The 72,089-nt window shown below is 37.2% G+C and overlaps 1 protein-coding gene across 2 annotated transcripts; it reads right to left on the bottom strand.

Annotated features, from left to right (window-relative positions):
* Positions 1 to 38,573: 38,573 nt before the first annotated feature.
* On the bottom strand, positions 38,574 to 71,880 carry MACC1 (MET transcriptional regulator MACC1). 2 transcript variants are annotated; one of them, XM_015853867.3, is made up of 5 exons: positions 71,315 to 71,880; positions 53,793 to 53,907; positions 49,380 to 51,418; positions 47,518 to 47,706; positions 38,574 to 42,146 (listed from the first exon to the last, which is right to left on the bottom strand). In XM_015853867.3, exons 1-5 carry the CDS (start codon positions 71,315 to 71,317, stop codon positions 41,931 to 41,933), a joined length of 2,562 nt encoding a protein of 853 aa, XP_015709353.2. In that variant the 5' UTR covers positions 71,318 to 71,880; the 3' UTR covers positions 38,574 to 41,930. The 2 variants fall into 2 exon arrangements, with proteins under 2 accessions (XP_015709353.2, XP_085394631.1); XM_085538505.1 differs by lacking the exon at positions 53,793 to 53,907 and having other exon boundaries at positions 71,315 to 71,729.
* Positions 71,881 to 72,089: the final 209 nt, after the last annotated feature.

The following is a 72,089-nucleotide window of genomic DNA, read 5'->3' as shown; positions in this document are numbered from 1 at the left end:
GCAAAACAAATTAAAAATAAACAGCAACATGATGCAGAGATCACATATGGCAGCAAGTTCTAAGTGCTATGTGCATCATCCTGGTCAAAGATTTACTGTGAGGAAATGTTTAAGGCTAACGTAAACTTAGCAAAATATTGGACTTAAAATTAGACAAAAGTAAACAAAAGGAAAATTAAAGTTAATCTGAACTGATTCTTTTATTAGATGGTTTATTTCTTGCTAGTTCTCCCAAATATATTACCATTTTTTTTAATAGATTCTTTTTTTTTTTTTTTTCTTGCAGTAGAGCCCAGATCTGTATGCATTCATGCTAAGGCAATTATGCCATTGACATTTGCATGATCATACGAGCTATAAAAGATGAAAAAAAAATGCAGAAAGAAAAGCAATAGAAAAGTTACTATATTTTTCCAATCAGATTTTGGTATAAAGGGAAACTTAAAAAAAAAAATTCTGTCTACTGGAACTGATGGCTAGCTATAGCATTTTCTGTAAGAAATGGGGAACTGTGCCCTTCTTCCACAGCAACACAGAGTTACACCATAGTCCTTGGAATATAAACACTGAAATCTCTAAATTCTTAAGTGAAGTGCTGTTATTACCTTTAACTTCTCATAACAAATGTACCATTGGAGATCACTTCTACACACCATCTAGCATATGGATAAAGGCAAAGTCCAGAAACAGTCTTGTTCTTTAAAACATCCTGGAATACTTCATGTTACTTGATAGCAATTAACAGTAATCCTGTGTTTGTACAAGCATTATCACAGACATGTGGGAAACTTTGCTGGTCCATGTAGCATAGGTTTTGAAACAATCAGTCTCAGTATGTCTGGTTAATGAGCTTTATGTTAGTGAGAGAAAATAGGAGTGTTAAATCAGGAGTTACTTATGCACACTCCATTTTAATGTATTTTGACTATTTATTTATAGGTGCAATTTACTTAAGCGATGCTTCTGTGTTTGACTTCTGTTTCAAGTACTCATCAAAAATACATAATCCAATCTATTTAATAACATATACCTTGAAATCAAAATCAACAAACAAAAAGTGAAACTGGAGGGGAAAAAAAAATAATGGCAGCTATGTATTTATTCTTAGTGGATATGAAGCATGAAGGCAAGTGCATGTAAAATAAATGTGAATGCTGTCTTGCAAGATAGTAAATGAATGCCAAAAGATATTTCTCTTTTACGGTTTCTGAATTGAATAATTACTGAAATAGAAGCAGGGAAGAAAGGGAGATAGTACAGGGACTTCTACTACATTTTGCTACATATTAGGAATCTTACCGTGAATCATCCCTCTGTTCTGTCAACTGAACTACACTGTCAGGCTGGATCCTTATTTGTTATAAAGAATTCTAATGTTTAAGTCCAAAGTAATGGCATTCAGCATCTGGGGAGAAGCAGAGCCTCGGAAGTGATTATTTCTGGACCTGTAGCTAAAACTTTGCTGCAGGGGACCAGTCCTGCATTTCCAACCTGGCCCTAGGCAAAAAAGTACAAAAAAGGTGAATAGATTTCAATATGTTATTTTGTGTAGATTTTATAAACTCTTACCACCCGGAGAAAGAAAGAAAAAAAAAAAATGTAATGTACTGAAATGAACACAAACAATCCTATGAGCAGTGAATGCAGTGGGCTCTCACTTTCTGGCATTTGACTTTCTGTCTTGCAACTGTTGAATAAGAGGAAGCAAGCAGCACTGGGCAAATGGGGAAATGGGATTTGGAAAAAACCTTCTTGCATAACCTTTGATTCACCATTGCACTAGAGCTGTGTTTATGTCATTGTTAGTGGCAGGAAGATGAGTGTAATCGTTGTGGGATTTATCTGTTGGTGAGTCTTAATCATTTCTCCCCGCAGGCTATTGAAGGGCTCATGTCAGCAGTCAGAGTGCAGACAGTGACACTTGAACAAAAACTTCTTTAAAGACTTTCTGGCAAGAATCCTTATTTTGATTCCAGTTACTGTCAAAAGCTGCAATGAAAGCTGAAAAAGTCCCTAGGCATTTCTGAAGTAATCAGGTGAAGGATTTCTCCCAAAGAAAAATAGACAGAATTATATACACATATAACCCTTCATTGGGAGTGCCGGGGTCTCAGAAAAGAGGCTTACACAGAGCTTTCTAACCAGCCTCCAAAATGGAAGCCAGAAGCTACAGGCTGGAGTCCCTTATATAACAGTGAGATGGACACAGAAGGATCATTGTGAAGCATCCGCACACTTGGAAAATAATAGGTTGTTCTTCTTTTTTGAACCAGGATCAAGGGAACTGCATGGGTCATACGTAAATATTTCCCAAAAAGTCCAAGTTCAGATATAACGTGGAGTGGAGAACCACATTTCTTGCAAACTGGTAGTCTGACCTATGAAAAAGGAAGCTTGAACTTGAGCTGGGATTTCTTTTGGTGAAATACAAGGGTTTTTGTTCTTCTTGCTGTTAAATACCAATGAGAACTGTGAACTTCCTCACCTGAAGGAGCTCTATGCCATCATCTAAGCCTGGACCCCTCTCTGCTTTGGTTTCCTTATCTCATACTGAGTCCTAGTTGAGATTACTGCTACTCCAAAGCCTCTTCTTATACTTGGTCAAAATGAACTGTCTTAACACCCTTCTGTATTCTGTCTCTTCCCCCCAGGCCATTCAAATTGGCACAGGCACTGAGGACATGTGAGACATCTTTCTGTCTGACCAGACTAGTCGATCCAAAATGTAGCTTTTAAATCTGTGCTAAGTGGTTTTGTTAAATAGCAACAATAATTTTAAATTCCATCAGATTCTTAATTTGGTTCCTTCATTAATCAGATATTTTCTCTGCTACAAAGGAAGAATGGTCTACCATCTCTAGACACCTGACTGTGAACATCTTTGTGGTTGTGGTTGTTTCCTTATCTCTATTTCATATAATTTCTCTTTTATTCTTTTTCACTGATGGGTTTATGTTTAGAGACTGCTTATAATGCAAGGTTTGTAATTAAGCAGTGCTTAATGGGGGTCAGCATCTTCAGAAGAAACAATAACTGATAGGATGAATCTTATTTGGGTGATAGGTTATTTTAGTAGAGCTTAATTGCAGAGGTACTGCTTCCCACATCCCTTTAATATCTCAGAATAATTATGGGTAAATAGAAGACAAAATACTTTTGTGTCTTAGCCTTGTAAGCTAACTGTTCATTATGGTAAATAGAAGATTTGCATATTTTTGTAATGACATGTAAATGAACACAGACTAAGTCTGAAGAAGAGCTATCCCCATACAGTAAATGTACATTAGGGTGGTTGGTGGACTTGGTAGGATAAGGCATGAAGCAAAACAGATATCATCATATCAGTGGGAGAGGTTTCTGCCTGCAGTCTTCTGTGAGTAGAACTCCAGCTCTGTGTCCATGTGCAATTATGTTTACATTTTAAGTTGAAATTATTAGAAGATAAAAATGTAAATGCCCACAGAAGTGCTGCACGGAATCCATAGTAGAGGAGGCAGAAGAATACTATTTCTTGGGTTTGTGTGTTTAATTGGAAAAATTAATGAGCTTGACAAGTTAATTCTGCATAATCATATTCCCATAAGCAATTCCAAAGCCCTTCAATTATCAAATTCTACAGGACAAGCAGAAATTATACAAAAATAAGCTTGAAACAAAATCTGTGCTCTGCTGGGGCCTGTATGCATCTCAGCTTCCAAGGAAAAATGAACACAACTGTCACAACTAGACCCTTCCTGCTTTAAGCCGAGGATTTTGTGCTGCATATATGAAAGACTAGGAAGTAGACTGGACCTTTCCCACTACTCATATTAGCTTACATTGAAAGTCATGAAGAGTAACAGGAGTTAAGAGATGCAAATGGATGATGTGGTCCGTATCAGCTACTAAGAAAAGTTTATATCTGAAGGCACCTTTGCTTTTCTTGCAGATTCTTTTCCAGACCAAACATCCCAAATCAAAGTATGGATTTTTTCTTACCACAACTGAGATGCAATTTTCCAGAGTAAAAAATAATTGCTGCTGCTTCCCAAAAGTGATTTTAAAGCTTCAAAAGTTACTTGTTAGTAGAAAACAGTGGGCTGTGTAGTCTGCTCATGAATGATTATTGATCACTTGTTATATAAGTTTCAAAATTTGTTTCATAATGTAGCTGAGTACAAAAACAAATGTTGCACTACAGTGGTTCAAGAGATGTTCACACCTTATTGCCCAAATCCATGCATTTACTTTCCAGACACAACGTTAAAGTTCAAACCACAAATAATAAAACACAATGTTGCAAATTATTCTTTTTAGTTCTTAAAACAACAAAAAACTTACAAATAGTGTCCAGTTATCTACCTCATACTAGGCACACAGATTTTCCAGAATACATTAGATCTGCTGTTTGTTCCATCTCCACTAGACTGGGCATCCATATATTTATACTCATTTGGTGCATCTGCCTATTGTTATCAGAGATGCTCTTGAACAGAATGACTGAGTATATTATTTATTGTGCACCAGATTTGAAGAATATGTCACCTATTTCTGGTAGTATTGTTTGTTTGGAGCGGCAGCCCTGTGGGACCCTGGGGCAACCTATTGTGACTCATTCCTCCTTGTAACTACTGTGGTTTTCTGATTTATTTTTTTTTTTCTTTTATATCTTTTTTCAAGAGAAGTACAGCATTAGTTTTGTGCTTGTAGGTCATGAAACCATACCAAATGGCATTTCTGTTGTCTTTGCTACCTTTTTATCCTCTTTTATTCTTTCTAATCAAGAACACTAGAATTTTAACAGTCCAGAGGTTCTCTTTTCACTTTTTTTTTTTTTTTAACAGAAGACAGTTAAGTGATATTTTGTAACACAATTGTACTAAATATGGATCAGACTGACTCTTCATTCTTTCTATTTAAGATTTATATTACTCTAGCATTTTCATTCTCTACCAGAGTTCTGCACATATGCTACTATGAATAAGTTTGTACAAAGTTCTGCATGTTTTGTAGTGAGATTATCCACCTGATAGATTTTAATGCATCACTGGACTTCACTCAGGGATTAACTATGTAGCTTCTTTTCTGAAGAAGCCTGTCCAAGAGGTCAGTGCTCCTTGAGATCCTACCTCTGTGTATTGTGGAAGTAACAGACTTCATAGATTTGCATAGACTCCAATGCATACATACTTCACCCTTGTTCAATGAAAGATGACCTCTCCAGAAATCTGCATATCACTGTACAAATTTTTAGAGACTTAAGAGCCTCAGTTCTCAAGTCATTCTGTTCCTGCACCAAATTTCTATTTGTGGTTTTACCACTAGATTTGTTGTTGGAATCTCAAGTGAGATTCCTACCTACAAGGCAGGTAAAGGATGGTTTCTAGGAACCAGAATATAATGTTGAATTGAATTTCAAAAATTGTAATGTATGAAATTGAAGGTTAGGGAAAAATGCCTTTAATCAGAGGCAAATCCCTACAGCTTCCAGATTCTGAGACACCTTTAGAAGATAGCCTCCAAACCTCTGCCTGTCCTCCTCCATCAGCATCAAACAAACTGAGGAGACTTGCTTCACCAGCATCTGTCAGTAATGTCAGGGGGCTAAGCGTATCCTCTTCTGTGCTGGGTTTGTCTGCCTGGACTCACTACCCATGTTGCTGTTTATCTTGCTCCACAGCTGCTGCTCTGAACAGCTTTTCTTGTATTCCCACACCGTGTAGGTAGCAGTGTTGCTGTCCAGCCTTGAGGAGAGCTCTTTGAGAAGGCTCTGCCTAGAAGACTTAGTGGGAGCTCTTTCTCCCTGCTTTCACTCATATCCCCATTTGTTCTGGAGATTCCAGAACAAATCATATCCAGATTTGTTCTGGAGCTACTTTAAATCTCTTCTTCCTGCCTTGTGACAGGACTCTTATATCCCTTTTACTGACTCTGAACCACTGATATTACTCCAGCTTCATCACTGTACACTGACTGGATGGAGACCAGACTCTTGGGTGACTTGTTATTGACTCAGACCTGCACTCCTCCTCACTCAGACCTGGTGGTACTGTGTCTTTGATCCTCAGTCCCTGCTCCTTTCACTTATGCATCAGTGTCTGACCTTGTTGCTCCTTGACAATTAGAAACAAAGTCTGTCCATAGGTACCTGGATGCTAACTCTTGGGTTCTGAACATCATTTATTTGACATCTGTTGCTCATCTTGATCACTGTTATCTCTGGTGTCTGACAGTGATCTGTAGGATCAGGCTTATTCATATAAAAGAGGGTTTGTATGTAGCATATAGCCTTCTAAACAAACTGTCTAAAAACTGCAGGATGCTAGCAAGCAGTAGCATGCAAGGAGTAGTCAGTAAAATAACACAGTCTGCTTTCTCCATGAGAAATTTAATGGGACGTCTGTAAATCCCAATACTTTCCCTACAATTTCCTAGAGTCAGGGGAGACAAGCTTCATCCCAGGACTGTTGCTTGCCTAGGAGGTGAAAGTGGAAGTGCATGGCGGGAAAGAAGAAAGGAGTTCCTCATCAGAACTTCTCTGCGATGACTTGTTTTGTGATTAGAAATAAGGTATTTTACTATATAGAGGCAGCTGTCACAGATTTCTATAAAATCTTACAGGGAATATAATCAGTTTCCCTGTTTGAAGGAAGGATGTTGGCTTCATCATCATTAAGATCATCATCATCATTAAGATTAGTTCTTTATTGTCAGCTATGGCTCTTTTGACAAGCCTATTCATCCCAAAGGTCTTAATCCTAAACAATTTTTTCCTCCCTAGAATAAGTAGCTATAATCAAATGCTCTCTACAGTGAATCGCTGTAATCCATTACTGCTTCTCTAGAAGTACCTATGTATACTAAAGGTGAACATTTCTAGGAAAACACTGCAATCCCTTATCATTTTTGGATGAATTTGATGATTTTGTTGTTATGATTTGATGATTTTGTTTTTTTTTTGATTTTGATTTTGATGATTTTGTTGTTATGTATGCAAGCTAGAGAAAAATGGCTTAGAGAGTGGGGATTAAGAAGCTGTTTGGGGAACAGTTAGCACAAAAAAAAGGCATGAGCAGTGAGGTGAAAAATGGCATACTGAAGGTCCATAGCTGGTTTTCAATTGCATGTTGATGACAGACCTCTGTTCATAGAATGATAGAATAGCTTGGGTTAAATGGGACCTTAAAGACCATCTTGTTCTAACATCCTCACCATGGGCAGAGCTGCCACCCACCATCTCAGATTGCCCAGGGCCCCATCCAAACTCACCTTGAACATCTCCAGGGATGGGGCATTGACATCTTCCCTGGGAAGCCTGTGCCAGTGTCTCACCATTGTCTGAGTAAAAAAAATATCCTCCTATCATCTAATCTAAGTCAACCCACTTTTAGCTTAAAACCATTCTTTCTTGCTCCATTGCTATCAGATCATGTAAAAAGTTGGTCTTCAACATATTGATTGAGATTTGTGATGACATTAAAAAAAATTAAGCAGTATCAGCACCCAGCCGGATTAGAAAATACAATTTCTTGCTTTCCTTGCAAGTATGCTAAATTAAATTCAGAACATTAAAGCATCTTTAAAAGATCAGTTGAGATTTCAGAGAATCTTCATGATGGTTTTAAATTTGCTAACTAAGAGGGTCTATTTAATCAAAGTGCTATCTCAGGTAGACAGGAAATGAAGCCAGAAGAAGACATTCAAAGACAAAATGTGTTCAGTTTCCATGGAAATCTAATAGAAGGAAAAGAAAAGGTAAGCATTTATTTATTACACAAGGCAGAAAAATATTCTTCAAAACATCATTAAGTCATCTAGTCTTCTATAAAAAATCAGTAAAATGCAATAGCAATTTACAAATTCTAAACCTATAAAGATAAGCAGTATAAATTTCTACAGGCAAAGCAAAAAGGAAGGAGTTCAAAGCTATACTGTTACTAAGTTAGCTTAGTAACAGCCACAGTCTGCTGAGTGAAGCAAAGGTGTCTGTGCCAGAGTAAAACCTATTTTAGTATTTATTTTTAGCACATTGTGCAAGCTTGCCTATGAATTCTCAGGCTAAACTAAGACAATATTGGCCTTAAAAAAGCCAAAACCAGATATATTTTTTATAACTGTGAGTACGGATGATACTTTCTGACTTTTTTATTCCTTTTCTTTTATTCTAGTGATATATATATGTGTGTGTGTACTTTTGTTTGTTTGTTTGTTTTTTGCCAAAAAAACAAACAAACAAAAAAAACCCTGGAAACTCAATTTCAGGAGTGGAAATGAATGTTTTAGTAAAGGACAAAATTACTGCTTGTAAAATGAATTTTTAATAATTGTTTATTATTATTGTGTCATCAGTGATGTTGGTTTTTTTTTGGTTTTTTTTTTTGCTTGTATGAATAATTTCAATACTCATTTATTATTAATTTGTTTGGTTGGTTTTTTTTGCCTGTGTATTAATGCCCTTATATTGTTTACAGATGATTGATAACCGTCTCATATACTGTAAGAAATTTATGGTGAAGTCTTTTAAAAAAAAAGCCTGCATCAACTTAGTTACAGGTCATCAGTGTTTCACAAATGTAAATATCTTCTTAGGATGTTTAACAGCTCTAATCTAAATGCAAATGCTAAATTCAATAAGCATGTGCTGTAGGAGGTGTTTAATAAAACTCAGATTCATTTTAGTGAATGACAGTTCCACTGGACTTTCCTGTTTCCCGCTGGTAATAAATTAAGTTGCACATTTAGTAGAGGTCCATCAATTTTTCTGGTTTCTGCGGTATTTTTCTATTTTAAAGTTAAATGCATCTCATATACATTGTTGAATGAAGTACTCATCATGAAGTGTTGTGAGAAATGACTTTTCTCTTGAATTTTAACTTGTTAAGCAAACATGTAAATTTAAAGCCTTGGTGCGTCAATATAAGATTTCCCTCATCTTTTCATTACTGCAGTAGATCAATCATTTTCACTCTATTTCCATTTCAACCTACTGACTGGCAAAAAAAGATCACGTGAAAACCATCATATTTCCATCCACAGAAGCTAACACTTAGTACACGCGCATATAATTGCCTCTCAATTTCTATGATATAAATTGTGAGTAATTTATGGGGAACCATGCTAATATAAGACTACATTAAATAATCAAGTCAATAATTCTGCTGAGATTTTGTCATTTAAGTCAGCTACACAGAAAGTATACAAGGTTCTGTGATTTATGTAGTAATTATCTTTTGCTGTTATGCTCTGGTAAAGCTTCCAATGAAGTTAATGTATGTTTTATCATGTCAATAGCAGCTGGCTTAGACACTTAACAGTGAACTTCTTATTAAAAAATTATAGTAATAATTAAAAATTAAATATGACCTTGCTTTTGGATTAAAATAGCATCATAATAAGGAAAGCATTAGATTTGTTGAAACATTACTGGTTTGGCAGTCAAACATGAGAATAATTTTTACAGTAAGAATTCTATTTAAAGTAAGGACAAGATCATTGATGGTCAAAGGAAAAATAATGTCTCAGCAAAAGGATGAATTAAGAGTTTTGCTAACTTACATTTTTGTTATATTTAGGAATGCACTGGAATTCTGAAAGAGGGCTTTGTCTATCTAAAAAACACTTATGTACAGACTTCTGAAGTCATAATTTTACTGGACCATTTCCTCTAGTCACGCAGTTTTGCCACCACATTAAGATACAAGCAAACTTAACATGTATATTGTATAGCATATTTGGAGAAAGCATTCAGCACCCATAGTAATCTGACAGAAAACATTACTTTCCATCTTTCCCAGTGATGAACTAAAATGCTGTGCAATGTAATGGCATTTGGAGAGCAAATAAAATCCCTGCAACATTGTTGAGGATGTCTTAGTTTTAATATTCCCATTTTGTATTATTTGTGTGTGGCATATTTGTTCCCCAAATGTTTTCCCTGAAGTCCTAAACCTCTATTTTAATTACCTGATTTTAAAAAAATAAAAACAACAACAACAAACAGATCCAAAGCAAAACCAAACTTCTGTGATGCAGCTGTTGATAACAAATTAATAACACCATTGTAGGGCAGTATTAGCTTCAGCAGACATCTGCAAGAGTAAATAGGTCCATTTGTTTCAAAACCCTTCCTGAACATCATGACTCATCTTCCGGATCTATTTTGGATTCTGTCGTATGTGAGTGTGTGCCTGAAGTAACACAAATAAGTAATCCAAGCAGCTGAAGCAGCACAAGTTGTCAAAAGGAATACTTTATTACATGGATTTGTCATATAGAAATGTATTTTCATGCTCTGTCTGCTCATAAAAGGATATGAGAAGTAATCTTCCTCAGCTACCTTCACTTAAATCTTCTTACTGAGAATCAGAGAGTTTCAGGTTCTCTCTCTAGATAATGTCAGATCTTACCCTTTGCTTCCAGGAAAGTAGTCGAGATGGCAGTTTAATCTGGAAAGAAGATTTGGAAAGGATGAGAAAAACAATGACTTTCTAGCTTTAGATAGTATATTTGGCTCCAATAATGCCCCCAGTAGATTAAGTATAAAGACTACTAGATAATTTTTTACCCATTCATCCTTTAATTATGGAAATTCAATAAAATAGGTATGTCTTTATGTGCTTGATGCTTAACTTGATCATGACTGCTATTTTTAACTTGGATGTCAACACTGAGGGCTGTAAACAGTGCAGAACAGTAATGCTCACTCACTGGGATGTCTGATCAGTACTGTGGAGCCAGAGCTCATTCAGGACACACGATGAGTCACCCCTGGCTGGCACTGAGTGCTGCTCATCTGGGTGAGCAAACTGGTCCAGTGGGAGTGTTATGGGCTCAGAGGAAAACAGATGTGTCAGAAAAGGAGAGATAGGAGATGCCCATAACAAGTTCATAAAGAAATCTGTATTCTTTCTTCAGCTTTCAAGCTTTCTGTTTAGTCTTTATGGGATCTGAGAATAGTGTACAACAGTATGCGAGGATCTCAAAGACATGATGGTAACTCTTGGAGTGAGACTGTGGGGAGAATAAGAGTTAACTACTTTCAGAATATTCAGTGTGCTCTGGTAACCTCTGATCAATTGCAGCTCTTAGATTTAACAAGTTTGGAATTCCAGGAATAGTATTGTGTTACAAATGAACATGGAGATAATATACCCCGTGATCTGCGCAATTTAAAAAATAAATAAAATAAATAAATAAATAATAAAAAGACCTCTGGGACTGATTATATCTGTCTAAGATGCTGACTTTCAAAGAAAACTTTCTTGGCATATTGGTTTGATTTTTTTGTTGCTGATACTGTTTTTATTGGTTGTGATTGCTGTAGTTTGTCTACTTCATCTTTGGGATTTTTTCTTTTCCCCACAGTTCCCAAGTGCTGCATTGTATAGAGAATATTAGGTTATGACAATAACTCATCTCTAAGTTTAATTCTTTCCAACAGCATGCTGAGAATGATATGTGACATGAAGTAGGTTACCTTTGAATGACCAGAATCATCATTCTAACATCTCCATCTGTTCTCTGACACATTAGTTTCTCTCACAGTTAGTTTGAAGTCTTGCTGCTATGGATATCTCAATCCCATCATAATATTGGCTTGGAGGGAAGAATATACATATATATATAAAACAAATAATAATTAAAAAACACAGAAATTATCAGCAAACAATTGTAAAATAACCAGTATATGCTTATAAAGAGTCTTGATTGCAAGAGCTGTAATCTCAGAGTAACAGCTAATGTAGACAAAATAGTATTTGTCAAACAGTAGTACTTGGTCCTTTATGGCTTGTTTGTCTTTTACTAGCACATCTGTTAGGACTTTTTCAGAATAACTGATAAAGCAATTGAAGAAACAGTGAATATATTTTTTCTTATGAACTATCTGGAGTAGTGACCTTTCCAGATAATGAAGGAAAACTGAACTGTATCCTCCACAGAAGTTCCAGCATCTTCTACGCACAGATGAAAACATCAGAGCTATTCTTCCATATTCTGAATATTTCTTTTGTCTCATAAAGTACTATTGCAAGACACAAGAACAATTATGGCAAGAAACTTATCGATAAATCTGAACAGTCACCAAAACCTAGTAAATACTAATTAGAACACCATCTGCTGTTACCAAATCACATGCACTAAACCATACCCATTTTCATTCATCTGGAGAAAAGATGCCTTAGCAGTGTATCTACCAGCATCCTAACAACAGAAATGTGAAAAGTATCCAAATGGTTACTCATTTATCTTAATTATGTGGGAGTACTACCAGAATCATATACTGATGGAATAAGGACAATTTGTTAAAATTAAGCTAGTTGAATATCCCCTTTCACCCTCAGAAACTCATTTCTTTGTTTCTAGTAGGTATGCACAGACTCTAGATGGAAGGGATAACTTGCCTTGCAGCTGTTATGATTCTCCATTCTTTTGTCTAAATTCTTCACAGTAATTTGACTAACTGGTATAGGTATATCCTTCTTTTAAAATCTGTGTATTTACTTATATACCAGACAAAATATACATCTTCCAAGGACAAAATGTACAAATTACTGTGCCTATATATCATTTTTTACCACACCTGAGATGTACAGACTAACGTGAAGAATCATCTTTTCCATTTGTAGAGCATATGTAAAATGAAAAGGCAAGCCAGTAGGCTTCTTTTTGGCCTTTAGTGAGATTTTGAATCAAGACCATAAGCTTGCCTAACATGGAGGTTTTAATTGATGAAAATTATAGACAAGTTGCAACAGAATAAGGTGCAACAGAAGCATAAACTGTTGTTATTATTGAACTCTACTACAGAAATATGGGAGCTGCACTACAGTGGAAACTGCTGACCACTATAAAACACTGAAAAGCAGAGATTTCAGAAGAAGTATTGGCTGTCAGCTAATAAGATCATTTTTCTCTCAGGGGAAAACAGATTTTTTCCTGAGGTTTTTTTTCTTTTTTTTCTTTTTTTTTCACTATTATTATTTCCTCACAGTGTGCAGTACTATAAATTGCATGGAAGGTACTTTGTTGGAATTTATGAATGACTGTAGCTTTTTATTTAGCTTTATGCACTTGTAAAACTAGAATGGCCGCTGTAACTGAACTAATATAGTAGTCATTTTCCACACAATTTGATTTAGGGAAATTTAATATTTGATGTGAACTTATATGGTTGAGTATTAATATTCTTTCTTGCTCTTTTCTGTTTTAGTACCTTTTTCTAAGGGAAAGTTCACTTGCCACTCTGCCAGTCATTCCAAAAGTTATTCGGTGTGTGTGCATTATAATCTACCTCCAACATTTTTGCAGTTTCCAGTCTTGGTATTTGGAAGACTCTTCAAGCATTTTGTTTCACAAAAATAAAAACAATCTATTCCTCACCACTGTTCAAAATGTCTGGGAGTTAGTGATGCACCCTACCCCTTCCACCATGACAAGATGCAGTGATGAGTTCCAATAGTACAGATGTAGCTTCATCCCATGCCTCTTCTCAAGAAAGATAGTGGGAGAAAATTCCAAGTTAAACATGGGCCTTGAAGGGTTCCTCTGCACCACTCTTGTTCTTTAGATTTGTGACTTTTATCCCAATACACTTAAAGCTATTTCTTGAAATGAATTTGTGCTAAAAATAAGTACAATTGAACCCAAATGTGCCAGAACTCTATACATCTGATTTGCAGGGAGTCTGCCTTTCTGCACTGCCAACTTTGTGATTTTAAGCTGAAATCTTCTGGCGTTTGCTATTTAAGTTAATGACCAGTCTCCTGAAGACTGGTGATTGTAAGACAGTCTGCTTTCATTCAAGTGAATTCTCTAGGCCAGTAACAGCATAGGAGAGTCTGAAAATTTTTTATGCTCTGTTCACTTTACACTTTCAGATACACAAAAACTTTCATTTAAAAAATAAATCAATCATGATCTGAGCTTTTTCTTCTCTTTTTAAAATCGGATTGCTTTATGTGTTGAGGAATTTAAGGTTCATTTATGAGGCCATGGATTTATTCTTATCACTTTGGATTATCTTTCCACTTGGCAAAACAATGCATTGACTCTATTTCATTTTTGTCACTGTTGTTGAGGAGTCATTACCTTTTGAAAATTGCTCTGAAGAATTTTCACATTACTAATTCTTATTAAGTCTGTTTAATAGGCAGGGTTACCACAGCATAGCAATTAGCCAGCTGACACAGGAATCCCTATGTAAAAATCATTTGCATTTGACTTCTTCTCAAGAATGGAATGTATTGCAGTTGTTGGATGAACTCATGCTTGTTCTTGACCAAAGATAACCTATCGATAATACTTAAGTGGTTTTAAGTGTAAAGAAACTGAATTACAGGTGTATGCTTCAAAACAGGAAGAAACATAGGAAGGTTTTAGGAGGAAAGGAAAATAAGATAATCCTGCATTGGGATGTGCAGAATGATGTACCAGGACTTAAACTACACCACTGGCTCACTCCCTGGCACTTCTTGTCCCATCTTCCTCCAAATTTCTGTGCCTTCCTCCAGGAACCAGGAACAGCAGGATTTCTTAGCCTCGCCAGAAGCTGGCTGCCACTTCACGATACCAAAATGAGGTTCAAGCAGTATATACAGCAAGTATAACTGGCCTCTTTCGAGTATCTAGTTACTGTTAGCCAGCAGCTGAAAACTAGCCAAGATAAGGCAATGCAGAAAAGACAAACGGGGTTAGGGATGTATTCATTCCTTATTACTGATGAACAGAAAGCAGTAGTTAGATTAAAGATCTCTCTCAGCTCCCTAAAAGTCACTTACATGGGTTGACACTGACCAATACATATGAATCTACATTTGAAATTATGCAGCTAGTGCTGCAACATATTTGCAGTGTAGTCCTGTTTCACCATCTGTGTAAAAAAGAGGGTTCCATTCTGTAAACATAGAAAGCGCCCTGATTTTTATCTAAATTGGTCCTTAATTATCTGCACTACATTCAGAAAGGAGTAAGTTTATTGAATTCTATGTATTGCTTATTTGCTCCATTTTCTAAAGAACTACTAGTGTGCTCTGTGTGAATCGATGTGAAGGCTATAGGAAAGTGAAGTGTTTCCCTAGCAGAAACCAAAAATATTAACTTCTTCATCAAGCACCCACTCATTTTAATATGCTCGTGGCTGAGCAGGGATTTTCCTCTAGAGCTGAGATGGAAAAGAAATGACCACTGGAAGCAAGGCTGGGTAACACCAAAGAACTATAGAGATACTCTTCACCATTGTAGGGTGAGAATTCATGTGGCTAAAGATTAGTTAGGAATGTTGTCAGTACTATAGGGAACAAAAAAAAAGGGCCTTTTAAAATATGCAAATAGCAAAAGGACTAGAGACGACACTGATCCATTACTTGATAAAGAAGGTCACCTCACAGATAGGAATGAGTTTGAGGACTATGGGTCTGGAATGATAAACTTCCAGACTCAAACCTGCGCATGATTTTATTCTTCATTTACGTAAGCATATGGAGCCTGTTGGGATTCAGCCCAGGGTACTCAAACAGTTAGTTGATGTCATCACAGGGCTTTGCTCAATTATTTTTCAATGGTCTTGGGAACCTGGAAATGTCTTAGTTGACTGGAAGTTGGCAAACACTGTTCCAGTTTTCAAGAAGGGGAAGAAAGAATGAGCTGGTAATTACAGATCTGTCAGTCTCACTTCAGTGTCTGGTAGAATTGTGAACACGATTACTATGGGAGCTATTGAAAAACACCCGAAAGACAATGTAGTCACTGGTCACAGTGAACATAGGTTCACAAGGGTAAAGTCCATTTAATGAGCTTAATCTCCTTTTACGACAAGGCTACCCACCCTACTGACCACGGGAAACTGGCTGATGTTACCTTTTTTTATTTCAGCAAAGCCTTCAATTTTACTCTTCGTAGTATACTTCAAAAAGGATCAAAATATCCAGCATACCTCTAGACAAAAACATAATGTGATAGTCAAACAATTGGCTGAATATCTGAGCTCAGAAGTTTGTAGTAAATGGAGTTACACCAGGCTGGTGGCAGTCACTAGTGAGGCACAATAGATCTCCATTTTGTGGCTAATTCATTTCAACATTTTTATCAATCTCTTGGACAAAGGACTTGAAGATGTACAAAGAAAGTTTGCAGACAACAATAAATTGAGAGTAGCTGTTGACTCCTTCAAGGGTAAAGCAGACTTGCAGGGAGACTCTGGCAAATTAGAGGGCTGGCAGTCACCAACAACATAAAGCTTATCAAGTGCTGGATTGTAAACCTGGGAAAGAGCAACTCTGGCTATATGTACAGGCTGAGGAACGAGAGACAGGAAAGCAGCCCTGTGTGGGCTATCTTGCTATCTGGCTGATAGCAAATTAAACATGAGGCAGCAGTATGCCCTAGCAGCCCAAAGGGCCAACAGTACCCTGGGATACATCAGATCATGGGAAGGGTTATCCCACTGTGCTCTGCACTGTATGGCCTCAACTGGAGCACTGTTTGCAGTTTGGGTTCCAAAATACAGGAAGGACACAAAACTATTAGAGATCATCCTTTGAAGATAGCAAAGGGTCTGGAGGACAGGGTGTACAAGGAACAACTGAGGTGCCTTGGTTTGTTCAGCCAGGAGCAGAGGCTGAGGGGAGGCTTCATGGCAGCCTACAGCCAGGCTCTGCTCTCTGGTGATGGTGACAGAACCCAAGGGAATGGCACTGAGCTGTGTAAGGGGAAGGTCAGGTTGGGGGTTAGGAAAAGGTTCTTCATTACAGGATGGTGGTCACAGAACAGACTGCCCAGGGCAATGGTCACAGTCCCAAGCAGCTGGAGTTCAAGGAGCATTTGTCAGTGATCTCAGACATGAGGTTTGAACTTCGGTGATTCTGTGTGGAAGTAGGTGTTGAACTCAATGATCATTCCAACTCAGGATATTTTATGATTCTGTGATTCAAAAAGTGCTATTTTCTTTCACTAAGGCAGGCTCCCGTTACTTAAAAACCTCATGCTGAATCTGTGTAAAACTTCATTGGGAGGTAATTTTTACAACTCCTAGAGGAGCAGAGAAGCAAAGGTGACTGAAATACAAAATGTTAATAGGGACTGAAAAAGAGAACAGCCTGCAGAACACCCTGCGGCATTGCCAAGGTTCCTTTTGTAGACCAGGAGAGACACTGCCACCAGGGAGATCATTATGCAGGGGCTGATACCCTAAAGCTTTGCCTCACATTATAAAGTAGCAAAAAAGAAGTTACAGCTATAGCTCTAGGACCTCAGCATGGCCTGTATCACCTCAGAAATAGGTGATACTTGCTTTCTCAAACCCCTAAGAGAGCAATTATAGAATTATTTTGAATAATAAAACATATAAGAAATTTCATTCTCAGCTGGTACCTTATCTTGATCTCAAATGCAAGAAATCCCAGCTTACAGCAGAGGCAGTGGCAGAAGACAAGTAGAGGAAGTTTACAGGTTATAGTTTTTGGTGTTTTGAGTTGGTGTGCAGGAGGTAGATTTCTTGCACAGAAATGTTTTGAAAGTCTCCAGGTTAGTGGCCGTAGTATTACGATGCTTTCAGCACATATTTTCAATTTTCCTGTTTTCAGACGACATACAGAAATAATAACCCTGGGAGATGATTTGGTATATGAAGTCCTATACCTAGTCCAGTAGCTATCTGGATGTCCCACCAAGGGCAGAGGCTGGTCCTCCCCAGGGTCCCACTTGTTACAGCCTAGAAACACACATAAAATGGGCTCTTCCAGCCCACCCCTCAGAAAGGATAATTTGTAGAATGCCCTATTACAGGTTTCAAATTAGGGTTATTTCTTTGTTACTGGCACTGCCTGATGCTCTAAATGGTCTGCTGTAACTTTTGTGGTCAATGACTCTATGTTCAGTTGGAGGCTAGGAAGAAGTGATGTCCCTCATGAGTCTATTTTGAGTATTCTACTCTTTAATATCATTTTCAGGGATGGGATTGAGTTCACCCTCAGCAAATTTGCCGCTGACACTAAACTGAGCAGTGCAGTTGATACTGGAGAACGAAGGAATGTCAAATAGAGAGACCTTGATAAATTTGAAAGGTGGGCCCCTGTGAACCTAGTGAGCATCAACAAAGCAAGATGCCAGGTTCTGCACTTGGATCAAGGTAATCCCAGGTATGTAAACAGACCAGGAGAAGTACCCCTTGACAGGAGTCCTGCAGAGGAGAACTTGGATGTCCTGGCTGATAAAAAACTTAACATGAGCCAGCAGTGTGCTCTTGCAGCCTAGAATACCAATGACATCCTGGGTTCTATCAGATGAGAGGTGGCCAGCAGGGTTAGGGAGTTGATTGTCCCCCTCTGTTCTGCCCTCATGAGGCCCCAGCTGTAGTATGGTGATCAAGTCTGATGTCTCCAGCACAGGAAAGATGTGGAGCTTTTAGAGAGGGTCTGGAGGAGGACTATGAAGATAACACAAGAGCTGCAGCATCTCTCCTGTGAAGATAAGCTGAAGGAACTGTTTGTTGTTGGGTTTTTTTTGTTTGTTTGTTTCTTGGGTTTTTTTTGTTTGTTTGTTTTTTAATACAGCTAGACAGTGATAGGACAAGGGGGAATGGTTTTAAACTCAAGAAAGGGAAATTCAGATTGGACGTCAGAGGAAGTGTTTTCCTGAGGGAGTGGTGAGGTGCTGGAACAGGTTGCCCAGAGAGGTTGTGGATGCCTTGTTCCTATACATGATTAAGGTCTGGATGGATGGGGCCATATGATCTAACACTTGATCTAGAGGCTGGCAACCCTGCCTGTGGCTGGGAGGATGGAATGATGATCCTTGCTTGATGATCCTTGAGGTCCCTTCCAACCCAAGCTGATTTATGATTCCATGATTCTCTGATTCTAGGTTTCTTCTTGTACCTGCAGGCTGAAGAATGAAGCAGTGCCGATGGAATGGGGAAGCAATTTCTGCATCCCATGATGCAGGCCCAGGGAGCTTTCTTTTTGCTTTGTGGGTCTGATTATATTAATATAGCATGTTATCTGTCTGCTTCTCTTTGAACTAATGTTTGTATGAAATATGTGTAGAAATACCTCTTGTGCAATGTAAAATTTGCAGTATGAGTGCACAGCTTGTCTTCAGAACAGATATTAAGGGAAGACAATTGGAATGGTTGTTTTACCCTACTAAAATTACTTACTTCTTCATTTATATCAGCATCTCTTTGTGAAATGACTGGATTTTCACTTTAAAAGTGTCCCATTACATGTTTAGATTTTCATTGTGTTTATGAAAAAAAAAATTAAAAAAATAATAATAATTAAAAAAATCCTGGGAGTCCCTCAGTAATCCTTTAGAGCAAAGACCAGATCATGTTCATTTCTATAGCTATGAAATTCAAAACTGCATCTACTGAAGCTAACACCATAAATTTCAAGAAGATTCACAGAGATTTTACAGGTTAAGTATTGATGTACATGGAGGCGTTGCAGTAAGAAGCAAAAAATTAAAAATTTAAACTGACTTGATTGGCATTGTTTGGAGAAAGAGTTAATTAAAATTAGTTAGATCATTCCGAATATAGCGTTGGTACATAAAAGGTTAACATCAAGTAATATGACTGTTTCAGAAACATCTCAGCCAGAACTGACAGTTTTATATCTTCCCAGAAAATATACTTTTATTTTGCTTAGCAACACTTCAGAGCCTTCATATATCAATTGGCCCAGAAGGAAAATGTGAACGTTATTGTTTTGGCTAAACAAAAATAAAGGCTGTTCCAATAAATTTTGTGACCAAAATTAATGGGACTAAAACAACCTGTCAAAACCAATGTGTGCTTAATATTGTGTTGTTTACTTGTTTTCCTTTGGATCTATATACAAGCAAACATTTAAAGGATTTGAGAGTCCTTGTGAAACAAGTCTTCATGGGTTTGGAGCCAACAGATAAACTTAGTACAAGAATGTATGTTACTGATGAACAAAAGTTGAAATACTACTTCAGATTTACTGAAAGATGCAAAATTCTTATATTCCCCTTTTCAATCTGTTCTATGGGAAATACTGCTATACATTGTTGAATTCGCAGTGAGGTATACATAGGTTAGCATCGATCATAGATAATTATGCATTACACACATCTTTCAAACTTCCCACATCCCAAATCATTTTTCTGGAGGTAACTGTGGATTATGAGGAAGTTATGCAAATTCCAACCATCAGATATCAAGTTTAGCAGAGTGCAAGGCACTTTCTTTTGCATTACAGCTAAATTCTCATAAGCACCTCTACCCAAAAGAAAAACGAGCTTTTAACTTTGAGACAAAACTGATAACATTTATATGCATGATATATATATTTATCATTTATCACTATATATATAATTTATATATTAATCATAGATTGATATATATTTTTAATTTCAGAATACCTCAAAATACTTTGATTCATGCAATTATTCTTACACCACGGTAAATCATTATAATTTTGGTTGCTTGCAAAACACAGAACTGTTGTTCTTCTCAAGTGCCTTGTAATTTGTGGTCACTCTGGTAATACTGGGAGATCCTCCATCAGGCAGACTATAGCAGTTGTGTTTTGAAAACAGTGAAATTGTAATACTGAGTTAAACAGACAACTCCCAGAACACAAAGCAAGAAATACAATGTTAATGTTAATGAAATTAATCTAGAAATTTGTTTGTTTGTTTGTTTGTTTTACCATCCACAAAATGTCTATATAAAACACTCAGTTTGGCAGCAGAATCCTTTATTCAAGGTTCCTGTAGGAACAGAAAGAAATTGTATTTAACTAATACTATTAGAGCAATGATATCTGCTGTTAAAAACTGGAGTTTTATTACCATATTTGGAGTCACTCTCTAGCAACTAGGAAGAGGAATTTTCTTTTCTCCTCCATACATACCATTAAAAGATGGTCATGATGAAAATGAGTGATAAGGAGAGCATTGTGACAGTTTTATATTTGCCATGATAAAATAATGAAATAGAAGTAACAGAGGGACAAATCAAAGAGATGCAAAAAATAAAAAATGAAGGTTCAAGCTTCTTTGTGTTCCATGACAATATGTAATATTCACTAGCTATTGGAAAAAGCATCTTAACATCAAATCAAGTACCATTTTAGTTTTTTTAACTTCTACATTGCTATTATTGATACCTTCTATCAGCTATCATGGATACCTACAAAAATGCACAATAATGCCAACTCTGATAAGTTCTTACTTACAAGGTTATAGAATCACAGAACTATTTTAAGTTGGATCAGACAATTAAAGGTCATCCAGTCCAATTCCCCTGCAGTGAACAAGGATATCTACAGCTCAATCAGGTTGCTCAGAGCCAGGCTGTCCAGTCTGGCCTTAAATGATTCCAGATATAAAGCATTCACCACCTCTCGGGGTAACCTGTTCGAGTGCTTCAATGCCTTATCATTAAAAATCCTTTTTCATTACATCCATTCTAAATCTCTTTTTAGTTTGAAGCCATCATTTGTTGTCCTATCACAACAGACCTTGCTAAAGACCTTGTCCCCTTCCTTCTCATGTCCCCCCTTTAGATACAGAAAGGCCACCATAAGGTCTCACCGGAGCTTTCTTTTCCCCATGCTGAACTGCTCCAGATCTCTCAGCCTGCTTTCATAGGAGAGGTGTTTCATCCCTTGGAACCTTTTTGAGGCCCCCCTCTGGATGTGCTCCATCGGGTCTATGTCACTCCTGTACTGAGGACTCCACATCTGGATGCAGTACTCCAGGTGAGGTCTCACTGGCACAGAGTAGAGGAGCAGGATTACCTTTGACCTGTTGGCCATATTTCTTTGGACAGAGACCAGGATACAGTTGGCTTCCTGAGCTATGAGTGCACCTCGATGTCTCATGTCCAGCTGCACCCATCAGAGTATGCAGCACCTTTTCAGCAAGGTTGTGCTCCACCCTCAAGTCTCCCAACCTTGCACTTGGATTTGTTGAATCTCATGAAATTCTCCTGTGCCAATCACTGTCTAGGTCTCTCTGGATGGCATCTACTCCCTCAAGGATGCCAACCACACCAAACAGCTTGGTGTCATTAACAAACTTGCTGAGCGTGCACTTGATCCTACTGTTGATGTCATTGATGAAGATATTAAATAAGTTCCAAATAGTCTAAAAGGGATAATATTCTGATGAGATTTTTTTCATCTAACTTTTAAATGTAAAGGGTTATTTGCTGCTCGTTAAAACAGGGGAATTTAAAATAACTGAATCCAAATAAAAGTTTAAGGCCTGTGGAGAACATCATTCCCTACATAAAATTATCTTTGCCTTAGAGGGACCATATTTGTAGGGTGTGTGGCTGTTTTTTAATCAATACTAAAATGATCCATATAAGTCTTCAAGATAATAAATTCTTTCCCCTGAAATTCAATATTACTTTACATCTACAAATTTCTAAGAGGACTCTAACAGTGTTTGCTAGATTTTGAGTCATGTCCTGGATATTGTCAGAAATATTCCATCCTGCTAAAGGATGCCTTTTACTGCAGAACTGAGTAGATGAAAGGAATGTTCACACAGGGTCATGTACAGTCTTGTTATATATATGGTTTATCATCATTCCTGAAGAGTGAGACTTTTTCAGCTTTGCTGAAAAGGTCAAGGAAGCAAAATGAGGAAATGAAATTGCATTTCTTCACCCTATACTCTTACACCCACTTGAGATCAGTCTGCTGTTTTTTATTGTGGAAATATATATTTCTGCACAGTCCATCATAAGAATTTGTTAGGATTTTTTTTACCTAAGTGGTAGAAATAATTAGTACCTATTCTCTTATTTTACTAGATTTTCTTTAAAAATGATTATGTGCTGTTGTTCAAGCTAAAGTGTCATGCCATTGATTTTTAAGAGGTTCCCAATACACCACAGATTCACCGATTTTAGGATGCCTAAGCAAACTGCATGTAGGTGTTCAAATTGTACTTAGTTGGCTCTGTACTGATTTTGACTGTAGTGACCTATTATTATAGGTTTCCTTTCTAACATTTGAACGTAGGTGGAAAAGGGAGCATGACTTTCTTTTTATCAATATTGCTATTTTATTTTTTTTCCTAATGGCTAGGAAGCCATGAAAATTCCAGATATGCTCTGTCATTGTGTTTTCCAGGGCAACTTTTTTGTTTCTGATCATGGGACACAACACAGCAACATGACTTCAAATCACTGAAGTCTTTCATCTAAAGTCTGTACTCATTACTGGAACTCTCAGAAACCAAACCACATGCTAAAAACATGAAGGCTTTAATTTCAGCACAGCTGAAATGATATACTGTAAGCAGTTTACTCCACGTGACAAGGTAAATAGTACCTCTGAACCTGAAAGCAAGAAAATAATTTTAGGTAATCTTTTGTGGCTTATTTTGTTTACAAAACAACAAATATACCTAAGCAGAACATGTACAGAGCATAACCTTTTTATTCCATTGAGGAAGGTATTGACACTGCAGAATCCATTAAAATAATACTTTGCTTATGTAGTGTCTTTGGAAATCTGACTGGTATCATCATCATCAACAACAAAAACTAATGTAGACAGAAAATCTGAAGAACATGGATGCATTAGGCATTGCATGCCAAAAAAAATTTTAAAAAAATAATAAAATAACAGAATCTAGGAGAGCTGTGGTTGCTCAGCTGTTCTGACCAAAAATATTTCTTGCAAGTTGAAAACCTTTCCTAAGGTAAGTTGTACTGACATTAATATATGAAGTCCTTAATATTAAGTTGTGTAATAATTACAGCTTCTTCTGTTTCATTGTCTCTGCATAGGAAGAGCTGAATATCATAGAGCTGAATTTCTACAGATATTTCTACATTTGTCTTTAATGGGGTTGGAGGGTAGAATGTTGTTTTGTTCTGTTTTGCTTTGTTTTTTAATTTCTGGCTTTCTTTTCTTTTCTTTTTGGTTTTACTATGCACATACTCTCTCGAAACGGTAGAACTACCACAGTCAGTTTCTTCTTCAGGTGGTTTCTTCCACTGTTGTACAGTTTTCCATCAAATTGGAGAAACAAGTGTTATTTAGGCCTCATCTTGGTCTGTCTTCCAGAGCTTTCTGATGCTCTGTTAAGACTAGTATGGAGGTAGAACAAAATATGCCTGCCATTGTGTTCATGTGGAATGCAGTGCAAGTTCCAGTATTAGTTACATATCCATGTGAGATTACTAAGAACCAATATACACATTCACCATCTTCCAATGGTAAGAAATCACCAGAAAAGTTATGAAAATACACATATAAGAAATATGTAAGAAAAAAATCTCAGAAAAGAATGCAAAAGTTCTTTTTGCTGGTCTGCACACTCCAGTTCTGGTGAAACCCAGCCTCTTAACTGTAGCATTAGGTGTTACATATTAGCACTGTTAAAATAGTAAAAGAATAAAGAGCATCTGATTTATAAAAGGTAGGGGAGGCTGATTAATCAAAGCTAAATGATAAAAAGTTAGGCAGAGATTAGGAAACTTGCTTAAAATGTGTAAACTTCATTTATCAATCACATTAATTATTGAGGAACTTGTCTGCCTTACATCTTACAGTTACTGCTCATTCAAATTTTTACTTCAGTGGAAGTTAAACACTTAAGGTACTTGCTGAATTGCATTCTAAATCTTCATAATATACTTATAATTAGTTAATAGCCATTTTTCAGTAAGAAAAATAAAAAATATCATTTAACCTAGCTCACAAAATTTTGCAAGTGCAAAGGTAAATTGTTTGTTTCTTGCATCTATTTATCCATGATTGTGGAACTTTTCCAGAATAAAATAAAATAAAAATCTGCAGAACAGTAGGAGGGTAAAAAACACAGCATCCTAACTTTCAGTCTTCAGGTACTTATTCTACAGGTCTGGTAACTGTTGAAATAATGAAACAGATTGTGCTGTTCTCTTTCCCATACTTCAACAGCAGAATATGAAATGAATGATACCTAAAGCTTTAAGTTGCCAGTGGGTGAGCTTACTTAAGTGCGCTCCTCAGCTCTATGATTCCCTTTTGACCTCGGGCAAATCAGTTTTCCAGACATAAAACATCTCCCCATTCCTTGAAGTGTTGTGAAATGTTGTATCAGAATCTCAAGAATGAGGATGCCAGCAGAGTAAAATATTTCAGAGATGACAGGCAGTATGCCTTCTTGAAACTTAATGTTGGATGATAATTCAACCTAATATTCCTAAAACCATTTAGATATGCTTAGATACTTGAGAGAGAGAAATGCATTAGAACACAGAAGAAAAGTAGTCAGATTTCCATTGTAGCTTAAGGCACTGAAGAAGAGTATTCTTGTCACTAGTGTAATGCTACTGGAGTGGCTATAACCGGTGATCGGATCGAGCTTTCTAGCAGAATAAAGATTTCAGTTGTCCAGCTTAAAAAGGCCATTATTTGAAACATGATCCTGTAAATTTCACATTGATTAGTGATTCAAAAGCAGCCAGTTGAAGTCATTAGTCCACCTTAGAAATCTTGGTCTTTATTTTAGAATAGATAACTACATTAGATGAATGGGCTCTTACTAACTCTCCTTCAGAAGTTTGGGACATAACAGCTAGTGTAAGCGATTTCTACAGCATAAGTCGTGGGGATAGTTTTCAGCTTAGGCACAAATACTGATAATGTTAAAGATCTGAAAAATGAGCACAGAAGAGAAGAGCTGGCTCAGTGTTAACCTTCTACAGTTCAATCAATAACGTAATACAGACCCTCTTGCTAAGACAGCATCACAGTTCCTGATTGCTCCTACTTTCTGAATGCTGCAGTGCACTGAGTAAATGCTCCCTTTACCATTACAGGAAAGAAAAAGGAATTAAAAATAGAAATGAGGTGGAATGGTTACTTTGGGGCTGTTTGTTTGTTTGTTTGCATGTTTATTTGTTTGAAAGGAGGTACGTTACAGAAAAGCTTACCCTTTCCTTCTAAATGCATTTGGTAAGAAAGAGATCTTGCCTTAGCCATGCAGACTGAATTCTCAAACTGCAGTGGTAAAACTCTTGTTTTTCCAGTCTTCTTACAAGTTTAAGAGCCCTAAAGTAGGAGTACACTTTCAAATTTGATGCAGAATGCATTAGATTTCCTTCTGGCTCTGTGATCCTAGAAACTTACCTGGAAAGTTTCACAAATCACTGTGTGGTGTGTTTACTGTTGTTCAGAGATCAACCAATAAAAACACCACATAACTAAAAATATTTTTCTTAAATAGTCTTAAAAAATTGCATTTCATTTTTAATTATTTCCCAATTTTAATTTACAAAGCCACATCTCTCTTGTAAATGCACATAAGCCTTTTTTTTTTTTCTTTTTAATTCTTAGATTTATACTTACAAGTCAATATATTCTGACACTGCATGTTTGCTTTTTTCTTACACATCATTTTTCTTTTTTGTTAATTAATTTTGTCCTAAAAATTTGAATAATTAGGAGTATGAGTTTTTATTAAATATATCGTTCATCTTAAAGCTGTGCCTAAGTCCATCCAGTGGTCTGTTTAAACTATGTGTGTTCTCTGACCAGTCTTTAGCATTACAATCTGCCTTACATCACTCTTAAACAAAACAAAACAAAACAAAAAAAAAACACACTGTCAAAACTGATTCCATTTTTGGTAGTCTTGCTGAGCAGCTCGAAGTCTAAATGTACTGCAGGGCTGATTAGGATTCTGGAATGGTCATATTTCTCATCTGCAAAGGTTGGCTGTTTGGAAGGACACTGAAGAGGACAAAGGTTGTTAAAAAAAAGCTTTTCTTTTGTCATACACACCTACTGTGTTACTTTTCATTTTATTTCATGAAAACATAGAAATATATCCAACATGGCATGGCAACATGATGGAAACTATAATATGATCCATGATGATTTTGAAGATTTGAAATAAAACTGAGCACTATAGAACTTTTACTAATTTCTGATAAAATTGCAGGGTTTTTTTTTTTTCAGTATTATTTTTGTAATGTTAAATATAAGCTGAATGTAAAGCATTTCATTTTAAAATATTAAGGAAATAGTGCCTATCTAATAAAGCTGTAGCCATAAAGGAAAATATAAATAATTATCTCAAGCAGATCGTGTTTGTTTCTTTTTTATTTTACTCGCACTTTAATAATTTCACCCATCAACACTTAAAATATAGATCTTTGATTCTAAAATGAATTTGCTAATTTTGCCTACATCTCATTCTCTTCTCTGATTTTAATCGTATTAAAGAGAATGTGCCTTTTATTATTAATTCATTGAAACACTCTCCTCACACCTTCACTTCTGCTGCTTCAACTGATACACTTTGGTAATTTAATGCTGAATACAAACCCATGTTGCTACAAAGCTGCCAAAGTGGTTGCTTTACTTAGACACAAATCTCTTGTTTTAAATTATGTTCTGATTTGTCAGACAGCATTCTTGGGTCTTATTTTGTTTGTTTGTTGTTTAACAATTGTGATGACTAATAGACTCTGTGTAAGAAATTATTTTTTATGGCTTCTAAGAATGCATCACCCATTTTGCTTTACCAGTTTTAAACATGTATCTGAATAACCTACTTTTGTGCTTACCATGTCTTTTCCATTTAAGAATATTCAACATCCTCCTGGTTCCCATTGGAGACCTTAGCTAGTTCTGGGTTCTAGTGTTCCATCTTTTACTCAGAGTTATTTAACGACATGGTTCAACACACCAGGCACAGAATCTCATTCATCCTCTTCTCGCTTTCAGCTCAAAGAGTTTTTAGAGAGTAAGGATACAGTAGCGTCATAAGAAAACCTGTTATCTGTGTTGCTTAGTGGCCGGCAACATGGTGTTCTGTTACAGAGGGTCTTCTTCGAGTCTCTACCCTTTGCCAGCTACAAGCCAGGAAAGAATGACACTGCCCAAAGTCAGTGTGAGAGAAAAAATAATGTGTATTGTTGATGTGTTTTTGTTTTTGTTTTTGTTTTTGTTTTTTGTTTGATTGTTTTTGTTTTTGTTTTTCTGGTAGTGTTCCCAGTGACTTTGACCCAATCTATAACCACTTTCTCAAAACCTCTTACTGAATTATTTACTTGGTTATATGCAGTGTATGTATGAATATATACCCACACAGAGATATCCATAAATATAGACGTACATGAAACAAAAGGTATTGGATAGTCCTCTAAAAATCATCTTTGTCAAACAGACTTCACCATCATAAGAAATGCTGAAAGCTGTATTGAAATAGATATGCAGAAAGCTTTCAAAGTAGTTTCTCTTGAAGCAGTCTCATTTGAAATAATAGATTCTTCATTTCAACAGAAAAAGATTCTTGAGTGAATTTAATGATGTACAATTGTATCTAAGAAATGAAGTGTTAAATTTACCTAAGTAACAGCAGAAGCTGTATTTATTACTCTTCCATTCATTTTGTCTTTGAAATGAATAGATGAGAAGTGGACACATCAAGATTCTGGACCTGTGTTTTTGTCTTAATGAAGCCAGAAGTATATGCTTACATTTCAATATGAAAAGATAAAAGATATTCTCAACAGTCCCATCTCCAACTTTAAAAGGTCCCATAAAGTATCTGTGTCTCATGGTGCCGGTAAGAATATGACTGTAGGTTCAGTGTACTTCATACCACAAAAAGAAGGCAAGGCTCCTTGCCCCTAGAGAATTGACCATAAAGGAAGAAGCTAGTCTTTGCTTTTTGATGCAGTAAAATACCATGGCTATTAGCAAGTGTGTGTTCTTACTTCAAATACTACATTACATAGCTATAAAGTGTGTCTGACAAAGTGTCACAGCTACAAACCATGCACAGCTTGTAATCTGTACTTAGAGCTCAGCAGCCAGATAAAAAGTCCATGACAACTCTGTGCAAAAATCCTAAAAAAACAAATAGGGAATTTACTGATTGAATTATCACCTGGTAACAGGACATTTGAGTCCCCTGTTCTGAATTGTATTTCAGTCACCCTGTTGCTCTCATTTCGCTTCTCCAGAGATGCCACACATATAAATACATTGCGCGAATTTTCAGGCACTGTAGTTATTCTGCTACAACTAAGTTTTCATTTAAGTTTTACTATTTTCACACCCTCAGAGACAGCATTTTTCCAATGAGAGACTTCAGGAAGAGACACCGATTTCTACCTATGTAATGACTAACAGGCAGATGGAAAATCTATGTGACTAAAATAAAAGTCAGGAAAAAACACCTAGCACTTTAATTGAGAATTAAAATATAGCTGCAACAATACCTAACTACTATTACAGAACCTACAGCTTTCACATTATTTCTTTTTTATATGACACATTTAATTCATCAGAATGATGGAAAAGGATACTTCTATTCAGCTCATTAAACTGAGCTAACAGGAAGCGTTTTCATCATAATTCCTACTTTCTTTAATTACCTTTAACTTCAGTTTCTTGACTTCTTCTCTATTAGTAATGCATAAAAGTTGATCTCAAGGCGTGAAGTGGCACTTAGCAAAACTCTAATATTTTTCTATATAATGCAGAGTTCATAAAAATCCTTAAATCCTGTTTGTGCCTAAATATTGTTTACACTTAATCACGCAAGTAAAAAGGTGTAGAGAATGCATTGATGTAAATGAAGTAATTAAGCTGCATGAATACTGCATGAAAGTTTTTGTTAAAAATAAGACTTGTGTGATTTATAAAAAGTATGCTAAAATGGAGTAAATAGTTCCTAGAGTCTATAATAAAAAGCTTAAGATGGTTAGCAGCAGTATTCTGAAGATCTGTACATATTTTGAAGTGTAGGATAGTTTACTCTCCCCCTTTTAAACAAGTTTGTGATAGTTTTAAACAAGGTGATCTTTTATTTTGCTTAAAAAAAGAAGAGAAAAATAAACTTGCACCTAAGAAAATATACTGCCCATGCTTCTTTTTGAAAAAGTTAACTGAGTAATTATTACTGGATATCTGGATTGTTTTAATAGAAACTGGATTTCCTGACATGATTTTGTTTTCTCATTACAGAAGTCTGTGGTATTCGTGTTTTTAACTATGTACTCAGATATATTTTTAAGTTCTGTTTTAGCAAATGGCATTTTAATTAATTATTTCATTCTTGTTTTAGACAAAGAATAAATATCTATCAAAGATCTGGATCCAGTTCCTATTATTATTGAAGTTCTCTGAAACAAATCACTTCCAAACAATATGCCACTTCAGAGGGGAGGGATTCTACTGTTTTCCTTGTCAGGCTCTGAAATGCAGTTTGCTTTGAAAGTGGGTGTGAAGACCTTCATACTAGATGGGAGGTTTCCTTCCCTGCTTTGCTCATAGGACAAAGCAGAAATCTTGTGAGACATGAAGTAGTGTTGGAGACACATTTAACAAAGCAAATATAAAGGATTAAGGTTGGGCTGAGCTACCACTGAGAACTTAATAGAAGGTGGCTGGAAGGTTTCAAACTGGAAACTGTTGTGATGCAAGCATGGCTTTTGGCATCTCAAAATTTTTACAGCAGTCTGTGAGCACAAAGTTCTAATATGTACTTGTAACATTTTGTATTTGTCTTGCTCATTTAACACTAGTAAATGGTAAGTCAGCAAATGAAGACTTGGAACCTGGCTCAGTCGTTTGACTTACTTAGGTTACTTGCGGTTTTCATTAAATAAGGAAAAAGATACTTCCCCAACTGAGTCAAATTCTTTGCTGACATAAGCAGTGAAAAATCTAGAGGTCATCTGGCTTAGTGACAATATAGGATAACATATCCTCCAGTGCTTAGAAAATTTCTGATCTCTGCCTAAGAAAGTTTACATCCCTATTTAGAGTAAAGAGTATACAAACAATGTGTTCTTTCTTGCATTTCCCTTTAATTAGGCTGGAATGTCTTCCCAGTGGCCATATGTCTGTGTGTATAGCTAGGCATCTTTCATCAAAAAATGAACTGCTTGTGTTATGTTAGTGTCTGTTATGGTATAAAACTAAACGATAATTTAAAGTCCATAAAGGGGTAGGAGATATGTCTTCCTAAACTGGAATGTTAGAATTATGCAAAACTGAACATCTTTGAAAATTGTTATGTATTTCTCAAGCCATTTCTCTCCACTAAGGCAACTGTTTGAAGAGGGAGATAAGTATTTTATTTTCCCTTTCCATTGCTTTGCAAATGTCATTTCAAAGAGCAAATTAAACATCTAAATATAGTGAGCTTCAGAGGTACAAAGCAGCTGTGTACAGGAGGCTCAGCCTGAGGCCCAGGTGTTAAGAGTGCAACAAGTGGTGCCAATACTTCCTGCTCACATTCTGCACCATTTTATCCTTTATGAGAATGATACTCCATATACCTCAGGTATTTTATTTTATTTTATTTTGTTTTTTGTTTTTTTTTCATTTTTTCATTACTATTTTAAACATGTGTTTAAAATACTACTTGTAGTATTTTAAAAACATGCAAACTACTTGTGCAATACAAATTAAGAGGATTGAAAATGATTCCAGTGCTTTTTGCATGTAATCAGCAAATACTCTGGAAAGTAAAGAGCTCATGACCAAAAAAATAGAGCACTGCTGAAAAATAATTGTTATGCTTTACTCTCAGGTGCTTTTAAACTTTATCCAGTTCACCCTGCTGTTAGGATTCTGCTGCCGACATCAAATGGACATTTTACATTTATCTAGACTGCGTCATAGATGTGTCCCAGAAGATGCTAGATATGAAAGATAACTTAGCAAAACCAACTAACCATTTATAATGTGCCTCAAATACCTGTTGGCTTTTGTAAAAAATGTCAAAGAGCAATCACTACATTTACAGGGAGCTGTAGAGTGTGATTCTGGCATGGACAGTAAGAAGGGTGGTTCATTCTTTGTAATAACTGATGTAAAATCAAAGCACACTTGCTACAGTGCTTTAAATATGATTGTGACAGTGTGCTTTCTGGCTTGTTTGTTTTAATTTGTATTGTCTGTATGCATTTACGACCATTATAAAAATGTTGAACCTAATCCCATGTTAGTTTATGTTGATTTCAGTGGAGCATCTGACCTGTGGTAACAAGCCATCTGAGTCTGACAAACTTTTATGTGTTTTATAGGCAGAAATTTTAAGTGCAAAATTTTAAAGATAGCTTTTAGTTCAGAAGGAATTAACCACAGCTTTATGATGCTGTCCTATTAATGTTATGGCTCCTACCTCAACCTTCCCCACTATGTGTGTTTTGTGTTCTGTAGTGCTGAGATGCCCATGCAGTGCTGTCTCTCCCACTTTGTCTGGGCAGCAGCTGCTTCAAGCCCTGCAGCAGTGGCAGGGTGCTCAGCTGTAGGCAGCCAAGGCAAGGTTTTCCAATACATTGCCTATGGTTACATGCCATGTAACAATGTTTTGTGCTATTCTGAAGTTTTCTATCACCCCAGCACATTTTCTTTTTCTTTGTCATTTTCTCCAAGAAAATTGAACCAGGCTTATTTAAGTAAGAATATTCTGACTTCTCCTGGAAAGACAGAAACAAATTCAAGGTGGGATTTCATGAGATAGCTGAGCTATGCTCTGACCCTGCAGATAGTCAGTTCCTGTAATCAGGAAGCTGATTTAGCTAAATGTGTGATTGCTTCTCTTTCAGGTCAGCAAATTTCAGCTACCACAGCTGTCCAAAACAGAAATATCATTTTGTAAAAGGTGATGACCATGAAAGCACATCAGCACGTAGCATGACAGTAGGATGCATGCCTGGAAACCAGATCTGCTTCAGAAGCATCTAACAGCACATAATGAAGTAGAAAGTGTTTTCATTTGTTCCTGATATTTTATACTGACAGTTATGTGAGCTCTGGGAAGCCAGTAATGGGAGGAAACTAAGAATGCTCTAAACAAGGTGGTTTGGTCAGTCTAGACCCTCAATATAGGAAAATATTGGCCACTGTGAGTTTAACAGCACGGAAGGAGTCGCATTAAGCCATGCAGGCAATGACTACAGCAATGACTGGGGCTAGACCACATGAGTTTCTGTTCCTTACTTCATACTGGTCACCATGACTTGTCATGTATGGTAGATCAGGGTTATCCACATGTACCATTCTTGTCTAAGGAGAACTAGATTCATGGTACTCAAACTGCTGTTGCACTGTCACATGGTTAATGGTATTAAAATAACAGTCATGTTCAGAGTGTCTACAGCAGTCATCAAGCAGTGGATAGCTGTGACATCTCTGTGCAGACAAAAAGAATCTCTGTGCCCTTTACATTTACAATTCTGTAGTTGCTTCAAGGATTTCTTGACAGCTGCTCTTTTGCTCTGACATTATACAATGCCTAGCTTAACAGAGAACTGATGCTGCCTCTTTCTGGATCAGTTGCTACAAATAGCACAGTAACAAATCTCTTTAAATATTATCAGCAGTAGACTACAGATTTCCATAGCACAACTTTTTCACTGTTTACATCAATACCAAAAGTGTTTGCAAAGAGCTAAGAGTTGGAAGAAGATGCAGTCACAATAGGAGAGTAGTAAACGAAGAAGATAGTGTTATAGTATTACGTTGTCTTTAATGTAATGATAATGGACAAGTAATTGTCAATAAAGTGACAGACAAGAGACAACCAGTAAGATAGAATGAGGAGTGGAGAGGAGAGGAAGATTGTAACAACTGGAAAAAATAAGAAAAAATAAGAGAAGTCTGAAGACTGAGATTATGGATGCCATTGCTTGAATATCTATAGGTTCTTTGCTGGTACTGAAACCTTCTAAATTTTCCTCTGAGACTCTCCTGCATTATTTAACCTAATTACAAATAGGAACACTAGCAAGATTATGCAAGCTTGACTTTGATTATTGCACTGTGTTCAGAAATTATCAATTTCATTGAGGAGAGTACTAGTTACAGAGGAATATATTTAAGAAGTTTGTATGAGCCAAATGAAGCTAGAAAAAGGAATTCATATTTTTTCATTAATGCATGGAGACTGTGAAGCATCCTCCACTAAATGAAATGCAGGAAAAAAGAAATAACTCCAGAATGATGAAGAGTCACCCTGTTTTTAATTAGTCTGACATTTGAGACAATGGCTGAGATTACTGTTTATTTCCATTTCAGTTAAGTTGTTTTGCAAAATTCTGGTTGGCCATAAATAATAACATCATACAGGAACTCTATAACCCCAGAATTTATTTCTCTGCCTGTTACTCTTTACTGTGCTGGCTTCCTCTTAGCATTTGTATAAGCACTTCTGGGCTCATTGTAATCTCAGTCACATGCTGCCAGTATTTCAACAAGTACCTCCCGCAAAAATGTTCCTGTGTACTGTGTAGCAATTCCAGGGTCCCTCTAATGCACGGAGAAGGAGGAAAAAATAGGAAAAAAGTACGAAAATTGGAACATTATGTTTGTTTTCAGAAACAGTAAGAGTGAAAAATGATGTTTTGTGGAATGGGCCATTTAGTACAGGGAAATAGTGTACCCTTTGTGGGGCAGAGGGATATTTCACTAGCATTTGCAAAAATACAATCTTTAAAATGTAACTAAACAAGTAAAACTAACAGAATATAGGTGATTTTGTGTATACAACTGAGATATTTTAATAGGTCCAGTGGAAACTATTATTACTTTATGTGATGAAGGGCCAGACTATCCTTAGCTTGTACACAATTTTTAATATGTCCCTATTGCCTTAATGAGAAAAAGAGAAGGCTAGTAGCAGTATTCAAAACTAATGGGTATCCATGAGGACACAGATAATTGGAGCTGAGAGAAAAAAAATATGCAAAGCCAGTACTCTATTTGAAGGCCTGTAGTTTCAAGATTTCTCCCTTAGATTAACTAGCCTGGGATGTTATTTACCTAGAGCAAAAATTCTAATTGAGACAGCTTATCTGAAAATTATAGGTAAAAGAAAGCTGTCTACATTGGGAGTAATCCAATTATATAGTAAAATATGAAATAATATTTAAATTAATAAGATGCAGACAAAATTCTTGCTACTGCCCAACCTAGACATGCATCTGATATTATCTAGAAAAGAATCTTGAATTATTTAACTGTCTTTTATTTCAAGACAAATTTGCTGACTGGATGATACAGTCTCAGGTCTTACATTTGGGCCTGACGCAGACAGACAGAGGTACTCTTTATCAGTGCTTTTGTCAGCCAAAGATATTTCCCGGCTTTTATTTTTATTGGCCGTACGTACATTTCCAAGGCTGAAATAGAAGAATTACAGCAGTTAGGATTTCTGCAAAAACATCCTGTCTCTGAGGTTCACTGGTAAGTGAAAAAAAAAACAACTCTCATACAGTTTTACCTCGTTACATTTTATAGCCTGTATTTGCAAGAGGCCTAGTTCCTCTACCCTAAAGGTTTATTGTGTGACTTCATGTATTCTGAAGGTGACTCCAACCCCTAACAGGACCACCCAAAACTCAAATCCTATGTTGAAAAGCACTGTCCAAACACTTCTTGAACTCTGGCAGCTTGATGCTGTAACCACTGCCCTGGTGAGCCTCTTCCATGCCCACCACCTTTGGGTTAAGAACCTTTGCCCATTACCCAACATGAACCTTATTAACCATATTACTTAATGAGCACACTAAGAGTAAACCAGATAACGATGAAGGCTGCAGTGCTCAATGAATGAGTCCTGAGCTGGAGTGTGGAATGGTTGTATCCTTTGAGTGTCATTCAAAAAGAAGTTTTTCTGCCCTCACTTTGCTTCTTGTGTTTTTTTCATTTTCTGTGTTAACCAAAATCATTATACAAGTCTTCAATGTTTTGATGTCCAACAAACTATTGATATAATAGTAATAGACAAAAATAGCAATCATCCAAGTAATAATAGCATCTCTTTTTTTACCCTTCTCTTTTACCTTTCTCCTCTTTAGGCATACTAGGGTAGACAAAAACTATGAAAAGGGCTTGAAATGTGTTAATTGGCTGTTAATATCTTCTGTTGGTTTTAATTACAGTATATTCCATGTCCAGCATTTTGTCACATTTTCTTTCTCTGGTGAAATAATGTGACCAGAATTTCAGTGGGAGTGCAATAGTTCCCATAAGTTCCATCAACATCATTCTTAGAGCCCAACACACTATTTCTGTGCCAGCAGTACTTACCTTTATGCAACTAAATCTCCAAAGTATAATTCTACTTACAAAGTCTTTCAAAAGGACAAAGCCATGTGTGGTTAAAGGCCCTGTTAAAGACAGGAAACTGGCCTTAACTACTGTGATATTGCTAAATTAAAAACGTATAAAATAGCAGGAAAGCAAGAATCTGCAAGAATGTGTCTATTCACCAGGGTCAAAAATTCTCATCTTTGGCTTGTCTATAAAGACAAAAATATCATATGTGTGGAAGAGGAGAGTTTCACTGAGGTTTTAGAGAGGTAAGCAAGCCAGGGAAGGATTGCAACATGGGTTGCAGAAGGGTCCATGTGACCAAGTTACTCGAAACATTTCTAACCAGCGCCTGCTGTGGAGGATGTGCAGAGACAGCTCCTGCACATCTCTCTATCTCAGCTGCACCATCTCTATTGTTTTATGGAGTAATATTTATCCTTTATAGGCAAATAAAAATGAGGAAACAGCAAGGTCCATTTTTTTTTAGTAGTTTGATACCAGTTCGGTATCTTGACATGCAGACTGCCATTGAAGTCAGCATGCTGACTAGAGGTCTCCAGGTCGAGACAAAGAGCTGTGTGAAAATGGGACTTCTGACCTAAAACCTTTACAGATTCTTGCAGGCATATGGAGCTCATTCACATTTCTGTTTCTATGAGATAATCCCCTGGTAATATGACTAGGCTTTGTAATTTATTCAGGAAAATTTCCCAGCTCCCTCTTGCTTTGTGACATCTTTTTGCAGGAGCTTCAGGGCTTCGGGTGTTTTTGTGGTGTTTTTTTGTCGGGTTTTATTTTTGGCGTTGTTTTAAGATTTGATAATCCTATTTAACAGTCTTTCAGGAGGGACTCCAGAGAGAACTTTTCAGTTACACGCAATAAGTTTTATCAGCTGCATTATTAAACCATACATTAACTGCTTTATTAAGTCTCCTTTATTAATAACAATAGAAGCTTAGAAGTAGAAGAATAGAGGGTGGCATTCTACAAAATGGTTTCAGGCTCCAATTCCAACATATCCCATCTGTGAGTAGATTTATGAAATTAGTCTTCTCATGTGAGATTTTTTTAAAAATTTGCCTTCCTTTTTTCCCCTACATACTCCAACCCCTTTGTGCTTTCCTCTCTGATGCAGGACACTGGGCTGTGCTGGATCCTGAGAGAGAAAAAGACAATAGGGCAAGTCTGACTGGATTCTGTTTCCCTGACTAGACTTCAGCATCCAAGTCAGTGGATGGTAGCTCATTCCAACCAGCTGCTCTTGGCACTTGAAGCAAGGGACCAGGAAAGTGGCCTTATTCATTGCAGAATAAATGTACAAGCTGTCTCCTGCATGGAGACACAAGGGCAGTGTAAAGGAGCCTGCTGGGATGCGATGGCCATGTAAGGGTGGTGGTTATAAGAGCAGAAGGAGTGTCAGAGTGAAAGATGCCTGCCTGCTCCAGCCCCACAGCCTGCAGGACAGAGTGTGAGGAATACAGTGAGCATGGGATACGCTTCTCCCTGCTGCATTCCCACTCCCTGACTGCATTGTACTCAGCTGGTGGCTATATACAGACCATCAACTCCATATGGCGCTTTTTTCCATAAATTTGGCCGTCTGTCTTTTGCACCCATTTATGCTTTTGTCTTCAAAAACTTCCTGTAACAACTCATTCTGCAATTCCTTGCTGTGTGAAAAGGCACTTCAGCTTATTTTTAAACTCACTGCCTGATAACTTCACTGTTATGAGACATACAGAACAATCATTGTTTATTCACTTCCTCCCTGTCAGTCCTGATTTTCTTTTTTTTTCTCAACATATTGTATTTGCCAAGGTTACATTTTAGATCTTGTTCTGAATTTACCAAGATTGTAACGCTTAAAACGCTGCAGTTATGGAATGGAACTGAATGCCCTTTGTATTTGCCTGCTCTTGGGACTATTGTGTTGCACTCCTTCTTCCATGCAAGCCAGTTCATTTACATTTTAAAACTTGGGATTTAGAATGAATATGTAAATGCACTTTCCAGTCAGTATAGTAATTCATGCCACTTAGTTTTAAATTAAATTCACGATTGTTAATTGAACTTCTAGGATATAGACTGTCTAACTGGATGAGGATATCCAGTAATGATTTGAGAAAAAATGAGATAAATATATAATTAAATCTGAACAGCAGTATTATCTCTTTCTTCCAAAGGTTCAGAAGCTTGTGAGAGTTTTGAATGACCTTTTCAAACAAAGATTCACCTTTTCAAACTTACCGGCATGATTCTGCCACAGAAAGGACTGTGTTCTAGGACGCATCCCTGTGAGGAGAACTGGCTGCCCCATCACCTCTGCAGATAGCCCTGCTCTCAGCAGTTGGTTCATTCTGCTGCCTCAGGGAGTGATATAAGCCAATTACTTCTACTTATAAACAGGCTAAAATGAGTGTACATCAGTATGTTTAGCACAGAACTTTCAAAAGTACATATGGGCATCACTCATTTCTCAGGTTTTAACAGAACCATGATCTTTGACCTCTCTTCCTTGGCTTACAAAAACAACATAAAATCCATACAAGATTCCAGTGGACAATATCATCTTTCCTTGTTTATTTTGTTTAAAAAATATATACTGTTAGTTAAAAAAAAATAGATTACATATATACATTGGCAACACATACAAAGTGGCACATATGTACTAAGAACAATCTCCAGGTAATTTGAAAGGCTGCATCCCATACTGTCTGTAGATATTTACAGCAGAAGAGCTATCAGGAACAAGTTACCACTTACACTGAACTTTTTCTTTACATATCTACAATTGCTGTAGAACTTTTCCAGAGGCTTTAACAGCTGGGATAATCTCTCACATTAATGCATGGAATTCCTTTTGCTACATGCTTTTTGAGGGGGAAAAACATCCAACCCTCGCATTCTGTGCTGCATTATCTTTTCATGGGTATTCTCATAACTACAACACAAACAGAACAAAATGGCAAAGCCTTCTATTTGTATTTGGTTCAGCTGTCCATACATGATGAAACAGAAAGACAAGAACTTAGTATAACCATCCCCAGCTTTGAACAATTATTCAGGAAATCTTTGTTGGATTGATCACTTACTGAGTCCAAAATGCTTAAAGAATGTCTTTACAGTCAATTCAGTGCACACACGTGCACACACACACACACATACACAAAGAGTTGTGCCTTTGGATCTGCATTTCTCTCCTGTTAATTTAGAAACATGTCACTGCAGTGTGCCACCAAATGTCACAGACCAGAGTCATCTGCACTGCAAGAACAGGAATGGCTTCTTAGCTGATAAAATTATAGCATTTCTAGTGTGAGTGGCAGCTAGACTTCCTTTACTGCTGCCCACCATGCAGTATGTCTACCCCTTTCAGGGGCAGACAGAGCTGCAGCAATTATTTTTCCAGTTTTCATCATTAGGTGAAACCATAAAGTAATTGGGTGCTCACACATTTTTTATCTGTTTAAGAACCGTACCAGATGTTAGAAGAATAGTGAAAGGGTCTTGTCTGCCTACACATCCAAAGGGAAATTGAAAGGAACTGAAAACAGGAGGTCATTTAAGGCAAGGACCATGCTTATTTCACTTTGCCTCCTCTCAGAGAGCCATTAATCTCAACCGCTTTGCAGAAACCCAGGAAGGTATGTATGCAGGCTCATGGGAAAGCTGTTTTCTCTTGACAGAGTGGGAAGAAAGGAGAAAAGGTCAAGAACAGTGTGTTTACCAGACCCGTGTGCTCCTCTATGTGTGCTGCTGCTGCATGCAGCTGCTTTCACTCTCAGCTGGCATTTTGCGGTTTTGAATACTATAGCACTAAATAAAATATGAGATTTTAATACCTATTATTTCATGTATCCAGTGTGGGATGCTAAAGTAAACAGAATATTGCACGAGTGCACATTTCATTCATATAAGCAAAAGCTTAAAGCAGAAATGAGAACAATTAACAGCCAAAGCCCACAATATACAGAGCGTGGGGTACAACTAGAGACGTATAAATTTCCTTTTAAAGAAATATACTTGAAAGACCAGTTGCTTAATGTTGCAAGCTAAGGAGAACACTGACTCACTAAGTCAATATTTACTAAAACTACCAGGCCAAATTCAACTCTTGTTCTACGCAGAAACAATTTTGCTGTTGTTTCACATCAATGAAAGGAACTGGCCTTGAGACCAAATCTGGAAAATGTACAAAAACCTTCATCAGGGCACGCAGTGCTATGTTTAAGGATTATTTTAAATAATTTATTTTAATTTGATTTCTATTTTTTAAATGTATAATTTTAATATTTCAATGTGGCATTTTACCTATAAATAAGCACCTTTTCCTTATCCAGCAGCACAGCAAAGCCAATAGATGCTTTTTCCCCTTTTGGGGGCCTCATAACTGCAAGCAGAGAAGAACAGCTGGTCTCTGAACAGAATCACAAGCTAACAAGAGAATGAGTTTTATACTTTCTTTGCAGCTCTTCTTAAAACTAGAGGAGACAAGGTACGAAACAGGTGTTAACAACTGAAACAGCAGGAATTTCTGACAATGTATCTTTTTTCTCCAGGTTTCATTGATAAACAAAGACAGTGCTCTGTAGTCTGATTCCTTCAATCTACTGCAAATCAAGAACAAGTCCACTAAAGCCAAATGACTTGCATGCATGCTAATTCAGTCATGCCTTCGTGCTTAAGGGTCTTTTGTTGAGGGAGTTTTTCAGTTACCAGAGCAAGAGCTCTTTCCTCAAACTCTTTTCTGAGCTATGAATGCAATGGGAAAGCTTAAAGAAATGATAAAAGAAAGAAGGTTGGAGGAAAGAGGAGGGGAAAAAAAAAATTCCGAGTGCTATTTGGTTTTAGAATCATTAAAACCTCCTTGTTAGTAGAGGTCATATAAGAAAACAGCAGAAGCACAGATTCTTAACTGTAATGCTACTCCTTTGTGATACTCCAGAAAGAATTTGGCTTTGTCTTGTCAACCACTGATGACAGAACCCAGATTTCTTTTCTCCCAGCTGTCATGAGCATATGCTAATGTTTCTGAATGAATGTGGATTAAAGATGCTTAAAATGGCTTTAACCTTTTGAAGCTTCTACTTAACTAAAATTATAGCCATCACTCATATTCCTCATACAATAAGATAGAAAAGAATGATCAACAGAAGAGGTTATAAGCAGTCTACAAACCTTATGTCTACCAAGCCAGACTTCCCTAATTAACAATATCAGAGGAACAATATGCAAGTAATCAGAGGGATGGACAGTGTACACAAAGAAAGCTTGCTGTATTTCTAGACACACACAAAACCCTTTCGAGCTACATCAACAAACCAATTCAACTTGACTACTGCATTGCATGTCTCATTTTAAGAGTTCATAAAATGAACCAAAAGCTGTTTTGGAAGGATTGCACAGCACAAGCCTTTGCTTCCAAGTGTAAATAACTATTGAATTACTCTTGGAAGAAAATTAGTTTTGTCCCAGTTTATGACAAAGAATACTAGTTTTTCTAGGTAATCCTACATATTCTGTTTGTATTGAAGATTTGGAACAGCAATTAAAATGTTTTAAATATTTAGATTTTAATGCCTCAATGAAAACAATGTAAACATATGCCCCATGGGCTGCACTCATCCATGCAAGGCTCTGTTTCTAGATCTAATTCCCACCTAGAAATTGGTGCAAACAGAAATAGCTCCCTGTAGAAAGTAGCCTCTAGTATTCAGGTCATTTTTTACCTCACCCTTTTCTTACTTCCTCAGTAGCTATGAGCAAGGCCTGGCAATCTTGAATGGCTATAGCTGAGAACCATGGAGCCAGACTCAACATCAGCAGCATTTAGCCCTGCTCTGCAAGCATTGTTGAAACACAGAAAGTGTACTGTTTCTAGATTTTCCAAAAGTATATCTTGGTAGTCTAGTTTTCTTCCTCCATTCTGGAGAAAGCACTTGCCCTTAAAACTTCCATGCAGTTCACAAGAATCAGTGCTCCAGTTAACTCTCGCCACTGTTTTGTTACTGGATTTTTCATTTTATCCAAGGCTGATTGCAGGTCTTGTAAGACATCCCTGTAGCTGTCCCCGTAATGGGCAGCCCACGTGTAGAGAAAGTCATATGCAGGTTTCCACATCATCTGCAAATAAGGGAAGATTGTAAAAAAGCTTAATTGCATAAATTGAACTATTACAAGGAAAAAAAAAAAAGAAAAAAAAAAGGTAAAAAGGTTAAAACTATGCAAGGTAAAAAGGTTAAAACTATGCAATAGACAGAGAAAAGAGAAAGAAGAAAAATATTTGATCCCTAGCCATTGACATGTTTTATCATGTAAGGCATATTTATTAAACAATCTAGAAACCTTATATACTTCATTGATGTGAAATTCTAGAATGCTCAGAGAAATATAAAGTTTTCATTCAGATAACTATCACAAAATCAATATACATCTATGCCTGAAAGTAAAACTAAAGGCACAAGTGTAGAAGGAAAATGCTTTTCCCCTGGACCATTTTTGAAACATATATATCCAACAGCAGTTTTGTTTAGAATTTGACTTGTGATTTTGGTGGTTAAAGCCCCACTTTGTCAAGATTCCACTGTCCCACTATGAAGTCTAGAATGTTTAAACATAGTTCTTATCTACACAAAAATATTTTCAGGTGACATCAACTGAAAGATCTACGCACTAATAGAGAAAAACAAAATAGAGGAAACAAACAAAGAAAACTGCTCAAAGTGCAGGAAAATCAAAAGTTTTTATGTTCTTAAAATTAGAGCATGCTATTTTAAAAACTATCCTGCTATAAATAAATGAAATAATACAAATTAAATATATACATATATAAGAGAAAGCAAGCTACCAGTGCTCATTATTGCAAATTACAATAAGTTTAATTATTTTATGCCTAAAAAATATGGAGTAGATCTGAGTAGATCTTTCCTAGCTGTAATGTGTTATTTACCTTGTGGCATTAATGCAGATATGGCAGCATGATTCATATACCAAGCTGGACTTGCATCTTTCAAAGTGCTGATGTACAGAGTAAGTATGCTCTTGTTTACAAACAGAAATCGAGCCTTCCCATCTGCTGCTTTTGAAAATTTAACTTAGACAACTAGTTCCGTTCTCCTTGTTGGCAACAGAGGTTGTGTAAACAAACAGCAATTTAATTATCAGTTGTATGGATGAAATACAAAGCAATAAATAAACACTTCACTTTCCTAAATAGTACTGTCAGTCATATGGTGTTCTGAGAAAAATACACTTATGCATAGTAATAAAGGTGCATGAACTGATGTGTACCCACGTATAAATACACACAGAAGTGATCAGAAGTCACTTCATTCTGAAAAGATTTTTTAAGATCTTTTTCCCTTTCTTAATGGTGAAACAACTGAAGGATAATTCAGAAGGAAATTGGTTATTTCTTCAATATCCTGTTCTATGAATTTGCAACAGACAATGTAAAGCTCCACTTCCTTATTTTGCACTGTATTTATTTGATCGTTTGAGAAAACAAGTAGCTTTGCCCATGTTTTTGAACTTTTGTCCATATTTAAGCTAAGAACTAACTCCTAACTTACTTCAATACTAACTCTACTGTAGTTTCTGGCAGTGCCTCCCTCATCTTCAGCTGCTTTTCTCCTCCATCCTTAAATGCAAAAACCCATACAATTCATCTCCCTGTTAGTGTACCTCACAGTCTTATTAGTCTGGTTTCTGCCTTTAGTTTAAGCCATAAGAAAGTGCCAGTGCTTTGGGTGAAGTTTGTCATTCATGCTCTACAGGAGAGAAGGGTATCATCATTATTCAACATGAGTGGTGCGTAATGCTGATTTAAGCAAGTTAGTATTAAATTATAACTGTAATGTTACACAGGGAGGAAGAAAAGTAATTCGGTAGTTGTTGGAAGAAATGAAAAATAAGAAATTCTTTCATTTTATAAGATGCAATAATGAGTAGACAACAAAGAAGCAAACAAATGAACATTTGTAATGTACAGCCATAAATACCTGATGTTATATTTTAATGAGAAAAGCTGCTCACTGTGGTTGCATGGAGGATGGCATTGGAGAGTTTCTTTATTCTTACTTCTAGCTTGATAAGCAACACAAACAAGAAAACTGAGATTTCCTGATATGCTACTGCTGGCTATGACTTTTCTGTGTCTCCTCCTTTCTTTTCTTATAGCCTGATGGACCAGGCTATTTGAAAGATTAGGGAACAGCCTTTCTCTGGTGATCCTTACTAGTATGTGAAAAGACAAGGAGTATTAAATGATGCTATACTTTGACTTACATTGAAGGTCAGTCTGACACTGCGCAATCAGAGAACTGTCTAAAAGGCCTAAAATACAAACCATGCTTTCCTCAACTGATTTTCTTTCCTTCTTCCTTTCTTCCTTTCTCTCTTTCTCTCTTTCTCTCTTTCTCTCTTTCTCTCTTTCTCTCTTTCTTTCTCTTTCTCTTTCTCTCCTTCTTTCCTTCTTTCTTCCTTTCTTTCCTTCTTTTGTTTATTTATTTATTTATTTATTTATTTTCCAAGACAAAAGAAAAATGTAGACAATAAGAATCTTTATGAACTGGTCATCAATAATGCAACAAGGTAGTAACCCACAAGTTCACCACGCCAAACTAATACTGCTGACCAGGCTTCTGAGGTAGGTCCTTCTCCACATTCACACACTCTGATTCAACAGCTGAACTAAATCAGGTTTGACACTGACGAATTTCAACAAAGCAGATTTTTAAGGCAAGCTATTAAATCACTGCAGCATGCTGGGCAAATCACATCTCAGCTACGTGCCTGGGTTTTCCCTCTGCTCCCACTACCTCTGCTGAGTAGATAATGATGATACCTACATTCTCTGTAAAGTGATTTGGAATTTACTGATGAAAAGCACTTCAAAAGCTAGTCATCAATTGTATGCACCTCAAGCTGTCTTTGTGATCACCTAAGAGAAGATTTCTCTCACTAAGAAAAATATTCAGTTTAGAAATAGAAACATTTTTTTGGCCGATCATTCCTTCTGATGGAGAACAGTCCTTGATTAATGAATTCCTTAATGTTTTCAGACAATAGTCAGTAATTAGTCAGATCTCATTACTCCTTCAACTTTTCTGTTTTTCACTTACACACCAACTACTATCAGCAAAAAATAAAAAAAAAAATAAAAAAATTCAGCATTTCAAACTAAAAACTCCAGGCCAAGATAAGATTATTTTAATGGGGTTTCTTTTGTAGCTACTAAGTAAGCAAAAGGAATAGCAGCCATTCTGAAATAAATAATCAGACTAACACTAGCCTGGTGACAATCATGGGGGCTTTTGCACACAGGTATGAATTTACACCACATTAGCTATACTCATTTTGCATCCCACATAGGCACTCCCACTGAACATACACAAGAAATTTTATGAGCAGAGTACTGGTTGCTGAACACAAAGGTTAGATTCACTAGACCACTGAGAAGTTCAGGGATCTGGTGCTGGCTTTAAATATTGAACTTGACTGTACTATCTTCAGGCATAAGTTACTGTCATGGGAAGATTGAGAATCTTGTAGGTGATTTATTATACTTTGATTTATATTATGTGGGAATGTATATAGATGGGTATATAAAACCTATATATTTGAAGTGAAGTAAATATGTATATAACAAAATAAATATCACATATATATGTGTATGTATATACATTACACATATTATGCTGAAAGAAGTGTTTTAAGATTGGGTTGTTTCTACTGTCTGGGAGCTAAGAAAGGACTTCCAAATACCATGGAGGCCAGTGGAGTCACACATTGCTTAGGTATAATGAACTCCATAATTCTCGCTCAAGAAAGATTTGATTTTGTCAAACAAAGGAAGCTTAGCAAGTAAGACAAAAGTCTAAAAAGTTAGACAAGGCACTGCAAAAGTTAAAAATGGAAGTGACAGTCATTCACACATGAATTCAAAAATAGAGCTAATAACAAGGTTACATTTTTTTCTCTGGAAAGAGAGTAGTAGTCAAATGATTGGTAGAGTTGTATAATACCAAAAAACAACAAAACAAAACAGAAAGGAGAAATATGCATCCATGCACAAGTAATGTACCCAGAAGAACAAAACAAAGCAAACCATGAAATAGCTCAAAAAGAAAAGCAAGATTAGAAAAGTAGAAAATGTTTTTAAGTAGAAATGATAGAATTTTGCAGTAAATGCAGAACACTGTATGTGAAAGCATGGATTCTGAGTCAAATATGGGTCTGGAGCTGGAGCAAGGCATTCAGAGTAAGAATTGGTGGTTCATGATCAGAGCAGAAATCCCTTGATAGTAATAACAAAGCAGATAAGACTAAGATTAAAGACTCAACAGATTTAGACTGTAGAAAGGAAAATATGCTCAACAGGAAACAGGGAGAATCAGCTACAGGGAATGAAAAAGGAAGAAAGAATATCTTGAGCTGCTGTGAAGGTGTGAATGGCAAAAAGAAGCGATTTGTTAGGTACCAAGATGTGACAGAGAAAGGATTTAGAATGGATAATGTGCATTACATGCAATAATCAGAGTATATTACAGGCAAAGGGAGAGTCAATCCTGAATACTAAAGCCCAAACAGAAAAGTCACAGTGAGCAACATTCAGTGATACACATAAGAGAATGCTCAATATAAAACCCAGTCTGAGAAGTATCAGTTGTTGGCACATAACTCTGTGGGAGACAGTGGACATAGTAAGAAGAGAAATGTAGGAAGAAAGTTAGCTGCCCAGGCTAAGATGTGTAAGGAGTACAGGTTGGCCCTCAATTCAGAAGTGTGGGCATGAGCCCAACCTAAGTCTTAATGACACATTTGTCACATTGCATGGATGCTATGGATACCTCTGATCCTCTTCAAATAGCACTGGAGATATACTTATCAGCCTAAATTGCCCCTTGACTGTACACACACTAAAATGCCATGTTCATATAAAAGGACAGAGGTGGAACTGGTGTCAGATTCCAGCCTGTTGTAACACTGCCTTTGTCTGATGGTGACAAATTTGACAGGGGCGCAGAACAGGGAAGTGTTAGTAGTAGACTTAAGCTTGCTTTCAGTGAAAGAACAAAAGCTGTACTGAAGGTGATTTGAAGGGGCTCATGCAAGGACTGGATGGTCTTCCTTACTGCAACTGAAATGACAGCAGCCAGGAAAGAGAAAGACAGAAGAATGAGCAAGATTAAAAATGAGATGGCAGGTCAATAAGGGACTGAAAGTGACCCCTGGGATGGAAAGATTTGAAACTCAAGATAGAGAGATACCAAGATCTCCACAGCAAATTAATTTGGCATAACATTCTACAAGTGGCCTCAAAGGAAAATCTAAATAATTGCAGGGAAAACTTGATAAGAATTCCTTTCCTTGAAGAGATCACAAACTAAATACAGAGTCTGTAGCTATAAAAGGAAAGAATTACACACAGCAAGGAAGAAGAAAGGTCCCTGGAAAGGAGCAAGTGTGCAAACTATGTTACCCAAAACCTTACCTCCAGAGCTACGGCTCCACTCCTCCCTTGATGGGGTACTTCGTAAGCCTCTATTTGTTGCTTTGTGAGTCGGGCTAGCTTCTCTGCGAGCTCCCGCCAGTACTTGCCAAGCTTCACAGCTGATGTCAAAATGATAGTGTCCTGGGTAAGACGGGCCACTAATCCCTGGCAATCTATTTTCAGAAGTGCCTGTAACAATCATTTTCATTAGTGTTCCTTCACAAAGGAACTTCCTACAAACATCATTATCATTTGAGTTCAGAGCACTAGTCTACATTTTTAAGCTGACAAATATTTTTCCAATAAAAACATGTTGCCAACAATTTCATAGGGAAGCTGCCCACAAGCTTAAGAAAAAAATAGGCTGGCATTCAGCTTCTTTAGCATTCCAGTCTCACAGGGATATTGCCTAGCTAAGGGATCCTGAAGGAAAAACACTTTTTTTCAACAAAAATATCTGGTCCATCAAATTATCTTAGAGCATGATATGGAACTTAAAATTGAAATTAAAGTACTGTTATACTAAGCTGTGGTCCTTAGTCTACTGCTTTTCCAGAACACTGCTTACACTGGCCCGTACCCTTTGATTTACTCCCTTCATACAATGGAAAATTTGCTAATCGTCACACAGAAATGTGAGAATGAAAGTTCTCACTTCCCTATGCCAAATGATCTTTCAAGAGCAAATGAATTAACATGTTTCCAGGAGAAAAATCCTGAAATGCTGCATTCTCATTTCTTATTTATTTCCTCAAGAGCTCATGAGAAAATGAGTGGTGGTTATTAACTTTTTTTTTATCCTCAAATTAACAGAAAAATGTTCCACAGAAAATATTGGCTTGCCAGTGCAATATCAGGAACCAAAAGCAGGAAAGTTCCTCAGCTTTCAGATACTGATTTTATTTATACAGTAGCAAGCTTTTTACCTGAAAACAGCTACTTGTCTATTTTAGTCAAAAATGTTCCATAAAATTCCTCATGGAAACAGTACAATTTTTGGTAGGCAAGATGGTTGGCTAGCATAGCTACCCAAAAAATAGTCAATATGGATCCTAAACTCTTTCATACTAGTTCCCATCTAGAATAATAAAGTCACACTACTGAGAAGCAGACAGTAGTATACAGTAACGAGACCCTTTACACTTTGGCAAAGTGGACTGCCCCTCTGCCGCCATCTGTCACATGGTAATAAAATGTAATGGAATATTGACAGGAAAGTTCAGTGTTTACTGACATACCACCACTATCTTCCTCTGACTTCATGGGCCAACATAGTAAAATAGGAAGCATTACTTTCAGAGTAGGCCTCATACAAGTTTCTACCACTGCAAATAAGTACTAAAATATTTTCAGTGTTGCCCTTATTTCAACTACAACACTGAAATTGTCAAATGCGGAGAGAAAATCTTCTCTTCAACAAGCAGTTAGGTCACAGTTTCCTTACCTTAAAAATACAGGGCAATCTTAGACATACAGAAATAACAGAATTCCCCCAATGTGTGGTTATTGAATGCTTCTAATTAGAACTGTGAATCGCTTAGGTAAGCAATTTATGATTGATTCATGACTTCCATGATAAAAGGTAAACCTACTTCAACCACAGCCTATCAGCATACTACATGAGCAAGATTCCCAGTATATTTACAGAACACAGTTTAAAATAAATGGATTAAAGTATTATTTTTTCATAAGAGTCTAAATGCATTTTCCACCTGTAAGTATCTACAACATTTAATGATATGTTCAGGTTGGTAAAAGTTCCTATGAAGGTGTAGAACAACATTTTCTTGTTCATATATTACTACTGATTTGCCTGTTGGCAATGCATTCCCAATAACCAAGTTAGTTCACTCAATACTTACAATAATGAGCTCATAAAGGAATAGTCTCTTTTTTTTGTTAGCATGGCAGTCTTCCTTTAGCCTCCTCACAACATGTGCAACTCTATCTGATTCTTTATCACCATGTGCCTCGTTAAAGTCATCCAAAGATATATGTGAATACCCTAGCACCTCAGCCAATGCTCTCCAGTCATAAACACTCTCTGATACTGTAGATAAAACTACTGAGTAGATATAAGTCAGTTTTTTAAATGGCAATGTAATCTGTTCAACAAGACTCCTGGTAGTCAGTTCACTGTCAGTAGTGTCCATAGCTTGCTCTTTAGAAATCACTTTTATGTTTTTACAATGTACAAGACCAATCTTTCTTCTGAGAACTCCCACATACCATTCTTTTATTCTAGCTTGTCCAATAGCTTTTACTTTATCTTCACCAAGAAGTGCTATTGTGTCTCCTTTAAAATATTCCAGCAAATAGTCAATTTTATTTTGACGTAGCACAGTTTTCAAAGCCACTCCGTAAGTACTAACATTCAAAATTTTGTTTTGAAACTTCGGATATTTAACTGTTGGTATTAAAAGCAAAGGTGCAGATTTGATTTCTTTGCGTTTTTGTAAGCGTCGTGGCCTACTGATAATTCCACTTAATTTTGGAGCTGGATCAGGAGTCGTAACATGGAACTGTGTTACTTGGCTACTTTTTGAGACTTTAATCTGAACAAGAAAAACAAAGAAATGCATCTCCCTGCATCCTAGCATGGAAAACAGGAATTGTTGGCGGACCATTTCACCAGTTTTCAGTTCTTCCTCTTTGATATTTTTGCCTTCGTCTTCCATCTTCACTTCAAAATCTGGATCACAGGAAACCAAAGAAATGCTTAGATCCTGGGGCTTTTCAAGCAGAAATGTATGTTTTCCCCACAGCTGAAACACTACAGGGGGCATATTTTTCCCTCCTTTTTTTATATCACAAACTGTAAGTTTTCCTGGAATGTAGTTATGACCAAACACTGCAAAAACCGCTGTAAAAGATGGATGAATATATTTGGGACCATAAATTCCAACTGAGACAGTTCTATGAATGTAGTCCCAGACGTTAGTGGCTGGAGGCTGGAGTTTGTTTGCTTGTACTGCAATCACTGCATACATCACATGACTCAGGTCTGATATCTTCACTTGTATAGTATCTTGATAAGTGTAGCAATTTTCTAGCTTCTTAAAAGGCCCTTCTTTATCAAGACCGAAAAAACACACGATATCACTCATAACTTGACTGAGAGGGTCACTCTTCACTTTAGCTGCAACTTTCACCTCTAGAAAAATGGCTTCCTTTGTGTTGAGGTTGCTCAATGTAAGTTCTATCAGAGGACTTACAGTGCTAGACAGTTCATTGTTAAATGATGATGGAGGGTTAAGGATAGCCCTTAAACCGACCTCTTGGAATTCTCCAGGTAATACATGACCCACAGGGACGTGAACATTGATATCGGAGTCAGGTAGCTGTACTGAACCCCCTTCATGATTCAGTTTACAAACTACATGAATGTCTGTAGCTTGTGTCTGTGCCCATCCAGGACTATGGCTCATGGCTTCTAAATCTAGGCAAGACCGAGTAAGTTGTCGGTGACTCAACCAAGCCATCTTGTAGGCTTCACGGTCAATTTGAAGGCACGTTGTGTCAGAAACTGTAGTTTTTTGAGGTGTTGGCTTATGAGAATTAAATTTTTGGTTATCAATAATATCCAAGAAGTCAGAGACACTCTTGGATCGTCCAGATCTTCTTGTTGAGCTCCTTCTTAGAAGACAATCAAGATTTAGCTCATCTCCTGAGGAAGCCAAAGAATCTCTGTCACTAGAAACTTTAGAGAACAAATAGGACTTTTCTTTCATTATAGGAAAGTATTTATTGTTTCCATTTCTATTGGAAGCAGCTATATCATGTACAAAAGGGTTGGAAGATGACAGTTCGTTCCAGAAAGGGTTAGTCTTGGAAACAGTATGGGCATGTTTGAAGAGATCAGACCACTCAATATCCACATCCATTTTGCTTTCATTGACATCTGTTTAAGAGAAGAAAAGGAAAAAAGAACACCAAGTATTTCCTAAATCACAGAAACTTGAGACATTCCATTAATTTCCAACTGACACTCTTAAAATGACTGACAGGTGACTACATTTATCATCTTCAAATATGTACGAATCAAGTTGTTAAGGGATATATTTGTATGTTCTCACTTCAGATCATTACAGAGCATCAATATAGACTATCAATGATTTTAATGAGCATTAACAATTTTCATTATAACTAATAATAATAATAGTACTAACAAATCAGCACTGAAGGATGTAAAAAATTTTCTGCAAAGTACTATGAACACCAAGAAATGTTAAGTAGCATCAAGCATGCTAAGATCCCATAAGGTTTAAGCCATTACATTTCAGTAATCCTTGGTCTCTTACAAAATTCCATTGGTTTCTTTCATTTGTGACTGCCTCTATGCAAAAATTAAGCAACAATTATTTCCTTTTTCAGACACTGTGAATTCCTTTTCATGTTAGAGAGCTTGTATTTAATTCGTATCAGCATTCTCACAATTTATCTCAGTGTGAGAGGAATTTGTTCTACCAGCTTTTGTTTTAAAAAATCATTTTTATTATTTATGAATTCCTTTACAATCTGAAATTCAGAAAAAAAAAATGATTTGGTGGCAAATAGTTTTTCTGAGATTGCATTTAGATAGAATAATAGAATCCTGGAAGATTTGGAAAGACCATTGAGATCATCTAGCCTTATCTTCAATAGACAAATAAATAGGAAATAAACAATAAATAGACAAATAAGGGCATATAAGTGATATTTAAATGTGTGGGGGGTTTTTGTTTTTGTTTTTGTTTTTTTTATAAGAATACTTATCATTAACAATGTCTATTTGCTGTGAATATAAAATGCCCTAATATTTTTTACTAACAGTATACTAATAATAGTTCACAAAAAATGGCTTATATGTTGATTGACTCACACTTCCTGCTACAGAGTCTCTTTGACTTTTTGCACTAAGAGTTTCTGTCACTAATAGTTTGGCACTGTTCCATACAAGGTTATACCACCCTTTCTCTGTACTTGCTTAAAATCCTATAAGGAATTTTAATTTTAGTTTTTAAAAAACTCAGCATTTCTATTAATTCAGCATGTCTATATCCTTCATTATTACACTTCCCATAGCAGTTTTCAAGGTTATTAATTATTGCTGAAGTACAGGAATGGCAGTGCATTCAGCTAAAAAAAGAACTGAAACACTTGTACTTTTCAGTTCCAGTTTTTCGTGAACTGTGACAAAAAGCCTGAACAGTGAAATTTTTCCACAGTTCCAGTAAAATCCCAAATGAGAAGAACCAAAATTGAAATTATCTGCTTCCTAGCTGCCCATCTGGAAGGCTCTAGCATTGTCTCAACCAGAGTCTTTGAAAGGAGCTGCCAGCAGGAGCAAGCGTGAGGCCACCACACTGTGCTGGGCTGCTCAGTCACCAATTGAAAAGGACTTTCATTTCTGTCCAGTGTCCAAAAGCTTTCCCTGCATTCCAATGCTATTGCAGTAGAAACATCATATTTTATATATATATGGAGTAAAAGTCTATGAATTTATATATACATATAAAAAAATAAAAATATCCCAGACTCCATCTTAAATTGTATGTTTCCACAGAAGTCTGAGCAGAAAGCTCTGACAGAACCCATGTCATTTGCCTGGAGTCTCTTGCATGCCAAGCAAACTGCACAAGTTACAGAAGTGCAGTACATTAGCAAGGACAGCAAGTGTGAAGCTCACCATTAGTCACATCTGCAACTGGACAAAAGATAAGAGGTCTATGTTGTGAAGGAGAATGTTTCCTTAACTTTTAGTTTAAAAGAACTGTGAGATTGAAGTAATTCTGGTTTTAGCTCACATTAACAGATCACATTCAACCCAGGGTTTTCTACAGTCCAAAACTCAAGCTGTTAAGCTGAGCTAATGTCAAAATTCCTTTTTCAGATTTCTTCTATTTTACAGAAATGCTACATTAATGAAGTTTAGCTAAGATTTCTCTCTTCTCCTCCCATCTCCATCTACAACACATCCTAAATAGCACTTATTCATATAAGGATAATGATTCCTCCTAACCTGACTGAACTACAATTGTCATGACAGGGAAATTATCTTATGTTGGCAAGTTTCTCTTAGGGGACAGTGCAACAAACCCTGCACTCTGACTCCAAGGATAAACATTATGGTTTGAGCTGCACAAAGCACAAGCAATACAAGAAAAACAAACAAACTACAACAGTTGTGCGGGAGTTTACAGGGTAGCTGTAGCTCTTAATACTATCAAGAGTTTTGCAGAAGTACAAGCTTGAGATGGAAAACCTTAATAAAGAAAACAGCATTAGAGACATACTGTAGGTGGCTGAAGGTATCCGGTCATCCACGTCAATCAGAGTGCCCTCTGACCTGCTCCGTGGAATCTCTGAGTTAGGGAGGGAGGCTGTTCCACTACTGGAAGTGTTTCCCTCCTAGGAAACAGATAAATGTGTAAAACATTAGCAAGTATGCAGGAGTTTTGCTCATGTGATGGGGTAAATGAAAAAACTTGGTAAGTGACGTTATGGTTTAAGAGCAGATTTATGGAGTTTGTCCAAGATCACTGCAGTCCTGAGTGAGTCTCACTGCCTAATTTGAAGCAAAAGCACCAGATGTGACAGCTACAGTACAATGCAGCACCCTAGCATTTGGGGAAAACAAACAAATCACATAATTATATGTCCTGGAAGTATAAATGAGCCAGTTATACATTAATTTCCATTATGAATGGCTTGTATAAAAACTTCATAAAAATAATAATAAACATCTCATTTCCTGTTTTCAATTAAGCTTGACTAGAAACATTGAAGGAGAAGGTCTAGATCTGTTCATTCCTCTGTCAAGTAATATAAAATATTTCCATCCCGATAACACTGTAAATGACAGCAGCCAATAAAACCATTAAGACATATGGAATTTTAAAAATAAATAAATAAAAACAGGGGAAGGGAATGGGCAAATTATAGATTTTTTTGTGGTCCATCCACAGGATAGAATAACAGCCTGCTTTGTTCAGGAGTCTGCTGTACTGCAACCTGACACTTCTTCAACAGAAACTTCAGCTGACTCAGATCTTGTTTTTATTGTGATTAAAAAGAGGGGGGGGGAAATGCCTTGAGGCAGGTTTTGCTGCGGTTATTAAAAAAAAAAATAATAATAAATTAAGAAAGGAAAAAAAAAAAAAAGGAGTTTTCAGTGATGGTTCCAGTAGGTGAATTACGGGAAAAAAGAAGTACGTTTTATACTAGAAAATTACTGAATGAGAAACTGGAAGCCGGATGACTGTTTCCATTGTGCACAGTGCAGTGGCTGAAGATGTGATTTTTTTTTTCCACTGCAAATTTAACTTGGTACCTTTTATTCCTATGACAATGGCTACCTTCAGCAAATGGCAATCTGATCAGATGCTGATTTGCACTCAGTCAGGATGGAAGGCTGATGTCTGGCTAAGGCTGACAGCTAGCCAGTGCCTTTGCTGTCATGGGGCTGCAAGCACTTTTAGGTTCCTGCTACAAGAAATCTCAGGCTTCAGCTTTAGAAAGGCTGATTTTAGATAACATTGGAAGCTTGCCTCCAAGACTAATAGTTTGTATCTTCTGCTACTAATGCCATACTGAAACCAAATCTAAAATGCCTCTTTCACCCTGACACTGTAATTCCAACAGCTGATATCCCATATCTGTATAAAATTATCACCATCTGCTGTAAGGAGCATTATCTTTGATAATGCATCTGCTTTCCTACAGAGTAAATGTTTTCCATTTCTGCTGTATCTTGAAATGCTGAAAAACTGAAAATGTTGTAAAAGTATGCTGGATTTTTATCTCAGATTTCCATTTCGAGGATTTGGGGTGTTTAATCACCAGTCTTGACTGTAGAGACGTTACATTGGTATCCATAGTTTAAACTCCCAGTAAGTTTGCAAAAGGAAAGTTTACTTCTTATAGCATCAGTGCATGTGCACTGTCAGCACTGAACCCTGACTTATGATTTATTGACAGTTCTTTGAATAGTTAATAAAAAGAACAGGTATTTCAGTAGCTCTTTGAAAGGGGAGGCAGTAAGTTAAGATGAGGATAGGGCAAGAGAGGGCAAGTAGCTGCATAAAGGCTAAAATAAGAACCCTTAGGGGAAGAGAGAGAGAAAGAAAAACAAATCTCTTACACAGTGGGTGTATGCCAGAGACATGAGAACAAGATTGCATATTGAAATCTTATACGCACTACAAACTTCTGCAGAAAGAATAAACCAGTTCCTGAAAGGTTCCTCTGGGAACTTGTTAAAACCTTCACCACTAGCCTGGCACAAAGACAGTAGAGACAGATACTGAAAAGGAAAACCAATTTCAAAAATAAAGCCTCTCTCTCATGATGAGGGAGCCCTGTGATTTAGGCATGACTTCAGGCCAGCCAGAAAGAGGAGGAGAGAAGGGGGACAACCCAGATGTTTGTTTGCAAACAGTGACCACATTTGGTCAGGATGCCACGGGATGTGGGAAATTTTGAGGACAAGCTGTACACATACCATGGGGGTACTGTGTGCTGTGTGTCCTGAGCACAGTGACATGATCTGACAGCAGGGCTGGATCCCATTTCCTCTGTGTTCCAGCCTTAGTGCTGGGAGTGCTTAAACTCCCAGTGCCACTGTATCAGACTCTGGAAATAAGAAAGCCCAATGTTTCACCTTCTCTGTGCATAAATTCTTTGATAAAATAGTATCCTGACTGCAGCTTTGGATAGGACAGCCCTATTAATTAGAAAGTTACATCAGTAAGTTCAGATGATCACCTGCACAGGAGATGAGTGCACATGGGATGAAAAACCTTGCTGAATAGGAGCAAAGGGAAAAGTTATGAAAAATCTTTGCTGCAGAAAGAGGAAATTATGTATGGGAAGAAACAGAAGCTATGCTTTTCATTTGCTGTAGCTGCTGAGTAAGAAAGATGTAACCTGACAAGTACTTAATGGTGCAGAGAATTATTTGACTGATAGTATGTCAGCTCACAGCATGAAGTGAGTAGGAAATGAAGAAGTAAAGAAGTTGGAAAGAGATAATCTACGGAGGTGACCAGAGAGCAAACCTGACTGTAGATAGACATGACACTTTTCCGTAAGAGAGAAAGAAATAGGTAGGTAGGTGCAGACTGCTGTTACTGCCTGGAGGGCCCTGATCAACCCACTGGGACAGGGAAAGCAGAGCACATAGCTCGTGGCAGGCATGCTGCAGACTGTCACAGGGGAAGAAAAACACATTAGAGGGAAAGTCTCAAGTAGAAAGCTGAAATTTGCAGAGAAGCCAGGAGACAGATTTGCTGCAAACAGCATTTTTGCTGCATGCAATGCCTTTGGAAATGTCTTCCAGGTCTTTTAAAATTCAAGTGCTTTTTTTTTTTTTTTTTTTTTTTTTCTCTTCTTCTAGAGTCGCTACCAAAGAAAACATGTCCTGCTGTGCTTAAAATAGTGGTGAGGAAAAAAACAAAGTCCAAAAGCAAACACTTCCCCACTGCCTCTGCCCTCAAAAACAAGACAGAACGCATTCCTTTGCGTTTTTAATGTATCAGCATCCCAGAGTGAGACACCAGCAATATGCCTTTCATTCAACCTTAGCCCTGTTTGGCCTGCTTCAAGAAGAGTCTGCGTTAACATCAGAGTTCTACTGTGGCAGTTTCACCCCACAGACTCCTTGCACATGTAGTGATATTCAGGCATTATTCACAATGATTCATGGCATTTGTATCTAGAAGTTTTGCCATTTGCAAATACAAGACAAGCAACACAAGCAGATGATGGAGATGTACTACATTCCTCAGGCTCACTCAGCTGTCATGCAGGACAATGACTTGCTAGTTACAGAGGCTGGATTATTAAATTTACAAGTATAATTCTGAAAATGGTGCAAGGCCTCCTCATCAGAATGTTAAATACAGTATTCCTGACCTAAACAAATACACAGAATCATTTAACTTCTATCAAATGAAGAAAAGGATTTCTAAAGAGAAAGCAAAACAAAGGAGAGAGATGGTTTCAGAAGGTACTACACATCATCATCAAATCTAAAATACCTCCTGTTTTAAACAGATTAACACATCTGCAACTGAATATCAGTTACACCAATGGGTCGTATTACAACAGTCCCTTGGTACTCATGGTCTGCAGACAGGTCATTGGACATGAGCCTACCAATCTCTCGACCACAACGCTGAACTATGGTACTGTAGCTAATGGTAGCAAAGGACAACGAGCAAAGTTTTCAGTTGATGTGATACAGTCTTCAGATTACTGCCTTAGCCTAGGATACGTGACACAGTTGAAAAATTGGTTCTGTATCTGATTTTGTACTGAGAAAGCAGTGGCTTTTAATGTTCAAACTAAAGTTCTCAACCATATGTTACCTATCTTACCAATACTTAGCATCAGCAATGTTAGTACCCTAGTATGATCCTATTACCTGTCACTTTGCCTATAATGGTGAGAAAATGTTTTCAGTTGATACATTTACTAACTTATTCTGTTTTTAAATAATTGACTCATTTGGTACCTACTTTTCAATTCTGAAAACTTATCATATTACGATAATGTGATTTGCAGATGCAATCACACTCCTGCCTGAACCCAGGTTTTAAGGTTTCTGCAGACCCAAGATCTCTGTGTGGTGATGCTTGTAACCAACATAATCGCTGCTCATAATACTTCATTTGAGCTAGCTTTAAAGGGAAAACTGTAGTCTTAGTGAAACAAAGAGCAGGACCTGAAGTGGGTCATCCTCTCAGTACATTTCCACAACTTCACCAGGGGCTTTTTATAGCCTCCACTTAGCTCTGCACTACCCAAAGTAGCCAGTTTGGAGAATACTTTGCAAGCAAAAAGTGCCTACACTCCCTTTACAAAGCAAACACCCTTCCTTTCATTCCACACATCTAGACTACAAAGTTGCCTGTTGTAAGTGTAAGGACAATGGCCTTTATTTTTTTACTATATATAATTTACTATTTTCCCTTGCACATGGGAACATTGCTTTCCAGAAACCTTGAGTATGCTTAGATAAATCTTGATGTTGTATTTTTATGTTTCAACTACCACACTGAAATAAGTTATGCTTTCTCTTTGGCATCAGAAAAAAAGACAGATATATAGAGAGATACAGATATAGACCTTTTTTTTCCACCCGTATAACCAAATAAATTTTTAAACAACTGAAAATGGAAAGTAAGGATGTCTTTAACAACTTTGTACCATTAAGTCATAATATTACTTCTTTATTCTGAACAAAGAACTTCCCAAGTTTATTTCCTTAATTTTTCTAAAAGCTCATTTACTTCTTCTCAAAAGCCTCTAAGAACAATGATAGTGATATTTTTTAAAAAACAAACAAGCAGACAAACACAATGGATTCTCAAGTGCCATGTTTACATAAACTTACTGTGGGAGCACAGAGTTCCTTCACTATTGGAGGTCACAGAGCTTACAACTTACTACTGACAGTTATCCCATGAGTTACACCTTCAAAAGTGATGTTGGACACCCTCTGTAAGGAGCATCTTTTATTTAGCAATCTGATTATAAATTTTCCATTTCTAAGTGATTCAGTGTTTCTTTGCGTGTGTGTGTTTCAGTGCCACCATAATATAAACTATATTGCACAGCAAAGGTAGGGCTTCTATGTAAAGTGTTCTGCATGTAAACCAGAGCCCTACTGCCTATCCTGTTCTTTTATATTTTTATAATAACCTAGAAGGATGAGAACTCAACTAGGAATCTCAGAACTTTTGCTAACTATTTATGTCCTTGTGAGCTATAGCTTTCACGTGATGATCAGTTTGTAAATACAGGATACTCCATCTGTTGAGTATTTTTCCCTTGCTTTCATCTTTTCCTGCTAATTAGGCTTTCTCATAACCAAGCTGTAGGCAGAGGTTACACTGGGTCTTTAATTGAGCAGCTTACCTGCCAGTTGAGGGACTATGGGGCCTTAGGCACCCACATGCTGTGTCTGCTTAGACAGCACTCCCAGCTTCCCTGCAGAGTGTTTATTATGCTTTTCCCAGAAAAAAAAGGCTCGTGAATTTGCAGAGGGACAGATATAAGCTGTGGTCTCTTTGAGAGCAGGGGGAAAAGAAGCAGCAATAACATCTATAGTTGTGAATGATTTACAATGTCATGGCTGACAGAATAATAAAGGGAATTTTTTATTTTTATTTTTATTTTAACTAAAAGCCTGTGTCTTGGAGTCACAGTCATAGCAAAATAATAATAATAAACAAAAACAAAATAAAAATAAAAATTAGGCTTCCTTTTTCCATACACTGGATTTTGGCAACATCTAAATGTTTAATGTTCCTACAGTTATATATGGAAAGCAGTACACTTGCTATCCACTCAGAACACAAGTAAAGGATAACAATTTCCAGGAAATCCAGTGCAGGAAAAATAGTGAACTTGTTCTTCATCAGAATCCAGCATTCATGCATTTCATCAAGTCACATATTTCCCAAAAGTAACTAATTGAAGGGCTGAGCACAGGAAGGGGAAAAATCCCTCTTGACTTTTAACATTTAATGTCTCAGCTAGTCCAGTGGCGTGATAAGTGAAACCCTTCAAAAGCTGCACTCTCTTCATGGCGCTAGTCAAAGCACCAAGGAATCCACCAGCAGAGAAAGGTGATTGTTTTATTCACTCACAGTGCTTCTAAGCTCTTAACTTTATAATTAGAATCAATATAGTGATGTTAAGCATGTATATCAGCTGGACAAGTTGCAAAGATGTAGGATTTTTTTCCTATACCAAACTAAAACAGACACAATAATGCAATGTGACTGACAGTGTGCCTGGACCCAGTCTTGAACTTCCAGCCGTGAAATTGACATACCTCCCTAGGTACTGAACCTACATTTCCTACAGCCATAGACTGAAGATACTTAAGCAAAACATGCAACATGAACCTCAGAGAAAATTCAGCTTGAAATGCTGTCTGTATGAGGCACTATGGTGCGCTCTTTTAGGAAAATGAGGTGAATGCCTGAAGAAAGACCCCAGCCTAGGTTGTTAAGTGGATCTAGTTTAGAGAGTTTCTAACTATAGCATAGTCATTCTCCAGCACACTCAAAAATTACATTTTGTTTTACTTCTGACTTTGTAACTGACACACGAATAAGTGACAGAACAAATAGTATATCTGACAAATTATGAATTGGTTTTTTTTATTATTTATTTTTTAAAGAAAAAGCAGATACGTGTCTTTCATGTACTGATCTGTTTTGGCTTGTTTAATAGTCCTTGGCATTTTAGCAAAATCAGGAAGAGAGCATCCAGTGGAGTCTTAATCACTGTGACTCTTCCAAAGGAATATTGCGGAAAGCCCATATTTTCTTTACTGCTTTTTGTGGGAACCATAGACTACAAAACTTGGTCAGGACTTTTTCTCTGGCAGTGAGATGTCATTTCATTGAAAACATTTGTGCATGCATTGCTAGTGACAGGATACCCTTTAAGTTGCACCTGCCAGTATTTTGAAGTTATTTTTGATATTGTTTGCTGAAACTGTAATTTTGAAGGGAAGAATTGAGAAGAAGTCAAAAAAAAAGCAAATTTTGTTCTCAAAAAGTCACACCCAGTACCTCTTATTATATTGCAGACACTCCCTATACAAATATTCTTGACTGGAAAAAAATTTAAAAAAAAAATTAAAAATCTTACTTATTTTAAAAGGAATTTATGTTTAAATGGGTAATTTCTCTACCAGTGAAGGACATTTTAATCTCCAAATTGTATTCTTAGATATTTATGAATAGATTGTTAAAAATGACATACTTTTACAGAAATAATATGATTAATATGAAATAATAGAGCCAGATGGATCCTGAAGTGGTGATGATTCAGCAAAAAGAATTAAGTCAGAGGAAGATAAATTACCATATAATATCTGATCCCATCTAAAAATCCATCTCTGATTGCAGCAAACTAGGTATTTCAGTATTAAGAAGTACTACATATGAAGACAGAGGAATGGCTGCTTTAAACATTGCTGGTAGTTTAATACATGCATGTGATGCTGAAGATTGCATGCATGTTATTCTAAGGAAACATTCGATTTCAAGATTTGAGTCAACAAGTTCCCAAAAAATTCCTTGCCCTTAAATGTCTAAAGTTAGTTCTCAAATCTTGCTGCTTTACATTTCATTGACTGAACTATCTGTTCCTATTTAGAGAGAAGCGCATGCCTGTACTTCTCTTATTTACTACCCAATGGTCATCCATTTTTATGCAATGATGACAAAGTCATCCTTCAAAGGGAGAAATAAGTGAATATAAGCACTGTGTGAGCTAGCTGTTCCAGCCCTACTCTTCCTCCAGTCCCTACATTCTTTAGTTCTTCATTTTCTCCATTACACTGCCATGTCCAACTGGGTTTCCAACAGCAGTACTTCCTCTTGCAATGCATACCGTTAGCATGGATGCAATACCTCAGTGGAAAGTTAGGTTTCCTATTCAGGAAAACCACATGATTTTAGTGCTACAGATAGTGTTGCCCATTGAAAGCACATTTGTATATTCCTTTTTCTGCCCCTGTGGAGTGCTCAGAGGCAGAAACCATACCTGAAGTCCTCAACAACATCTGTGGTTGACCGCTTGAATAGATGGATGAATTACTCATATGACAAATAAGAGAAAACCATATTTTAGCCCAGACATTCTTACACTGACTTTAATACCTTTCCTTCTAATCCTCTCCAAAAGCAACACAACAGCTCCAGCTCTCACTTCCTAGGCTGCTACAGGCACCATACCTCCACCTTGACATGTTCCAACTCTTCCTTCTAAGCCAACATCACTGACTTCTGAGGGCAAAATTTGATGAAGCAGATGAAAGTTATAGTGGCTCAGGAGTAGTTTGAGCAGGTACTACACAGAAGCCTGCCTGCCCATTCATTAAACTTTCTTTACTCAGCTCTATTTTTCCATGCCATTTGCCATGAATAAAACACTTTTTCTTTCTTCCTTTTGGTTGATATGTCAGTGGTGAGAAGAAAAAGATAACAAAGCTTTTGCTATTTTCTTACTTTCTAACTATATACAGGTGCATTTACTATGGCAGTGAGTGTTAGAGATGCAGAGGGAATGAGCATAGGCCAGCGGGTCAAGCACCAGAATCTCATCTCTCTGCCCTGTCCCCGTTCAAGATTTTTTACATAAAGTATACTCATTTTCGGTAATAATGCAGCTACTGCAAGACTGAGCCAGTGTCCAGCCTTGTGAAAATCTAGGTTCCAACCCTTTGTTTTGGTTCAACCTTTATAGAAACTGAATTTACCTTCCACTTCATATAAACTAAGCAAATTCAGTATTTTGTAATACTAACTGTCTCAAAAGGCTGCAGTTCTTTGACCTCACTGCAAAATCCTGTGTCTCATTTGCTATCTAAAACCACCTTTGCAGCCACATGATGCTCCATTCACTAAAAGGAATAACCACCTGGCATATGAAATAAAACAGCTATGTAGACTATTGCCAGCCTACTGTTATCAAGAAAATGTTACAGAAAATTTATCTGGGATCACTAGGATATTTAAACACTGATGATGAATTAATTTCATATATATTATTTTAAAAGGCAGTTTTCTTATACTACCTTAAGTTGAGGTTCTTCTGACACTGTTCTTGCAGAAATGTGGCTATCTCTGCCTGCTGGAAGAAAATGACAACAGTGCCTCATACACTGGCTACAGCAAACTGGAAAGAACAGAACCACCATTTCAAATATGCCTTAACAGCCTAGGGTAAAAAGATCCTACAAGTACCAGCACAGACCATGTCATTTGGGATTACTGCCTACATGAAGCTGGAGTTCCTCTAGTTGCCCATTTTCAGTTTGATCATTGATAGCAGAATAAAGTTTGCTTTGAACTAAAACCAGGTACAAGGTTACAAGTTGTATAAACTGAAATCCAGACCATGGTTATAAAGGCTTTCTAGAGTTGTGTATTTCTGACTTAGGAACCTGAAGGTATCTGCCATGTGCTAACTCTGAGGATTCAGCCTACGCAGAAACACCTTCCAAATGCCACCCCTAAAGAAATCTTTTTGGTTTCATCTTTGTAAGTTTGCTGTCCTTGTTCCACATGAACTGAAATGTGGGAGGAAGCTTCCACATCTTTACCATAAGGTCATTGCCTTTGATGTTAGAGCATTACACTCGTTGGCAGGAAGTCTGGAGTTTTGCATCTTTAACCAGCTCCTACTACTTCAGATAATAAGTGTTCAAAAATACATGTTATGAGAAATACTTCAGATTCCTGTAAATGAAATTAAACTTTCTTTTTTTTTTTTAAATACAATTTGGTATTTTATAATTTTTCTACAGCGATCAACATACAAAGCACATGAACAGTGCGTCTGAAAGACATTAGACCAAGAAACTCACTCCTGCCACTGCATGCATATCCTTGCCATTACTGTCAGGGGTTCCTCGTTTGAAGTATACAGGTGTCAAAACATGCAGTTATCATATTAGCATTTAACTTGTAAACATCAAACATGCACCTTGATGTGTAATAGCAAGTTACTTTGCTTAAGAGATTTTATTCCTTGGCTGCAGAGAGACTGGAGATTCCTGTTACTTCTCTTTGCTACAGACATGTGCAAACGTGTTTGTGCCACTTATTATTTGAGATTTTCAGTCTCCTGTTATGGTAAAAAGAGAAGACTTCCATCTTTCATGTCACCGATGATGACAAGCAGATATTTACAGAACATAAGATTCTCCAACCAAGAAGTATCAACTACAGAGAGCAGGAGGAATGTGAGATATGGAAGTCAAAATACAAAGGATATGTTCTGCTTCCAAAGTTTAGATGAAACTTAGTGAAAGTTATTATCCTCAGAACTGCAATAGACTGTGCTGAGCTTCACACCATGACTGTATGTTTATCAAGGCAGACTGAGTGTAACTGAATAGTTTGTATTGCTCTGTACGCTAGGTCAGATTATTTTATTTTATTTAGGTGATATCATTAAATTCATCTCACGCTACTGATTCTAGTACATTTTTACAATGCTGAGTCAATGCCTGTAGTCTTCATTAGGTATGCTGAATCACTAACATGCACACAAATACTTTTGTCTTAACGTTCTTTAGAGATTGGCAATTAAAAAAAAAAAAAAAAAAAGGCTTAAAGTATAATCCACAGAGAACATTTTGCCTGCAGGAGAAGAGTGAGCATTCACTCACTCCACTTTCTCCATATTAAGAAAGAAGCGATTTGCAACCCAAGGAAGGCATAGGCTGCTCAAGACACAGACATACCCGTCCCACCTCTCCCAAGAGGAACAGGGCTTGAGGCACATGGACTTTAGGACTATGGGCACGGAAACTCAAAAGCTGGCAGCTTGTCTATTTGTTGGACACTTTCAGAATCACTAGATGTGATTTATTCACAGATTTCAAAGCCAAAAGAAACAAATTTATTGCCTTTACTCTTCCTATGCAGAACCAAGGGCTCAGACATTCACCTTACTATTATTCTGCCAAGCTAAATACATTTTTATTGACTTGGAACAGTTAGAGAGACATCCAATCTCAAGACCCAGAGCTGATGTTTATATTATGGTGGGACACGAATGAGGGTTACGGTTTAGTTTTTCATTTATATCCTGGCAGACCTAGCTGCAACAGCAACCCTCTCCTAAGCTTCGAACAAATACACAGTAAGCCCATCCTGGTCACAAGGAGCACAAGACAAGGAAGGGCAGAGACAGAAGCTGGTAGGAGGGAGGAGTGGAGAAAACCAGTTTACAGACCAAAAACTAAAACATGAGGAGATCAATAGGCATGTTACCATGTCTTTCACTCCTACCATAAGAGCTGCATAAACAAGCACTGAGCTTAAAAATCTGGCTCAGAACACACAGGAAACCAGTGACAGAACAGAGGACATTTGAGTGCCTTGGGAAGAAAGCTACCACGGCAAACAGGGCTTTGACAGTCACTGCATAAGTATTACAAGAGCCATTCTTCATCTCAAAATGCTCACACTCTAAAGAGGCAACTAACTGAAGAATAAGGCAAGCATTAGAAACAGCTCCTGAGAGCTGTGTAGCATGGGCACATCTGGCCTTGCTTTTCAGCTATCAGAAGAAATCAAAAGCAGCAGTTATGTTTAACACGTTGTAGAAAATTACCAATATAGAGAGAGATTATACACACTCACCACTGTTTTTCTTTATTACTTCATAAAACAAAAAAAGAAAACAAACAAAAAGTAGTGATGGTGAATGCAACTTCTGTTAAGTGCAGCTTTCAAGAAAATTGTCCAATTATGATTTACAACTAAATTATTTATGAATCCTTCGAATATTTCAAAGCACCTCAGAACAGCACTTATCCCACTGAGCTACCATGCTAGCTTCTCCCACAGTCCTCATAGCTATGTGGAGTTTAACTGTGGGTTTTTTTAGCTCACTGAATTAATGTAACCCACAAATTAGCCCTGTGTACTACCTAGCTGCAGGACTGGAAAACTTTGCCCCATACCAGCTCATAGTAGTTTGTCCAATGCATGGAAAGTGCAGGGTAAGGTTTTGTTTAGCTGTCCTCTTCCCACCCCTTGAGAGATAACACTTGTGAACACTTCAGCTAGAAGCTCCTTCTGGTGAGAACTGCTAGATGTTTCCTTGGGTGTATTTCTTGCATTGCTCATTTCACTTTTATAATATATAGTATAAAACCTACTGGAAGCGAGTTAGAGAGACCAAGTTTCAAATGGGAAGTCAAAAAACTTCACATACCCACACACTGAGCAGAAGAGCAAGCAGCCATTACTCAGGTTCAAAGCACTATAATTTCATACAGAACAACAGGTGACAAATTATGCTGCAGGAATTAGGGCAGCATTACAAGTAAACAGGGAGTTCTTGTCTCCCTGATATGTTGAACCCTTCATCTTTACAGAGACCCTTAAATTAGGGCAAGCAGATCAGAGAAAAGGAGCTCAAAAAGGTGATCACCACACTACAGGCTTTTCTCCAGGGCTCAGAGTTAGTGCTGCATGAGATCACCTATGAATAAAGCCAACCACCTAAAAGTCTTGCCAGTGGCCCCACCCCTCCCCTCGGTTATTTCAGGCTAAGTCATTTCCTTTTAATTATGCCGCTTAGTGCATGTAGAAATACAGTTTCTTCTTCTTGTAAATACATACCCAAATTCTGTTCCCAATTAGATCATAGGACTTAAATTGGACTGCAGGATCTGCCAGAGATGGATCACAAGTTTTGATCCTACTGGTGAAAGTTTTGATCTTGATAGACCCAGGCTAAGGTGGGAACTCAAACAACTCATTAAGTCACCGCACAAATGTTTTCTTATACAGCTTACTGCAGCCAGCAGGCAAGGAGATGTTTGCTTTGGTGTGACAGTAAGAGGACTGGCACAGTGGGCAAGCAATGCCGTTAGCAGGTAGGACTAGTAAGTAAAAGCACAAACAGAATTAATACCATTATTTTTTTAACCAGAATTCTGTGAAAACTGAAGTAAAAGTCCATTACGTAGTTCACTCCAGAAGTAATGTCTCCTATTTATTACCATGGAAACTATAAGAACTGCAAAGAGTGCCATAGCACTATTGATAGAGAATTCTCAGTTACAAAACACTACTCTTCAGTATTGTCACGTCCCCTTAGCTATGCATTTTTGTCAGTAATGAACAAAAGCCTGCGTGTCACACACCTTAAGAATCCATGCCAGTGGAGGTGATCCACTGTTACTGTCACTGCTGCTGAAATGCACCACCCCACATGTTCACTGTTTGGTCTCTGTGAAGTTTCAGTAGATGTCAATGAATGTCAGTGGGTACCATTTTTTTCTGCATAGAGGAATTTAATTCCACTCCTTTGATTCATCCACACTTCCGTATCAGATGCCGTTCTGTCAGACTGCCCCTCTGCTGCCATCTATATAATGGTAACAAAATGTAAAGAAATATTGACAGGAAGGTTCAAGTTCTACTGCCATAGCATCAACATCTGCCCCTGACACCATGGGCCAACATGACAAAATAGCAGGCATTATACTTTTGGAACAGTTCTTTCACTTGAGAATCATCTTAAATGTTTGTGAGCTCCCATTTGGAGAAAGTGAGAATTATATGCTTCTATGGAGAGAGGGATGGACATCAGAGTACTCAGAGCAAGCTCGGGATAGAACTAAGGTCAAATCTGTCATGTTTTTAAGGCTTTAAACAAGAGACAGGATCACATGGCAATTGTGCTTAAGGCTAAGGCTGCTCTTGAGCATGCTACTTGGTTGCAGGGCTGGCTGTTCCAGAAACCAGCAGTCTTACTGTTACTTATCTGGTCTCACAGTGAGCTGTCCCAGGCACCAATGAGTCAGTATCTGTACTGCTCTGTGGGATGTAATAGAAAGGTGAGAGAAGTGGGACTACCATGTTCAGCAGCAAGTAGCCATTAGAGCAGCTTAAACGTAAAGCAAGACCTTTCCCAAAGTAAAATAGCAGCTCCCCGTGTCTCAGGCATGTTGTGAAGAGGAATACAAAGAACATTTTGACTTCAAATTCTTCAATGGAAACATACTTCCTCTAAGAACTTGAAAAGATCCTTTTCCCATTGATACAGCTAAGGAAAATGGCTGATTCAACTGTCTACATTTAGGATTCCTATAACTGTCATCCAGAGTCTTTTGGACTACAAATCCTAAGAGCAGAAGATCTAGAAGTGCCTGTTGTAGGCTGCCAAAATGCCCACTGGGTTTCAGAACAGAGTCACCCATACACTAAGAAGAAGGCAGCATCCTCAGGTTCGTAAGAAAGATTTCATCCATAGCTGGCTTCCTCCTGAGTAGACTGGCTCAAACAGAGAAGCTCAGCTGTGCAAGTAAGGGACTCCCATCATCACAGTGAATGCCTCCTATGAAATTCATTTAAAGGAACCTAAAAACCTTTCCCATCCCCCACAAAGAGTACAATATATTATCCTTGCAAGCTCTAAGGCTTCCCTTTCCTGAAGCTTTTCATGGTTCAAAGCCCTGCATCAACTTTGCTTCCACTCCTCCTTATGCATGCACTCCTGTGGCTAAGCACACTGAAGTACACAATAGACACTGAAGTAGACACTCACTTCACTGAAGTTCTGTTGGGTGGGAAGGCAAGGTCAGTGAAAAGTAAGCTGAAAGTGTTTGCTCACAAAGCAAAATATTTTGGTTACTCGTGCTCCAAGAAACTACAAAGAACTACCAGAAATTTTAATAACTTGAGCAGCATAAGATTAAGTTTGCCGCATATAAGAACATCAAGTGGCATTTTTGGAGGTACACTTTTTAAATGTTCTTATGAATTGAGTTCTAAACTAGTTTCAGTTTCTTAGGAAAAATTTACTAATGACTCTGGACAAGTTTGCCTGAAGTACAGAGACGCCAAAAAGTCAAATAAGATACAGGACTGTACTAAGAAGCAGATGAAAATATGGAAAAATATTACAGAGCCAACACATATACATGTTTCATATGAATATATGACCTCAGCTTTACTGAGAATGCTTCTCTAGAAGTTAAAAAGACTTAAGGTTAAATCAGTCTAAACTTTGTGTAATAGCAGCAGGGTATGGGATTGTCAAGACAGGGACACTGTTAAAACAGCTCCTTTCTGTTTTTCCAACCACATTCCATTTCCCATCATTGGATCTGGGAGGAAACTTAGGATCCTATGTAGTATTTTGTAGTAGAAGGGGTGGAAGCGTCTGTAGTTCCAGAGAGATCTATGCTTACTATGTTCTCTTTTTTTTCCTTCAAGTACACAGCATAGAGTTTCTGGTGCAGAAGTCTGACATACCACAGATGCCACTGACAAATAGCTCAGATATTTATAAAGGAGATCCTTTAGTGACCATCATATTCCATTGACTGATTGGCTCTTCGGATTCAGTCTTTTGTTTTTTACATTAACATGATTTATATTCTTTCACTTTGTGAATTTGGAGTTTCATTCACTTATTCTGCATTCTTATTTTAAGACTGAACTTCCCCAAATGGGACTCATTCCAAAGTTTACAGTAGCATGAACATGGATAGTTTCTAAAGTTCATCTACTGTGGAAAAGAGAAAATAAAGGCATCTGATGTGAGAGTACATTTCAAAATTTTGTTTTCCCTATGATACCTTCGTAGAAATCCCTCACAGAGAGTCCACCAAACACCAACATTCTTGGGCCACAAGCTGAAAGTCCCTATGACAGAGTTAAGAGAAAACTGAGTAACAGAAGCATGCAATTGAACACAATTAACCATTCTCATAATGAGAGGAGAGGAGAAAATAGACAGAGAAGAATAACATTTAAAACCAAACATTTAAATACTCAATAAGCCTTTTACTGCAATATATAATTGCTTGTTGAACAGATTCCCAGAGGATATTGTTGAACTAAAGAGTTTAGTGGACACAACTGAAGGTATTCCTCATTTTTAATGTACTCAACATCAACACAATTTTACAGCTTCCAGGAAGACAGTAATCAGCTTCTATTTGTGCTGTAAATCTCCCTGGATGTCACCCATCCAAAACAGACACCATCAAGCTAGTTCCAATGTGTAAGTTCTTCACTGGAGCATTTCATGTCAACCTCTGTAAAAAATACGGTTTTGGGCTATGAAGAGTGTTGTTTCCAATGTGATAATTTGTTTCTCCCAAAATCTGTGCAATGCATGCTAAAAATGATCCCTTCCCTCCCCCACTTATTCAGAAGGATACTTACTTTCGGTTCATAGTAAATGTACCTCCAAATGATTCTCAAGCTCTAAGATTTTGAACAGACTCCTTTAAAGAGTAATTTTTATCAAAGCAGAGGTGTTACTAGCTGAGCAATAATAACAGGTGGGAAGAGAACAAAAACTGTTTCTTCCTTGTCTTACATTTAAATGTGTGGTTGTTTTGTTTGTTTGTTTGTGGGGTTGGGATTTTATTTCATTTAAACAGACTAGCCAGCTCCACTTGTCATATTTTTAGCCATAGAGAGAGTTTTTTCAAGGTCTGTCAGCAGTTTTTTTGCATTCAGCATAGAGATACAACCTTTCAAGAATCCTTTTAATACAGAACAAATACGTTAAATGTCAGAAGCATACATGCTCTTTAAACTCTGTTTTTCTGATTTCTAATAGCTTTCTTGTTAACAATGAAGATGCTGATGTGGTGTTCAGCACACCCTCTTGCATGTTCCAGACCTCTCTCTGACAAAGCGCTCGGGGCCAGAGCAACTGCTGCATGCATCAACAGGAATATTTCTGTTCATACAGAAGAAAAGAGAAACAGAAACAGAAAGAGAAAAAAAAAAACAGAACCTAGCAACAACAAGGAAGTAAATCAATAAATAAAAGCACATACCCACCCAACCAGCAGTGGCTTTTTTTTCACAAAAGATGAAAGACATGGAAGGTCAGCTTAATACTGGCTAATTTAAAGTTTTTAGGGTCTCAGTATTATTTTTCCTCTCAGGAGTGGCAATCACCAGCAATTAGCAAGCATAGTGCCTTCTTCCATACATTTCAAACTACCTTAGGGTACAGTATCATGCAATCCAAAATATACAAAGGTTCTGCACCTTCTCTAGAGGTACCCAGCACTAGCTATAGCCAGAAACAGGATAGCAGACTGCAGCTTTACTACTAAGTAAACAATAATTGCAGTATCTCAGACCCTCAGAAATACTTTAAATACAAACATACAAACACTTCATATATATATATATATATGTATATATATATATATATATTTAATAATAAAAAAAAAACAACAACAAAAAAAACAAAAAAAAAAAACAAAAAGTAAAAAAATAAAACAACTCACCATTCTGGAAACTAAGATCCTCCACTTAGATCCAAATTATGCCGTGGTTCGGGACATCAGCCCTGTTGAAAGAGCACCTATTTCTTTGCTCTGGCTTTGAAAAATACCAGCGTGCTGAGGGCTGGGTTAGCTGCTAAGAGCACACCTGGTGTGTGTCTGTCTCGGAGAGGTGCTGAACAATGCCTGCTGGAATTTGCAGTCTAGCAAGTACCTAGCACCACTTGTGCAAGAAGTCAGAAGAGAGTGAAGGAACTACATTACCCACAACTGCCTTCAGCTGGTTTATGATTACACCTGAAACCAGAAGAGGTGGTGTGGGAGTTTCGCCCTGGGGAGGAGAGATAGGCGCGCGTGGAAAAGAAGAGAATGTGTTCTCCTTATGCGCTGCCAGGAGCTGTTTAAGGTTTTCTGCTTTCACAAGCCACATGACAGATCTGTTGAATGTGCTTGGAGGGGGCAAAGGAAGGGCTTCTGATAAAGTTCAGGGTTAGAAATAATTAGATTTAGAGGCAATGAATACAGCGACCAAAATTGCATGAACCTGTTGGACCGGTTTGGGGATCTCCATGCATGTAAGGTAATCAGACAACTGGGTATGAGGAAGCAAATGAACAAGGGGCTGCAATGGCTTGAGAAGACACCTATAGAGGAGCCAAGGCAGAAACATTCCAAGCAGAAAGATTTCCTTTTGGCCCTGTGACCTTTAGGAAATTGCGTTTTCCCAAGCATGATATCACAGTTGATGCAATAATTATTTCAGCATTCTTTAGGATAT

The sequence above is a fragment of the Coturnix japonica genome, chromosome 2 (assembly GCF_054131305.1).
Source record: "Coturnix japonica strain WE chromosome 2, WE-NBRP24, whole genome shotgun sequence".
Taxonomy (NCBI): domain Eukaryota; kingdom Metazoa; phylum Chordata; class Aves; order Galliformes; family Phasianidae; genus Coturnix; species Coturnix japonica.
The sequence above is the reverse complement of the archived record's forward strand: the minus strand, read 5'-3'. Positions and strand labels throughout refer to the sequence as shown.

Coding starts and splice junctions, on each gene's coding strand:
- MACC1 (XM_015853867.3), bottom strand. Junction 51,419..53,792: donor GATACCTTCAGCCACCTACA/GTATGTCTCTAA, acceptor TCTCTTAAACAG/ATGTCAATGAAAGCAAAATG. Junction 47,707..49,379: donor TCCTTTATGAGCTCATTATT/GTAAGTATTGAG, acceptor TGATTGTTACAG/GCACTTCTGAAAATAGATTG.